The sequence below is a fragment of the Muscardinus avellanarius genome (assembly GCF_963383645.1).
Source record: "Muscardinus avellanarius genome assembly, chromosome: 6".
In the NCBI taxonomy this organism is placed as follows: domain Eukaryota; kingdom Metazoa; phylum Chordata; class Mammalia; order Rodentia; family Gliridae; genus Muscardinus; species Muscardinus avellanarius.
This window is the reverse complement of record NC_137791.1, coordinates 5992657-6063092: the sequence shown is the minus strand read 5'-3', so window position 1 is coordinate 6063092 and position 70436 is coordinate 5992657. Positions and strand designations below refer to the sequence as shown.

The 70436-nt window shown below is 50.6% G+C and overlaps 1 protein-coding gene across 2 annotated transcripts; it reads right to left on the bottom strand.

The window, feature by feature from the left end:
- Nucleotides 1-9971: 9971 nt before the first annotated feature.
- On the bottom strand, nucleotides 9972-45348 carry JADE1 (jade family PHD finger 1; the record flags this gene model as incomplete). Of its 2 annotated transcripts, none has more annotated exons than XM_080697832.1 (10): nucleotides 9972-10882; nucleotides 13814-13931; nucleotides 18706-19227; nucleotides 22830-22946; nucleotides 23866-24033; nucleotides 26754-26965; nucleotides 28927-29114; nucleotides 31563-31720; nucleotides 34181-34266; nucleotides 45279-45348. In XM_080697832.1, 10 exons carry the CDS (start codon nucleotides 45328-45330, stop codon nucleotides 9972-9974), a joined length of 2532 nt encoding a protein of 843 aa, XP_080553958.1. The 2 variants fall into 2 exon arrangements, with proteins under 2 accessions (XP_080553958.1, XP_080553957.1); XM_080697831.1 differs by having other exon boundaries at nucleotides 31563-31740; nucleotides 34162-34266; nucleotides 45279-45330.
- Nucleotides 45349-70436: the final 25088 nt, after the last annotated feature.

Sequence of the window (70436 nt, the reverse complement as noted above, 5' to 3'; positions counted from 1 at the left end):
AATAGGTCTGGGAGTATAGCCTGGAGGTAGAAAGCCTCTGGGGACTACCCCCAGTACCACACACACAAAAATTATATAGATGTATGTATGTATGTATGTATGTATGTATGTATGTATGTATATGTCTGGGAGTGTAGCCCAGCGGTAGAAAGCCCCTGGATTTCATCCCCAGTATCATAAATAAATAAATAATAAAAAATTGGGCTGGGGTGGGGCTCAGAGTGGTAGAATAACCCTGGGTTCCATCCCCAGTTCCACCAAAAGAAAACGAAGGAAAAGAATAGGTTATAGTATGCAGTAAGATGCTGTTCTGACCTGTGTGAATTGGAAGAGACTTATGTAACACAGTAAAATTGAACGTAATAGCTGAATTGCTTTTTAAAAAGTTGGCTAGAGCTGGGTATGGTGGCCCACACCTGGAATCTCAGTACTTGGGAGGCTGAGACTGGAGGATCACAGATTGGAAGTCAGCCTCAGGATTTAGTGAGGCCCTCTAGAACTTATCGAAATAATAAGTTTTATTATTAGTTTCAAAATAAAAAGAAGTGCTGGGGTTGCAGCTTGAAGGCAAATGCCCTTAGAGTCAATCCCCAGCACCAAAGGAAAGGCTCCTTAAAACTAGGCATGGTGGCGCATACCCACAATCCCAGCTGTTCTGAAGGCTAAGGAAGATTACAAGTTCAAGGCCAGCCTGGGTCATTTAGCAAGACCCTGTCTCCAAATTATTATTTTTTTTTAAAGAAGGCTAGGGATGTAACTTAGTGGTAGAGTGCTCCTGGGTATTGGTTGTATAATAAAAAGTGTTAGTTAATAATTTCTAAGGGAAAATGTGGTGGAATTTTTAACATTGCTCCTATCAGTCAGCCTTACCTTTATTTACAAAGGCAGTATCACTTATTCTTTGAACCGTATTTTAGGAGACAGGGGATAAGAGTAGGAAGAAAAGACGTTATATAAATCTGAAATTGAGGACAACACAGCTAGTTTATTTTATTTATTCATGTTTCTTTATTGTGTTGCCCTAAGGAAGAAAACGGATATGAGCACTTCTTTCCTTTGTACACAGATATGCAAATCAGGGCAGCCGAACTCCTGTGAGTCCCCCTTTGGCATGAGAACTGTAACTACCCCCGAGCATGGGGAACATTCAGGTAACTCAGCCCTTCATTTAGTCAGCACATAGTGAAGATTTCATGGCTGTACCCACTCACCAAAGCAGTTCCCAGACCAATTGGAGCAAAGAAAGTTTAAACATTTTCCTATAAGACCATTTTATAGCCATAAGATATTTTACCAAAGTAACAAATCTGACATGAGCTTTATTGCAAACAAATGACCATAAATAGTTTAATTTGCTTAATTTACCTAAAGATGTGTATTATACATATGGCTGTGTAGACACAGATTGCAATACCCTAGAGTTATGTATAAACTGTCCTTACCAACCCTTAAAACTTATAAAAATGTGTGACTTTTTTATATTAGTGTTCTTTGTATCTATATACAGAAGAAAAATAAATATGTATATGCTTAGATTTTAAAGTCATAGGATAAAAAGGCATCTTAAAAGTAACTTTGTGTGTGTGCAGGTATTGGAGATGAAACCCAGGGGCGTTCTACCTCAGAGCTACACCCTCAGCCCTATTTTTTATTCTTTATTTTGAAACAAGGTCTCACTGAGTTGCAGAGGGCCTCACTAAGCTGAGGCTGGCTGTGAACCGTGATCCTCCTGTCTCAGCCTCCCAAATGCTGGGATTACAAGCATGTGCCACCACACATGTAACATTTTCACGCCACCAACACGTTCTAGTCCAAGGGTTTACCCCCAGGTTCCTGATGTGCGCTGTGGGCCCCTTGTCTCTTCCACTCAGAAGCATGTGAGAAGCTAAGACAGGAGATGGACTCTCAGAGGCTCTGCACCTCCTATTGACGTAAGAGATAACTGTGAATCTGCTCCAATTTGTTTGTTATTTTTGTTTTGCTGATTTTGTGCCGGTAGGGCTTTGGTTTGGTTTTGCTGGGTTTTGTTTTTCGGTGCATTGTAATCACACTTCGTGATGCAGTTCGGCGAGGGAGGCGCAGGTGCACACAGCCCTCGTGAGCGCCCCAGCTCCCTCCCCACCGTCTCCCAGCCCACCTCCCTGTGCACCACCGTGCTGGTGGGCACTGACAGGCCTGCTCAGTGCAGCCTGTCCATTGACAGCTGTGAGTGCAGGCAGTGTCTTCAGCTCACCAGCCACTGCCTGCCGTCCTGGTAAGGGATCCGCCTCCAGCCACGGCATCCACCGTGCTCAGCCGAGCGCGCACAGCTGAGCATACATGTCGGAAGAACACCAAGAAAGACCAGCCCTGTGCCTCACAGACATTCATTTGTGCTTAGCTTGTTACATTCCCATATCTAATCTGGCTATTCTGTCCAAGAAGAAAGTGTTTGTTGTTCTTAGTAAATCCAGGTAGCATCCAAGTAATCACTGCAAGGTCCTTTATGCTTATTAAGCCTCTTGAGTTCCATTGATAAAGCACCTTGGAAATTATCACGAATATTCAAGGATACCACCATCCTTTTTCTTTTCAAAGAATGAAGAAGCTATCAGAACATAATATGTATAAGGAAAACCATTAGCACTTAGATCAGTGAAGATTACAAATAGGAGCCTAGCATCTATTTCTCTGTATACCACTCAAGAAGGTGAGAGGTGTTATGGTCAGTTTCTACAAATATAAAAGAACACCCATTGGAGAATCTCTCTTTATGATAAACTTGCCGACCTGTATAAATAATATCTATGGAGAATCCATCAATTGCTAGGCATTTGCATAAGATCCATTATCCAAGGATCAGTGTTCTTGATGGAAAATACAGATATAAATAGAATTCAAAAAAATTTTTAAGCCAGGTGTGGATGCTGGTAATCCCAGTATTAGGGTGGCTGAGACAGGAGATTCCGGGCCAGCCTCAGCTACTTGAGACCCTCTGCAACTCAGTGAGACCCTGTTTCAAAATAAAGAGTAAAATTTTGGGCTGGGCTGGGGGTGGAACTCCGAGGTAAAAGAATGCCCCTGGGTTTGATCCCCAGTACCATAAAAAATTATTTTTCATTCATCAATTTTATCACAAGCCTGAGCTGTGAGACTTCGATTATTTTGTTGCGCCCCATTCCCTAACTCTAGTCCAAAAAGCAATTGTGGTTGTCATAGTATATGTGTACATAGAAAACTTCTTAGAAAAGACATCCTCTTGTCTAATGAGATTTGGTCATTTTTTCAAACCGAGAAAAGAAATTGGGCATAACCTAAATATAAGTCAAGTAACTCTAGTGGAAAATGTAGATCTAAGTAAAAGAAGTTATAATTAGTCAGGTACTTCCTTTGAAGGTCTCCAGATCTGAGTGAAGACTTTCAGCAGTTTTATTCTACCTCTTTAAAAAAATCATGTAAATATGTTTAGTATTTAGAAAGCATGGTTTTTGTTTTGAGGTTTAGTTTGCTTTTTGTTGTTTTTGGGGGTTGTTTTTTGTTTTTGGTATCGAATCAAGGAGTTTTCTACCTCCTAGCTACCCCACCCCTCCAGCCCTTTTTATTTTTTATTTTGAAACAGGATCTCCCTGAGTTGCTGAGTCTCGCCATAAATTACTAAAGCTGGCCTCAAACCTGCAATCCTCCTATCTTCAGACTCCCAAGTATTAGGATTACAGGCATGTGCCACCGCACCTAAGCAGGATATTTTAAAGCGTGGTGTTGAACTTGGGACTAGTTGAGGAAAAGATACCACGAGCATTTGCTATATTAAAAAAAAAAAAAAAAAAAAAAAGCTCCAATAGCCAGGCGTTGTGGCGCACACCTGTAATCCCAGTACTTGGTAGACTAAGACAGGAGGATTGCAGGTTCTAAAACAGCATGCACCACTGATAACTTAGCAAAACCCTGCCTCAAAATGTTTTTAAAAAGGGCTGGAGTGGAGCTTTGTGGTAGAGCACTCCTGGATCCAACCCTCAGGACCACCACCCCCAAAAAAAGAGCAAGAGAGACAGAGAAGGCGTGCACACGCACCAGCCACTCAGCAGATGGAACGGAGCCAGCGCTGGGAGGGCGGAGGCCTGCCTCCATCACCGCGGCATGGGAAGGGAAAAGATCCGCTTCATCAGGAGGTCACTTGGCATTGCTCATCATCCTGAAAGGAGACCCCTCAGCCAGGTGAGTGGGTAAAATAACCCCCAGTGATGAGTGTGCTATTAAAACTCAGCCGCATATAGAAACCCTTAGGAGTGACCTGATCAGGACACATTGGTGGTCCATGGAGTGATGGTGCACAGTACCTACCTTTCTCTACTGCTTAATTCAGCATTGCCTATTTGTAAAAATTAACTAGACTTGTTATCAATAAAATGCTGATGATGGGGATTTTGTACAGGAGATTTTTAGGTTCAATTTTAAGTGCTAATTCTAGGCTCATTATCAAGAAACTCTGATTTTAAATAATTCTCTCAACTTTCCAAGCATTGTGTCCGAATAATTATTTTTATTTCTAGCTGGGTGTGGTGGTGCATGCTTGTCATCCCAGTACTTGGGAGGCCGAGACAGGAGGATCACAGGTCTGAGGGCAGCCTCAGCAGTGCAGCAATATGCTCAGCAACTGTTTGAAACTAAAAAAGCTTCAGACTGTTTGAAACTAAAAAAGCTAAGGTCTGAGGGATATAGCTCTGAAGTAGAAACTCTGGGTTCAGCCCCAGTACCACACACAAAAAATAAATTAATTAAAAACTCAATCCTGACAGCAGTGTTAGATTAATCACATATGCATCTGTTATACCTGTAATGTTTATGTGTGTGACATAAATGTGTGTGTCACTAAGTCCCGTTCTCCCTAGAAAAAGGCGCAGCTGGCCCGCCATGCTGGCTGAGCCAAGCCTCAGGGCACCAGTGGGTCTAACCACCCATTAACATAATGTCCTTGGCCAAGATTTTTCACTTTGCTGCATAGATTCACTGAGTTCACCATGTGTAGACCTCAGGGCGCTCCAAAACACGTGGAATGCCATACGTAAACTTTCCTTTCTGAGAAGCAGCAGTTCTTGGGGTTCAGCCTGACTGACGGGGACGCCCGACTCCCAGCCCTACCACCTACTCATCACAGTGTCATCAATCCCTGTGCCTCAGTCTCCTCCTTTGCAAATGGTGTAGTGCCAACCTCCTTCACGGGGAGCAAATCAACTGAGACTTAAAATTCAGACGGTGCCTCATACTTGGTAAGCCCTCCTTTGCAACTATCTGTAGAAGTCCCATTCCCCTGAAAGCCATTGGTATAAACCTGTTTTGGCTTCAAAAGTTGTCACTGCAAAGACAGCACCAGTTGCAGCTAATTTGGGAAAGGAGGGACTGATTTCAGCACAACTGGAGTCAAGGAAACCTGTTAACAGGCTGATAGAGCAATGGAGGCGAGAGATGAGACCGGAACTGCCTGGCAGTGGCCGTGAGAGCAAAAGTAACAAGAGTATTGGGGTGATAGGTACGAAGTATATCAGAGACTTTGATCACCGCTGAGCTCTTAAGGATTCACAAAGGACTCTCAGGCTTCAGAGTAGGAGCACATTTTCTAAAACAGGACATGAAAATAAATAAAAGGTAGGTAGACAGGTAGGTAGATGGGCTGATTGATTGGTTCGTTTTCAGAATCTGGCACCTGTATGCTCATTGCATTCAGGAAAGGATGGATTGCAAAGCTCTCAAACTCGGCTCCCTGAAGAGCAGCGAAAGTCAAGGAAGTAGGTCGGGTACCCTAGCAGATTGGCCTTTATCCTTTTTCAGTGAGGCTCTGCCTGGAACACAACATCTAATTCAGTTCTGAGCATTAAAGGGAAATCATAGCCAAGTTTCCAACCTTGAAGCTAATGGCGAAGTTCACTGCAGACGCTTCAAAGGTAGATCCCATTTTCTAATTGATTTGGGTGATAACAGAGCATGAGTCCCTGGTGCCACATTTCCCATCACACACTGCAGAACTGCCAGTGACGGGCCCTCTCGTTGGCTCCGAGGGACTTAATTTCCCTAGAGAAGCATTGTGGTTATTCAGCTTTAAGACCTCAGAGGAAGAAGCTCAGCTGTTTCTCTCTAGAGGCTTACTCAGAGCAAGCAACACAGAAATAAACAGTCACTAAGGAGAAATAAGGGTAAACAAGGTTTTAGCAGACTGAACCATTCATGTTTTCAAAACCCACTAGTGAAAATTTTGTAAAAATTTTAAATACTGGACCAGTCGTGATACCCAGCTGTGGCTCCTAACCGTGAGAAGCATAAGCCACACAGGTTTGCTGTCCCCGGCATAAAATACACATCCCACTGTATGCCAGCCTCTGCGTGTTGTGATTGTGGAAAAGACTTTCTGCCAGGGAAAACCTAACATTTGAAGTGAGAACTTGGACCGGGTGTGGTGGCGCACGCTTGTAATCCCAGAGCTTAAGAAGCTGAAACAGGAGGATCGCACAGGTTCGAAGCCAGCCTCAGCTATTTAGTGAGGCGCTCAGCAACTTATTAAGACCCTGTTCCCAGATAAAATATAAAATAGGTCTGGGAGTGTAGCCCACAGGTAGAATAGCCCCTGGGTTCCACCTCCAGTACCACACACACAAAAAAAAAGTGAGACTGGGTCCAGGTCTGCCAAGGCCTACACTGCGGCCCTGGACAGGTCCCTTAGAGAATGTGGATAATCTCTCCTTCGCCCGTGTTCCAGTGTCTGTCGTCAAAAGAAAGCAGTCAGAGGAACTACTACTCTAAAATGACTTCCTACTGCACTTTTTAACTGCGACTTCATCATCTGGGAATCCATTTTCTGCCTGGGGTGCTCCTCAGTTAAAGTAATGCAGTGAGTGCGCTGTTTCCAGCGCTACACGTCAGCCCGCCCCTCGGCGCCCACGGCGGTTTTGTTTTGTGTCTGAGCTTGTTTTGTGTCGCCTCCACTAGGATACCAAAATGTCACCCTCTCTACAGATGAGAAAACTGAGCAACATCAAGCCACTCAGCCGAGCGAGCAGACTCGTGGCTGGTCAACCATAGTTCAGCCTTTAATCAGGTCTTTCTGATCCTAAAGTCTATGTTGATTAAATAAGAGTATCTTCAAGTCCGGAACTATATCTTAGAATGAAGTCCAGGTGGGGAGGAATAAAATCAGTGACCGTCTTCCAGAGGCTCCCGTCAGAGATGGGCAGAGAGCGGCCTGACCGTGCCCCTGGGCTCCCACCCGGGCTCTACGGCAGTGAACACACCGGACCAGCACTGCGAAGACACTTGAAATGTACTGCAAAATGTACAGCATTTATTCACATACAGACAAAAAGGCACAAACTCTACTAGAGTTCAACAAAAAAATACAGCTGTCCTCAACTAGTTTTATAAATACTTTCAAAAAGGGGGTAGAAATAAATACAGGACAGGGTCGTGTAATATAAAATAGTTATCTCTACATATACTTTGTTTAATTTCTGATTTTTAACTCTTCATGCACCTTTTTTTTTTTTCAATTTTAGCTGAATGGACACCAAGCTAGGCACATTGTGAAAAATCCTCTGTACAAGGTTACAAATGTAATGACGTTTGTCCATTTCAAAATAATTAAGATTTGTACACAACACATAAAACCCTTCATTTTGATTTTGTGTTTATAACCTAACAAATGACATTCCAGGCAACTTTACAAAAGTTTAACTAGCCTACATTTTGACATAATACACTGATCATAATCAAAGTTATTTCTTGGTCAGGATGCACAAGATTTAAAAAAAAAAAAAAAAAAAGCAAATGGTTCCATACTAATAGAATGCAAGTGGGTAGGTCGGGCTGCTTGCCGCCCCTTATGGCCACCTTATACAGAGTTCCCAGCGCGACATGAAACTAACTTACAAAGCTATCATTACACCGTCAGAGAAACCGTGCTCTTAGACCATTTGCATTTCGAAGCGGGAATAAAAAGTGTGGGCTTTTTATTTTTTGTGTGTCTTTGTTTTTATATGGGTTTTTTATTTTATGCTTTTTGTTTTGTTTTGTTTTTTGGTTCAGCATAACTGGAACATTTGAAAGCTTTTCAACCTAAATGTGGGGGAAAAACAGGTAAGGCATTATTTTTGCACAAAACTAGCATTCCTAATAGTGCAATGAATCTGGTACCTCTTAAAATGGTGCGAGGTCATATGCTTACTACATTAATTTAGATTTTCATTCTATGGCTTCACAAATTATCCCTCTATAAATCCTACTCTCACCCAGAGCTGTTGCTGCAATCAAACGTAACTATAGAGTCCAACCTTCTCCTGTATCCAGCAAAAGGTTTGTGCTCATCCGCAAAATTATCTAATCATTAAATTATGCTACGAGCAAACGTACAACCTGGATTCCTAAGAACCTTCTAGGATCTGTAGCAACAAGCTGATCTGGACAGCAGTCTTTCAAACTGAGCCTCATAGTTCAAAAATAGTCAATCTAAAAACCTGGGTCATTCTTTCCCCTCCCCTGAACTGGCGACTACAATGTACTTGGAAAGTTAAGACTCGCTTTGAAGATGCCATCCGTACAATGGGGCTGCATCAGATCCACTACTTGATCATCTGATAAAACTTGCATAGCAAGGTGGAATTCAATAAGCCTTTGTTGTTGTTGACAATCATCTGGAAGACTTGAAGGTAACTACAGAACTCAAAAGCATTACTCATCAGATATCAGAACGTCCCTGCCACATGGAAACATGTAGAAATCAATCAGGAAACTGAATACTGATATTGACAAAATAAGGGGTAATTCAGGGGAAGTTGGGCTTGTTCCAAATGCCCATAATTCTAAATCTCATTGCTATTTAAGCTTTTCCTTCTCTTAAGTTTGATTCACAACTACATTGAATTCCAAAGAAAATTAACAGGACCTTAACACTATCCACTGTCTTAATACATACGCACTACAGTGAGTGCAAAAAACAACATTGTACTCAAATTTAATGCTAAATTTATTATTGCTCATAACTTACTAGTTATTGCCATTTGCAATTCGAAAGTCAAGTTACGAATTAAGAGTTTAGAACTCTGACTCCAGAAAACCAACCCAAGGACACGCTGCGGTCTCCTTCCTGTATAGCCTTAGTCAATGGTAAGAGCTTATCGCAACTTATTGCCTTTCTATTGTTTTAAAAATATAACTATTTCATTTTTTTTCTTTTTTTTTCAAGGAATCCATTCCTGTTGGGAGCCCAGGTTCCCCAGCATGCGCACTCTGGTTGGCTCTGGGACCGTGAGTCACCGGGGCCAAGAAGCTCCTCGCTCGCACCTGATCACCAGGGTAGCGTCAAAGCCGGGTGGCCAGGTGCTGGCGGTTGCCAGGGCGAACCCAAGCCGGCCCAAGAGCCAGCGGTCAGGAGGACAGACCTGCAGCAGCCTCGCTGCCTTGGTCTGAACCCCGCTGCCCCGTCCAGTGATGAGCTTGTTGAACGTTCTCTCTCCCCTGACTGCTGTGTGCACACGTGAATTCCCTAGCTCACTGAAGCTCCGGAGCTGCAGCCCCGCGGGCCCAGTGACTTCAAGAGGACCACAGTCCTAGAAAACAAGCTCTACGGGCTCTACACGGTACACCAGGGTGCCCACGGATGGCACGCACTCACTACACAGGATTATTTCTGATTCTGTACGTTCAGGTAACCAAGAGTTTGTGCTTTGGGAAGAATGCAGAGGGCAATCAGAACCCACGAGGCTAACCTGAGCCTCGCACTCCGTAGAGCTTACTTCATTCATTCTTGTTTAATGTGTAATTCGGATTCTCAGCCGTGCCTTACGGCTACATTCTACTCTCTGTTTCCTCAACAAGTTGCAAATAACACAAACTTCTCACAACAATGATTTATAAATGACTCTGGAAAAAAAAAATTCAATCTGAATTGCAAGTCAACGCGTGTGGGTAGCTCGGGAACAGCGGTTCCTGCTGGTCGCCGGGCGGGCGCCTCAGGAGGCCAGGATGCTCCTCCTGATGATGTCTGTCCTCCGGCTGATGGTGCTGCCGGCGTGCAGACACTTCTTCTCCGAAGCCTCGCTCTCTGAGTCGCTCATCTCCACATCGGGCGCATACCCGTCGTTCTCACTGTCAGACTTTAGTTTGCTTTTAGGCCTCTCCTTGGCTGGAGCCCGGCCGAGGCCCAGGTACGGGTAGTCTGCGTGCTGGTGGCAGGCCCCCTCATGGGCCTCTCCCTGCTGCTGCCGTTCCCCCTTCTTTGGAATCCGGAAGCCTCCCCAGTTCTTCACCGGGCTGGCAGGTGTGGTAGGCACTTTGACTGCGGTCTGATTATAGTTTACTTTGACTAGGGAGCCATTGCACTTGGGCACCACCTCCTTCCTGGCACTGGGTGCCGACTGCCCTGCTCCAGGGGCGTGGGCAGCTCTCGTGTGGTCCAGATGCCTCTGGGACACGTCTGTGGACCTGAGAGGCTTGTGACTCTGCTTAAAAGGTTTGTCCTTGAAGTCTCCTTTCATGAGATCACAATGCAAACGATTGTCTCTTCTTTTCCCGTGGTCTGGCATCACCACGCCATTTTTCTGTGGCGCTGAAATGAGACGCGCTTCGGTGAAGGTCTTCTGGAAACTCAGGAAGCTCTCGGGCATCAACAGCGCCTCCCTCGCGCCGCACAGGCCCGGCTGCTCCAGCAGGGCCTGGCCTTCACACCCCGCACTGCTCTGCAACGGACCTCGAGGAAGCGGCTTTTTGAGTGAGCGAACCATGGAAGTACCCATTTGTTTCCTGAAGAATGCAGAATGCCACTTCAAGTCCTCAATCTTGGGGGCATCAGGGCCCACCGAAGGACTATTAAACAAAAGCATGTTTTCCAGTGAGGAGGAGGAACAGGAAGAAGAAGGCACACCTAGGAACATGAAACCACAAATAAGAAAAATTACAGCAGAGCAAATCCCAGAGGCAATTTCTAGACCCTCAGCTTTGCCCAATGTATGCAAACTCCCCGACAGTATGACATAGAGACACCTGGTTGGCAAAAATTTGGTCTTTATAGCAAAGATAGACCCTGCCTTAAGAATCACCATATCCAACATGCCGTACTTTTGCTGAATTACGCAAAGCTTTCACCCAAAAAAAAAAAAAAAAAAAAAAATCCTTTCAGGGACTCTATTTCCCTTCCAACAAAATAATCGATCTGATTTTCAAAGGAGAATCTATGCAGAACCCTTCAGCCGGTCAATGGCCACCTCTTCTCCCTCCCCAGTCCAGAGCAGGAAAAGCACCACTTGGGACCCGCCAGCCCTCTGTCACACCCTCAGGGCGAGTGCCAAAGGGACCAGGCCCCGGCTTTGAGAACTCCTTTCCCCAGAGTACCGCAGCCTCAGAGAGGAGAGCTAAGTGTGAGCGTGTGAAATGAACAAAGTACTGAAAACAGTTCTGGACACAGTGTAAAAGTTCACTATCATATGCAAACCCTGCTTGTGGGCGTCAGCTGAGCTGCCATCTGATGAGAATACGCTAAACCGGTCTTTTCTGATGCACATCACAGCAAGAACTAAATTTCACACCAACCTCGTAAAAGCTCGCGTTTCAGGAAGTACTAGCCCTCACCGCCTGCCGGGCGCCGTGGCATTTCCTCCTTCACGTTTGTTTTTAATCTTAGCCATGACCTACTGAGTTTACCTCAGACCCAGCGATGAGTCTAACCGCAGGTCTGAGAAGCACCAGGTGGACTTAGGACTCGGGAGGGCTGCGTTTCCAGAGCCTCGAGAGCCTGTGCAGGAGCCCTCCCGCCGCTCCGCCTCCCCTGAAACAAGACTGAGGCCGGGGTCTGAGGGGAGAGGTGCCGCTCAGCAGGTGGCCAGTAGTGCCCCGGCTGCCAGGATGCCCGGGGAGGACCTCTACAACCTGCTGGCTTGGAAATGCCCGTCTTCCCAAGAATCACCTTCATGCCACACAGCGTATTTCTACTGGTGACTGGCCTACCGTGAAAACAGAGAGGCGAGGGACACGAAGGGTCCAGGGCTCTACTTCTACCCGCTTGACTTGGAATCGGCATCGACTCCAGGCCTCCCAAGGCACTGCTCCCCGGAGGGTGCTCTCAGCTCTGCCCACGAGAGCTCTCGAACGCGGGGCCCCGGAATGACTGCACATGAAGCAGAACCCTCTCTCCCTCCCCTCGGATCATCCACCTAAAGGGCAGGAGAGAAACTGCAGGACAGCTAAGAACACAGGCAAAGGCCCGGAGCTGAAAAATGAAAGAGGAGTCGGCCCCGGGCCTTCCGCTGCATCTGCGGCAGCCGCCTGCAGGAAGGCCCCGCACTTCCGACTGTCCATTCCTCAGAACAGAGAGCACTTGGTTCCCTTTCCTGGATCTATGATACATACAGCTGTGACCCCCAACACTCCCCACACCCGCCAACCTCAGCCAGGGTGGACTCGGGCGGCAGTGCTCTCCCTGGCTTGCCCGCGAGTCACCGTTCATAGGAAGCACAGGCGGCAACTTCGGCCTCCCCACTCCCGGGCACACCGGGGCAGGGGTGACAGGAAGTGGACGCACACTCCCGAGAGGCTGAGCTGAACTGCTTTGCCCTATGGCACCTACTGGGAATAACTCACTTTAAAAGAAATGGTTTGCAAATAAGTTCCAGGCTCCAACTAATGATAGATACTTGGTACACCTGGGAAATTTATTTTAATCTTGGGAGAAAATATCAAAAATGATATCCGTAAGTCAACGCCACGAAAACTACTTAACATTCTTCAACAATTTCATTACAGCCTATTTCTTTGTTCAGCTGACCAGCTAACCTCCCATCACGTCTCTCTGTAATAAAGCAGAATTTGGAAACGAAACAGGTGATAACATCCCTACTATTTCTGCGCCATAATACTGAGATACAGAGACCAAAAACAACCAACTCAGAAAATGGCGTGAATCAACTCTGGCTCTCCATACAACGCAAGTGCCAAGAATGTGGCTGCGTGGCCTCAGCAGCACAGGCAGAAAGAGGCTCGCGCTTTCCCACGAAGGCCAACCTAAGACCCACCCCCTCCTACTCCACTCTGCTCACCATCTTGCACTCGGCGACTGAGAGGAGACTGAAGTCCTTCCGCCACCTACATTTGGGGCTTAGGACCAGAGCGCTAGTGCTCACGAGCTTCTTAGAGGTCACGATTCTGCACCAAACCTCTTCTACAGAGGAATCCCAAAGAGGCAAGGTCACTGCCCAACTTTGCACTTGATCTCCGCCTAACTGGCACGTTCTCCACAGTACGGTGACATCCTAGCACTGTTGTGTTTTGTCCACCCCAGAGCATTGTGAAATAGGAGGCAATCAACGAATTACCAGGTGCTCAATCTCAGAAATATCCAAAATTCCATCTATACCCAAAAAGCCCACTGCGGTTGTTGTATAAGGTGAACGCGTGTCCTAAGTAGTCCTGAGACACAGTTACGGTGTTACAGGTAAATCCACAAGCTAGGTGCTAAGTAAGTCCATTAGGTGCTTCAGGACACACTGATCAAGGGCTCTACCGTCTACACATCACTAGATCATCAGTCTCATTTCAAGAGGTCGGCTGAGACACCATCCCCATTTTCATATGAGGAAAGCGGGGAGCCAAGTAAACGTGTGCCCGGCCCCCTATGAGGACAAAGCCACAGCTCTTCTGCCTACACCATGACGCCTGATGCCTAGAGATTGTCAGGAGAGATGGGAATCTGTATTTCTTATTTTGCTACAGGATAAATAAGAGAAAAGGCAGCCTATGTTTCCCTTGGTTGAGGTTTACAATCCCCTGCCTTATGTTTGACCTACCAGGGCTTAATGCATACCTGAAACGCTTTCTTGCTCCAAGAGCTTAGTGTAAAGATTGAATATCTGTTCCTGGACCTTGCACACAGATCGTTTAATCTTTTCCCTGCGGGTCACCATGTAAGTGAGGTTCCGAACCTAGAATATAGAGAATAAAGATGCTAAGTAAGCAATACATGGTAACAGTACTTCCGTGCTTTTCATTTTATCTCTGAGAAACTGGTCCTCCTAGGGCCTTGACAGACATTTGAAATCAAACTTTAAGCACCATTCCTGACCCCTAATCTCCCTTTGGGCAGATGAGGAGGATCCCCTTACTCCTCCCGAGGTGGGAGGGCCGCAAGCCTGCCTCCTCCAGCACCCCAGCACACACAGCCGCCACGTCCACACACAGCCTGCTGCCTCCTGCCGCGGGGCCGTGCTTACCATCCATTAGCATCTAACTCCCATTAATTTTACACTCAAGGGCTTTAGAGCAGTGTGGAGGCTGCTTCCTGCTCCACGTTATCAAGCATCCACTGAAGTCTGAATGGGGTGAGCTCGGGGTCAGGGGCCAGCAGAGACCAAGAACCCCAGGAAGCTTCTCGGTGGCCTGGACACTGATCTCTCAGGCAGCACCGGAGCTGAGAATCTCCTGCTCCCCCAGCGATTCGCTGGGCCCATATGTCCAGTCCAGCTCTAAACATCATGTGGAAAGCCCCGATTCCTTTGCAACCCCCAACCCAAGTGCCAAGAGCTCCTCTTCCTAACACCCAGCAGCTTCGGACATGCCTTCAGTAGCCAGAACACAGCAAGACGCACTGCACTCAATATCTCCGCTTTGAAAGCTGGCCGCCATGGCTCAATACGGAACCAGAATCTCAAGAGTCAAGTCACTCAAGCTCACTGAGCGAACCCTGAATCAGAAAGCCTGCTGGGTAAACCAGACTGCACAGGCCTGAAAACAACCACCAAGCGTAGCCCACCACTCGCAGCTGGACCTCGGGAAGGTGTGAGGAGGGCCGCCTGAGAAACTTGGCCACAGAGTGGCCAGTGACCACATTCCGCATCATCTCCTGTCCACAGCACGACCACTCTCTCCTGAAGACCACCCTTCTCCGTGGCAACCCTGCCCCCCACAGCTTACTTTATAAGTGGGGAGAGTGCAAAGGCCACCGACCTCTTGGCATAAGGGCAGGCTCACTCATATACACACACACACACACACACACACACACACACACACACAAATTTTGCATCCTGGCCTAAGCACAGACCTTTCCCAACCCCAACCCCAGCCATGTTCCAGTCTCCTTTGCAAAAAAAGCAAGAGACATTAACAGCAGCACAGTTGACTTTTACCTGTGCACCATGTAATGTGGCCAAGCTAAGTTCTTCCTGACTCAAACATCTGCTATCAGGGTATTCCTGTCTTTGTTTCTACATCAACCCCTCACACTACTGATACTTGTTAAATATATTTTTAATTAAAGAACTGAGAAGAAAAGCATTTTCCTTGTGTCAATACATGTTGGTGTCTTGGGCCTAGTTAAAGCAATTCCTTCCGACAGCCACACCCACAAGCCGTGTGTCCTTCATTAGACCAGCTTGGGGACTGAGAAGGCTGACAGAGTCTTCTCTCTGAAGAATATCTTAGAAACAAGGGGCCAGACCTTGATCCTTCTCATAGATTCAAAACTTGTGGAAAGTAGATTTGACACTAAGACCAGGAGTTTAACATCTGGAAATACGAGAAGGAACGAACTGTCCGAAATCCTAGGAGTAGAAAAGTTGTTCCCATGATGTGTAGCAGAGACACCTAGATTTTTTTTAAGTTACCTATAAAAATAGAAAATGGAGAAGCCAAACACTTAAAACGTGTCTATGGCTGGTATACTATTCAAATGTAATGTCCGGTGGCTTCAGAACTTCACCCAGGAAAGGCTTCAATGTGGCTGTGAATGTGGGGAAAAAATCCCACTTCTATTGACCATGACCTTTGATGAGAAGTATCTAAATAACCCAAAAGCAAAGCCAGGATTTCCTGTTGGAACCCGCCAGCCCTGACTGACCGGGTTCTGGCCTGGCAGGTCAGGAGCACCAGGGCCTGACCGCCCTCGTGTGCACAGCAGCCCTCACCCTCGGAGCACAGCTTGCGTGCCCCTTCTGGACACCACGACACCTGCCTGACCTTCCCCAGGTTTAGCAAGGGGATAAAGAAGCCAGCTCTCCCTGCACCCGGCCTTGCCCTCTCAGGTCATTTCCCCCTCCAGTTGCAATCCCCAAACACACACACACACACACACACACACACACACACACACCAGGGGCCCTGGACAGACTGCTGACCCCACCCCGACCCCAGGGCTTGCATTTCTAGGAAGTTTCCAAATAATGTTTTTGCTGGTCATAGACTACACCCTAAGAACCCTGCCCTAAGCAATCCAGGGGTCCCAGTGGATTTTCCTGAATCCTAAGCACTACTGGCAGCACTAAGGAGGCCCCGTCCAGCGTGAGCGAGGAAGAGGGCCATCCCCGGGACGTGGCCGCTTCTCAGACTCGCATCCGAGTGCAGAGGGCACGTCTTTACCTGACAAGCACTCACTTTCTGGACCCCATGAACTTCATCTTTCCAAAGAGACATGTCGGGAAGGGAACCCAGCGTGCAGTAGCAACCATGGGGACTTGAGGTGGCCGCCTGCCTTGGGTCCCTGAATCCACTCCTGCCACCCAACTTTCTGGTCCAGAACTGGTACCCAGGTGTACACTGCCCCAAAGGTATGGATGGATGAGCCGAAGGTGGCGACTCCCATCATCAGCCGTGTGCATCTACTGGGTCTACTCACTAGGACTCGTCTGTGCTACTCAGCAGTCGCAGTTTAGGAAGGAAGGACCACAGGAGCCTGGTCGTCGTCAGACGTACTCGCTGACTACTGAGTTTCTGCCACGAGTTGGTACCGTGCGCAAGGGCACGGCACCGGCTTAAGACCAGCAGGCGGGGTAACTTCAGACTGTTCCCATGGTCCCCTGCCCTCGTGAGTCCCTGGCCTGATGTGCTTAGTTCATAATTACAGGGAACTGAGCGGCTCCCTGGGGCTTGGCAAAGACTTCGACTTTGTAAGGCCTCCACTGCCACGTGTCCTGTGGCAATCTTACGTTCATCATAAGCCCATTTAAAACGGACACTAAATTTCCTACACTCTCAAGAGGCTTTTTAATAAAGTAAATATAATGACACACACACACACACACACACACACACACCCTGAATTCTAATACATCATAGATGTTGTTCTACTTCAAAGCAACAGTGATGACTCCAAAAGCAAGGTTCAGAATTTAATCATAAGCGCATGTTAATCTGAGTGACTGAAGTACAGAAGAGAGTTAGTACACCACAAGCATTTTCTACACTTTTATTTTGTGGTGACTGTGAGACGAACACAGCCCAAACATGACACTTGTTGTCCTCCCCTCCTGAGGACTCCCTGGCTCCGTGCACCCTGGTTCTAGCAGGTGTCAGGCTGGGGTGCCGGCTTCTCAGCAGGACTCGTGCGTCCTGAACGCCAGGCCACGCAGGCGGGTGGTTGGGAGGCAGTCTTCCTTCCACTTGCCACCAGGGGGCGGCAGGCGCGCAAGGCCTCCCCTTGCCTGCTGTGCCCGCCTGCCTAGCCCGGGAGGGGGCGTCACCACAGGCGGGCACTAGATGCACTACAAGGGCTTCTAATGAACACTGAAAGACACGTCCACTCTCACGCCCTCTCTCTGGCCATGCAGGTCTCTGAGCTGTGGATCTTGGGGTTCGGGACTTGTGCAGTCTCTGCTACACCCTCAAGACATCGATGAGTCACATCCTCTCCCGGACAGGTGGATCGCTCAGGCAAATAAGCCAGGGCCTAAGCCAGTCGGGGCAGGGGATGTGCTTTAACTTTCGGCACTGGAGTGCCTTTCGGCGCAGGCTGCTTCGGGCCAGATCTCCTCGCCACCTTCCCCACTAACCAACTTAATGGCAGCTATCGCAGCAGGGAGGTTTGCTGTGGAAGGTGACACATCCCCAATTAGCAAGCCTCAGTCGGAACTATCCACAGGGAGCAGGAGACGGGGAAGGCAGCCCACGCGTAATTGTCCCTGTAGCGGGAGGGAGGTCCGCACCGGGGCTCCAGAGGTGCCGCAGAGTTGGGGGAGGCGCCGAGCTCCAAGAGGGGCTCTGCGGGCAGACCCGACGCCCTGCGTGCCAGGAATCCCACCCCACACAGACACCACAGACGCACGACGGACACTCCACATGCACACACCACACAGCCTCCGTGATGACTTAGCACCTCACTGCCAGGACTGTCTTGGTAACGCACACGTGTGTGTGCGTGTGTGCGCGTGTGGGTGTGTGTATGTTTGTAAGTTTATGCACACACATCAGCACCCAGAGCCTGCTCAGCTCCAAGACAGCGCTGGCCGGGCAGCCAGGGTGGCCCGGGGGAGGCAGTGCTTGGCTCTCCTAAGGAGCCCTTCACCAGCACCTAGTAAATGTTTCCCCAGGCCCAGCACAGAGTCCCTGCCTCTGCCCTCCCACAAAGGAAATCCATTCTGGTTTCAAAAGCAGTCTGTAAACAATTGAGAGTCAGCCCCCCGTCACGTCCTGGGGCTCAGTTCCCTCCAGCTCTAGAGTGCAGTGGGGGAAAAGAACACGCCCCATCTGATCTCGCAGAACAGTGAAGCACAATGGGAGACGTGTAAGAGGAAAAAAATCGCAAAGCAGCTGCCCACTGTGCGGCAGAGTGGGCAGGTACGCCGCGGGCGGGCCGCCCACGAGGAGTCAGCCAGCGCGGCCTCATGCAGCGGAGCGCAGGCCGAGGGGCCAGCCAGCGCTGTGGCCCGGGCGCGCGCCTCTGCGTCTTCTTCTACGTCACTACAAAGCGCCAGCGTCGGTCATTACCCTCTCCAGGTCCTGTCGCAGGTGCGTGAACAGCTGCAGCCTCCTAAGCAACACGTCCTGCTCGCGCTTGGCCAGATTGTCCTCCTCGTCCCTCCTGGGGCTGAGCAGGGGCTTGTTGAAGTTGACCTTCCTCTTCAGCTTCCAGTACTGGTACAGGAAATCCACCACCTCCTCGGGCAGCCGCAGGGCCCGGGCCACGTCCAGCAGGTTGACGAAGGTGTAGAAGGCGTCCTCCAGCTGCTGCAGCTTCTGCTTGCGGACGCTCACCCGGTGGGCCTCCTCCCGGTTCTGCTCAAAGCTGGCCAAGGGCTCCGGCGGGTTCCGCGGCGAGCGCTCGGGGGCCCCGTGCTCCGGGGCGGCGCCCTCGCCGAGGCTCTCCTCGGGTTTCCGGCGGGAGCTGTGCTTTGGACAGTAGGACTTGAACTTGACCTCATCGTTGTCCGCCAAGATGGTCTTCATCTCCAGACCCCGGTCGAAAGCACAGGTCACGTGGAAGGCCGTGCGGCAGTTCTTCACAGAGCACTGGAACAAGAGGCAGGAGAGAGAAGACGGTTACGGAGCGGCTGCAACGGGGCCCCGAGCGGCGCCACACGCCCGAGGCTGGACAGACAGGCAGCGCGAGGCCGACCCGCAGGCCACGCTGACTGAGGAGGAACGGAGGGCAGATTTCAGGGAACTCTCAGAAGAAAGCTTCATAGACTAAAACAACTTTTTTTTTGGTACTGGGGAATGAGTTTCTTCTATGTCCCAGCTACACCTCGAGCCTTTTTTTTACTTTTTCTATTTTTATGTTTTTTGTGGTACTAGGGATGGATCCCAGGGACACTCTACCTCCAAGCTACACCCCCAGCCCTATTTTTCATTCTTTACTTTTAATAGTGCCTCGCTAAGTTGCAGAGGGCCTCACAAGTTGCTGAGGCTGGCTGGGAACCTGCGACCCTCCCGTCTCTGCCTCCCAAGTACTGGGGTTACCAGCGTGCTCACCACACCAGGCCTTTTCTTTCTAGGAACAGTCTCACCAAGTTGCTGAGGAAGGCACTGGACCTGCGATGTCCCCGTCCAGCCGGCCAAGTACTGGGGTTACAGGCCGCATCACCATGCCTGCTCCAAACTTGCTTCTGTTAGAAGCATAGCCACCTCCAAATACCCCGTGCAGGCAGGCACGATTATCTAAATGGCGCCTGCAGATGAAGGTGGGGTGGCCCTTGGAAGAGCCTTTTCAAAAGAACTCGCGCTCCATATGCAGGGACCACTCTGGGACAGGCGTCGGCAGGTTCTTGAGGACTGAGCTCTCAGCACTTCTATAAGACGCCTGAGCAAGAATCATCTCTGGATGGTTGGCTACCAGCCAGGGTTTTAAACTGCTTTAAAAGGAAAAGCATCACCCTGACCTCAGCCAGAAAGAATCCCCACCCCAGTGGGAGGAAACACAGTCCACTTCCTACAAGCAGCACCCCAACCCAGGAAGGACTCTCCCCGCCGGCTGGGCTGACATGGCCGTGCGCCATGTCCAGCAGGCTCAAGGGTGGGAGCGGAGCCGGCAGGAGTCACTTCTCAGGGCCGCAGGGAAGCCAAGCCCGAGGCCGCTGGACCACGCTGCGCTGAACACGCGCCCTCCCCACCTGAGCAGGGCTACAACTTGCTGTCTTTGATCTAGTCGCCAGCACTGGCCTAGCAGGAACAGCGATTTAGCTCTCCCCCACTGCTGTCTGATCTTGCTGAGCAAATCCCTAGAAGGAGACTCCTCGCAGAGACTCAAGGCAGTCCCTTAAAAGCAGCACTGTGTGGGGAAGCCAGGCAATCCCCACGCTCGCCAGGCTGCGGGGGAGCTGCGGGGGAGCAGGATCCGGTGGCTCCAAGCCAGCTGAAAGGCTGCATTAGCCTCCTCCGGCAGTCCCTGAGCCACACACCCCTGGGTGGCAGAGGCCGGAGCCAGCTCGGTCCCTGCCCACACCACTGCCTAACTCACCAGCAGCGGCTGCGCCGTGACCGCCCAGCCCCCATCACAGCCAGCTGCCCATCACGGTCACCTAGAGCAAGCAGACCAACGTGGATCTGCAACTATCTATAAATGACCTCTGCTCCAGGAAACGTGTGAAGTCAGCTGTGGTGGCAGGACACACACACACAGACACACACAGACACACAGACACAGACACAGACAGACACACACACACAGACACACACACAGAGACAGACACACACACACAGACACACACACAGACAGACACACACACAGACACACAGACACAGACAGACACACACACACACAGACACACACAGACACACACACATACACACAGACATACACACACAGACACACACACACAGACACACACAGAGACACACACAGAGACACACACACAGAGACACACACACACACAGACACACACACACAGACACATACACAGACACACACACAGACACACACACACACACACCCTGGCCGCTGTCATTAGCCGTGCTCCTCCCCACAGCAAGCTGCCAAGCAGGAGGCAGGAGCTGGACAGACGCCGGAGACGCTGTCCACGTTTGGCTCTCACTACATTTAACCCGAGCGTTCTAGCCTTAAAGCGAAGTAAGCTGCAGCGGAACGCTCGTACAGGACGCGGAAGCCGCCAATGGCCTTCCTCTGGGTTTTCCTATTCAGACTGACTCAGCAAACAGATGTTACAGAAACATAAACCAGAGCCTTCCTGCACAGCTGCAGACATTCCAGAGACATTCTGTTAATAAAATCAATCCAGCCTACGAAGATATGAAAAATCATCTGCCCTCTCTGGCCTCCTCTCCTTCACATTTATGTTCTGGGAAAAAGAGGTCAACTGCAGCAGAAAATTCATTAGATCGTCTCGCCTCAAAAAGAAACAAAGCTCCCATTTGCCCACCTCCTTTAAACATCAATTAGGGACCAGGCCCCGTGCGCCCAGGCCCCGCTGCCTCATGCTACGCTCGCAAGAACATCGGCTAACAGGGAGGACGTGGCTTCGCCTTCGTGGCCTGCTCCCGCAGCTGGGCACACGTGTGCAGGCACACAGGACGGGCCTGAAGGTGCACACGTGCTCGCTTAAGTGCCTTTCTTATTTTCTCCTCCATTCTGCGCCAATCCAACCCTCAGGCCAAGGTGTTTCCATTTTAAACCAACCCTATTCGCCTACAGGTAAATTTGCATGCAGTGAAGGCCCCTTCGTCAGACCCCCGCTGCCTCATGCTGCACCCTCTCAACACTTCGGTTATATTTTAGATTCCCCAACATCGGGAGAAGTGGTAAGGAAGAAGAGTACAGCCACTGGCTTATAAAACACTGAAAAATTTCGAAGCCACCAAAACGGTTTGGGTACCTTCCTAAAAGACTTATCAGCCAAAGTATAAGCTGGCTTTGCCAAGTGAAGTCATCCTTTACAACTGAGGGCCGCTCAGCACAAACACAAAGTGGAACCTGCATCTGGGCCCAGCTGCAGGGCGCTCTGCAGAGAGAAGCCAAATTCTACCAGGAAACGGGAGTCTGCACCGCCACACGCAGCGGCCAGGCCTCTCGGATCCTGAGGGTCCAGAATCCCACTCCCCACGGAGTTTTACACAAACGGAAAAACAGACGGCAGGCTACCTCCATCTCTGCTTAACTCCACGCACTCCAGGGCTTCCCACGCTTGCCTGTATCTGGATGTATGAATGCAGGCTGCATGTTTACACACAGGTGTGCTGCCTCTGCGTATGTCTCTCACACTCACAGTGCTACAGAGAACCAAACATCCAGGTTGCGTTCAGACCAAGGCAGGCAAAGCGCAGTAGGAGCCTGTTTCCAATGGGAGGGCGTCAGCACGCCCCGGGACCCAGCAGCCTTGGGAGGCGGCCCAGGCAGGTGGGTCTGCAGCTGTGCGCCAAGTGCTTAGCCCGAGGTACCTCCCTGAGACCCAGAGAGACACCTGCTACAGCAAGAAGCAGGGTGCCAGGCCCGGGCAGATGAGGGCCAGACACAAGTTGGAACTGCCCATGGCCGGTGTGTATTTCTGTAAGGCTCGGGTTCTGGCGACGCTGGACACACCAGTGTTGGGGCTGGAGCGTCCCCATACCCGGCCTGCTTGCTGGAGCCGCCTCCCTGCCCTCCCATAGCCTCCACTCACCTGTATGGAGGCCCCGAACTTGTCATTGCAGAGGCTGCACAGGAGTGCCCACCGACTGCTGGGGATGTGGGACACCTTCGTGATGGGCTCCATCTTCTCAGGACTGCCAATGCTCACCTAGAGACCGGACCACAGAAAGGGTGGCACAGGCAGCAGGGGCAGGCAGGGGCCCAGCCTCAAAGACCCGGCTTCCCCACAACGGGGCAGCGGGCGGGAGAGCCCAGTCCCCACCCGATGCGACAAGTCTGTTTCTGAAAGCCCACGGTCAACTGAGTTTTCATTTCTGAGTGTCTGATAGCCAAATCTCTCCTCGTGTTGCTACACTACTGACTCACAGGAATGTGTCGAGACTAAAAATCCATCTTCCATAAATTTAAATAGGTTGTCAACAATGGAGTGAGTAAACACATACGCTATTTTTAATCTCTCTCTCACTAAAGAAACCCATTTTCTTCAGTCAAAACACATGACTCTACTCAAAGTGGAAATCTACCAAGATAAATAGGCATCATCTCTAAATTCAGCTGGACTGCTGAGCTGTATCCTGTTAATACCAAACCACAGGATCCAGCACTACCAAGATCTGAGAGTGAAACCTCAATGCAAATCATCCCCAGATCACTCTCCTCAAGAGGGAAAATGTACTAAATCACACACCCAAAATGTTGGAATTTGAATCACAAATGATATTCTCATAGTGAGCCATGCAAATTAAATTAGTCAAGGTCTGGGACTTGAAATAAATTAGACCAGACCTGAAATTAAAAAGGTTGAGTCTGAGTAGGAATTTAAATAAAAACTGCGTGTGACCTGGAGCGCAGTGCTCCCACCACGGGGCAGCGGGTGTGCAGCTTGCCAAGTAGGGGACTCACCAGGGGGCACCGCCACCCCAGCCCACAGCCCCCGCCAGGGGTTATCAGCAACGAGGGCTGCCGGTGGTGGACAGGCAAGTCTGTTCGTGGACAGCAACCCAGAGTGCAACTCACAAACGCACATCCTCCAACCACACTGCCTGAGCGCCCCCGCCCGCACTCACCTCGGGGATCCACAGCGCACAGCTGACGTGCACCCACTTGGTTCCGCTGCGGGTGGGCTTCATGGCTCCGCCCTTCTTGGGACACAGCAAACATTTTGGCTGGACCCCCAGGGCACACGTCCGGCACAGCCAGCTGCCTTCTGGCACCTTGAGGATCCCATAGCAGGCCTGTGATGCCGAGGCACATCCCCAGGGAAAGAGAAAGGGGAAAGGCTGACTGCTTCTACTTCCTGTTAACATTAACGCACCACAACGAATTCCCAGAACCACCACCCATGTGGAGTCAGCCCCCAGCCCCCAGCCCGGCCTCACTCGCCCTCAGGGAGACTCCAGGCCATTGGCTCAGGACAGGGCGTGCGCTCTGCATGGAGGGGGTCCTAAAAATGGCAAAATGTGTTTAAATAACCTGCTTTGCTACAGAAACCCATCTCCACCAAGTTTCTGACTACTGAGCAGTAACTCTTGTCGGGGTCAAGTGGGGGAGCTGCTCCACTCTGCTTCTGACCAGCTGGGCCAGGGTGAGGAGGACACAGAGCTGGCGGGGAGGAGGCCAGGAGGCCAGCGGGGGAGAGGCTGGGCCAGAGTGAGGAGGACACAGAGTGGGCGAGGAGGAGGCCACGGCGGGGGAAGAGGCCGGGCCAGGGTGAGGAGGACACAGAGTGGGCGGGGAAGCCCAGCACTGGGTCTCAGCACTCTCCCCTGTGAGCAAACAGACCCAGAAAATGAGCCATTCCAGACATACAGAGAATTTGGTCTCTTTTAGCTGATATTTAAAACAAAGCCCATTTTGCACAAGATGGCAAAATTACACAAGACGGCATACACGGCAGAAATCAAGGCTTTAAAACTAAAGTAATTAAGATGGCTCAAAGAGAGACAAGGCTAATGTTGACGCGGCGAAGTGAAGAAACAAACCCGCGGTGGTACTGGGACATTCAGAAAGCCCCTCGCAGACCAAGCCGCTCAGAACTCTATCCTCAGATGAACTGGGAGTCAGGAAGTCGAGTCTCAGGAACATAGCTCTCATTCTCCGGACAGAAAGAAACACAGGGCTCAGCAAGCTGAATGCCCAGGACAGGAGGAAACCGCCCAGATGAGGCGGGAGCGCCCAGACGGGGCCCAGGAGCCAGCCCATGAGCCAGCAGCTGTTGGCACACCCACCAAATACACCCTGCCCTAGAGGTTTCAAGGTCTAAAAGCGCTCGTCACCCTCCCCCATAAAGGTTTCAAAGTCTAAATGTCTGCACAAGGCATTCTGAAAAGCCACCTTTGAAGGGAGGATTCCCCCCCACAGGAAAAGCAAGTCTAAGCTAATTTAAAAGATTAAATAAAGTATGCCTTAAAGTCCAGCCATCAAGGATTTCACTAAACAAAAATGAAGTAAATGTTAAGAAAAAGGGACAAAATGGTATAGCAGAAAGAACAGAAGGCGGGGAAGGATTGCTGGGGCTCTGCAGGCAGCTCCGCCACCGGCCCTGGACGCCCCCTCTGTGATGTCAATTTGCCCTTTTATAACAAGAAAAAGGTAAGAGAAAAGTCTGAAAAGCCATCCACATCAGAAGCAGCAGCAGTCACAAATCAACAATGGTGGCCACACTTCCCGTGACAGGCCGAAACCACGACGGGAACTTTCCACCACCCAAGGAAACGCTCCCGCCTGCAGCATGAGGGCCCAGAGCTGCTTTAACATGATAAAACAAGAGGCTTCTGGCCAAGACAAGATGAACCAGGACGAGGCCATGCTGGCCAAGTCTTCAGACAGGACTAATTACAGCAAAAATGATAGTCAACAGCACCAGGAGCTGGGTGCGGTGGCACACACCTGTAACCCCAGCTCCTAAGGAGGCCAGGGCAGGAGGACTGCAAGTTCAAGGCCAGCCTGAGCAATCTGGTAGAACTCTGTCTCAAAATCTTTAAAAATGTGTTTTAAAAGAGCCGAGGGCAGCCGGGCATGGTGGCGCACGCATGTCATCCCAGTTCTTGGGAGGCTGAGACAGGAGGATCGTAGATTCGCAGCCAGCCTTCGTGAGGCCCTCTGCAGCTTAGTGATGCCCTGTCTCAAAATTAAAAATTAAAAATAGGGCTGAGAGGTAGAATGCCCCAGGGTTCAATCCCCAATACCGCAAAAAAAAAAAAAAAAAAAAGAGCTGGGGTATAGCTGCGCGGTACAGCGCTCACGTGCCCTGGGTTTGCAGCGTGAATGAAGGCGTGAGTGCATGAGAGGCTCGGCGACCGCCGTACTCGTTCTACCCTCAGCGGCCACCCTCGCTCTCCTGCGTTGTGGCAAGCACCCGCCAAACCCTCCCGCCCTTCTGAAGGAACCTCCAAGAACGGCGCCCACCGTGCCTCAGCCGCGCCGCCATGCGCTAGCACAGGCCACCAACACCCTGGGCTGAAGTGCAGCCCCAAGAAGATACCCCGAGGCCTAACCCCACCATCTCCAAGTGTGCCCGGGCTCAGAACGCACCGAGGACACAAGTAGTGACCGCGGCCGCACGTGACCCGGTCCTTACGGGACAAGCCTGTGAAGGCACAGACACGCAGCGAGGACGCCCCGCGGTGGCGAGGGAGCTACTGCCAGGGACACCAAGACCAGAAAGCCCTCCAGGACTGTGCAGGGGGAAGAGGCGAGGAAGAGCGCCCGGCGTGCCAGAGGAGCCAGGCCCTGCCCTGTTTGGGATTTCTGGCCTCTAGAAACAGCGAGACCTTAACCGTCTGCTGTCTTAATGAAGGCAGCCAGTTTCCCAGGCTCCTCACCGGGTCTGGCCTGCTGGCCGCACCAGCACAGGAAACGCTAAGAACCTCACGACAGAGGGGCTGTGTGTGCATCTCCCGACCTCCCGGCAGCACGGGAGGCTTCCTGGGCTCCCGCCGGCGCCCCCACCTACCTGGTGCACACAGATGTTGCACTTGTCACAGAACACCATCTCGTTGCCGTCCTCGCCGTCGGGGGACTGGCAGACGTCACAGACGACGTCCTCGTCGTACTCGATCCCCAGCCCTTCCTCGGTCTCTATGGCGTGGTTCATGTTGTCGTAGCATCGCTGTTCAAACTCCTCCAGGACCCTCTCCATGGTGTACTCATCCAGCTCAGGCATCCCTGAAAGGAAAGCACCAGGCCGCCCGCCTCAGTGGCTCCACCCGAGGCCGGGTGTGGGGGCACACGCTCTCATCCCAGCACTCAGGCGGCGGAGACGGGAGGATCACGGCTCACATACAGCCTCAGCTACTTAGTGAGGCCCTCCGCAACTTAGTAAGACCCTGTTTAAAAACTAAAGAATAAAAAAAAAAAACAGGGCAGGGGGTGTAGCTGAGAGGTCAAACGCCCCTGGGTTCCATCCCCAGACCCACAAAAAAAATTTAAAAATAGTAACTCCACACTAATAAATATCACAACAGAACAAGGTAGCTTGACCTGAGCTTATAATTCACAATAGATAAATAATAAAGTCAAAGCCAACCCTGAGGGTCCCAGAACCTCAGACCCTTACAGAGAAACTCTTCCAAACAGACAACAGCTTGTTCCCAATGACCAGAGACTAAAGACGTAGCATAGGAAACTGAAAAGCAAAAAAAAAAAAAGATCTTGAAAGGATCCACAGTAAAGATACGTAACTGTAACATCACCTCACTGTGGTCACTGCACCTGACGCCTAATGTGTCAGTGACTTTTACAACTGGGACCACATGTGTAGGGTTGGATTTGTTTACTTTCCTTTCTGGGTGCTTAAAACAGCGCTGAGTACACCCTGCACTGTGAGCCCGCGAACGTCTTCGAGCGGCTGTGGCTCCGCACTCTGCGTCCAGCAGCTCAGACTCAGCTAACCAGATTCACAAAAGACAACAGAGCAAAACGTCTGGAGCAAGGGAGACGGTTCCCTGAATCCGCTAAGACGCGCTCCTGCGCGGAGGGCAAGGTGGACTCAAAGCGGGCATCGCGGCCTTAGCGAGTGGAGGGATAAGACTTATTTTCTGCTGTTTGCGGAAGTTTAGACTTTCGACAATGAAAATACATGTGCAGACAGGGAGGGAAAAAACAGGTTATAGGAATAGTCAAATGAGACATTTGAACTGCGAAAAAAAACATTAGCGTCAAGGTTTTAAAAATTTAAAGAACACGTTAGAGCTGACACTAAAGCCCTTACACACGTTCAAAGAGTACCTAAGAATACAATACTATCACCTACTTTTACCATAAAAACGAACCAAACGCAGCTAACAGTACTTTAAGTATGTGTCAATTCATGTTACACAGCTATAAAAGTTATCGGGTCAAATATTTAGGGTCAAATATTTAGCAACTTTTTTTTAAGTGGTTCTGGGGATGGAACCCAGGGGCATTCTACCTCTGAGCTACACCCCCAGCCCCATCTTATTTCTTATTTGGAAACAGGATCTCACTAACTGCCACACACTGGTCTCAAACATACAATCCTCCTGTCTCAGCCTCCTGCGTACTGCGGTTACAGGTGCGCACTACCACACCCGGCTCCGCAACAACCTCTTCAAATCTGCCAAATGAGCCCTTACAAACTAAACCACCGCAGAAGCCTAGGCTTGGGGCCAGTCAGCCCTCTGGCCTGGTGGAGGACATGCCGGTCCAGTCGCCACACTGGCCCTCATACAGTGACCCCACAAGCCTGAAGTTTCTCATCTACCACGCCAAAACAGAGTTCAAGTCCAAGAGATCACTGAACGCTTCTCAACAGACTCTGCGAAACACTGCCCTGGCCTGCTAATGTCCCGGAAATCCATCTCACCATGGAAAGCTCAGGAGAAAGTGTGGGAGCCTCCACCACAAAAGGCCTATGCCGGGGTACGTATAACTAGACGCCCCATGTTCATCCTTCATGGACCTGTTTAACTGTGCATCCTGTCTTGGTGCCTGGGCCACCAAATCGCACCCAGCACGCATGCCACAAGAGCCAGCTAGCCCTGGAACAGTCCATGCTGACATGGCCTTGTGCATCCCAACCCCAAGGCCCTCGGCTTGCAGGAGGAGCCCAGGACAGAGCCGGGGACAGGCGCGCGTCCCTGGGTGGCGCGGCGCCAGCCCCTCACCCATCTCCTTGAACTCCTCGTTGGTCAGCTCCAGCCACGCGGCGTCCATGTCGTTGAGGTCGTAGCGGCACACGCTGTCGGCCAGCGTCCGGATGTCCACGTAGCCCAGCTCTGGGGGCTCGGAGCCCGAAGACACGATGTACTTCTTGGGCCGGATGAACATGAGGGATTTCTCCTCGGACACAACCCTGATTAGAGAAGGCAGAGCAGCCAGGTCACCAGAAGAGGCCCAGGCGCAACTGCCTCCAGCACATCCTCAGCGTATGGAGAGAACCCAAATCTCACTGCCAGCAAATCCCCAAACTGGAAATCTACTTTTTTTTTTCAGTACTGGGGCTTGAACCCAGGGGCGCTCTGCCTCCAGCCCTATTTTCTATTCTTTATTTTGAAACAGGGTCTCACTGAGTTACTGAGGGCCTTACTAAGTAGCTGAGGCTGTCCGTGAACTGCGATCCTCCTGTCTCAGCCTCCCAAATGCTGGGATTACAAGCGTGCGCCACCACGCCCGGCTTGGAAATCTACTTCTAAAACGTACATCTCCCAAACCAACTTCCCACAGTGCCCCTTGGCCCTGCCACCACCGAGGACTCCGTTCACTCAGACCTGCGGTCAGTATCAGAAATACTGACAGGGCATGGTGGTGCACACTTGTAATCCCAGCATTTGGGAGGCCGAGACTGGAGGATCGCGGTTCACAGATGGACTCAGATACTTAGGCCCTTGGCAACTCAGTGAGACTGTTTCAAAATAAAGAATAAAAATAAAAAACAGGGCTGGGTGTAACTCGGAGGTAGAGTGCCCCTGGGTTCCATCCCCAGTACCACAAAAAAAAGAAATAAAGAAAGGAAGGAAGGAAGGAAGGAAGGAAGGAAGGAAGGAGGCTGAAGTGTCAGGGGTTAGACAATAGGCTACCTTCTACTAACCAGGCCAGCTCATCCCTGCTAGGGAGCATCCTAACGGGCCTGGCCAAAAACAGGCGTCTCGGGGACACCTGGGGGAGGGAGAACAGCCACCAGGGCAGGGTGCACGCTGGGGCTAAGGGAAGACGCCTGTCGATGTTCCTCCTACATGAGATGAAAAGAGCAGGCCGTGGTCACCGCCCCGGAATCTAAGAGCCGCCGCCCCGGCACAGGGACTCCCCTGTGTGAACGCAGGGCCCAGCACTGGAAGGCAGGCTCCTCTCCTACTGCTACGCTCTGTTAGCGCCTCCCCTGGCGGGAGCACCCGCCTCAGCCACCCACATAAGAAGTACAGCCAGAGCCCGGCGTGGTGGCGCACGCCTGTCATCCCAGTACGTGGGAGGCAGAAATAGGATCGCAGGTTCAAGGCCAGCCTCAGCTACTCAGTGAGGCCCTCAGCAACTTAGTGAGACCGTTTCAAAATAAAGAATAAAAAATAGGGCTGGGGGTGTAGCTTGGAGGTAAAATGCCCCAGGGTTTAATCCCCAATGCCACACACACACAAAAACAAAAAAAACACCAGAACCCGCTGTGAGCCTTCAGAGGTGCCAGGCAGGGGCTGCAGGGGCCACATCTAAGTTTCTGCAGTTTGCACTGACAGCGACAGGCTGCCCATACCAGCATGTCCATCACGTTCCCAAGTGAGGAGGGACTTTACCGCGCCACATGGAGGCAGGCAACTAAAGACGTCTCCTCCTGAAGCAGGGCCGGCTGGCTGAGGCCTCCAGCCAGGGCTGCGCTCCTTCTAGTCTGGGACTCCCAGCAGAACTACGCCCGCACAGGACCTCCAGGACGGGCCGGCCCACACTGAAACACACAGCGCTACTTCCCAGGCTCTCGGGCAGGTGTGCGTGGGCCTACAGCGCCCAGCCAGCCACTTCCAGAACATCTAGGAACTTGCCCTCCGCCCCCTGGACGCTGCCATGCTAAGACCAAAGGCCTCCGTCCTCAAACTCACCACCCTTCGTACCTGAACTCTGTCTCTGCCGCTTTTTTTTCCATTTGTAGTACTGGGACTTGAACCCAAGGCCTTGTGTACATTAGGCAAACACTCTGCCACTGAGCTACAGTCCAAGCATTTTTGTGTGTTTTTTTTTTCTTTTTTTGAGCCCAGAGGCATTCCACCTCCAAACTATACCCCTGCCTGACTGGGGTTGGAACCCAGAGGCCTCCTACCTCCGGGCTATACTCCCAAACGTATTTTATATTTTATTTGGAAATAGGTCTCACTAACATTGCTGAGAGCCTCACTAAGTAGCTGAGGCTGGCTTCAAACCTGTGCGATCCTATCTCAGCCTCCCAAGCGCAGGGATTACAAGCATGCGCCACCATGCCCAGCTACCCCTAGCCTGATTTTATTTCTTATTTGGAAACAGAGTCTTACTGGGTCTGTCTTGCCAAGTTGACAGACAAGGCTGGCTTTAAACCTGAGATCCTCCTGTCTCAGCCGCCCCAGTACTAGAATTACAAGTGTGGGCCACCAGGCTCAGCTCTTATTTTACTTTGAGACAGGGTCCACCCAAGTTGCTCGGGCTGCCTCCAACTGGCCGTCCTGTCAAGTTGCCGGAGTTACCGCTAGGCCCGCCTACCACAATTCTGTCTTCACGCTCCACTTTGCTGCTAACTCAGAATCTGTCCTCCTCCGAGGAGCCAGGGGCAGAGCAGGGCCTTCTCTACCTGGCCACGGGCTGCGGAACGGTCCCGGGGCTCACGGGCACCTGGACCCCTTTCTCCCACTCCTGTCTCCAGGGGTCCGCCAGCACGTAGTATTCATCCGGGTTGAGCTGGTAGGAGTCGTGCAGCTTCATGGCGGTGATCAGGTCTGTCCTAAACACCTGCAGGGAAAGAAGGGACACTGACACTTGGTTTTCCACTCACTCCTGGGACACTGGCAGCCGCGAGGTAACCACGGAGCTGCCGTGTGGCATGGCCGCTCCAGCAACAGGGAACAAGTCCGACCTCCCATGAAAGCCACTGGCCTGGCACCTCTGCTTCACACAGTGCCAGGTGGCGGCGGCTCACAGAGCACCGCCCTCCTCAACACAGGAGCAGGAGCGACTGCAACATCGCCACAGAAACCTCGCATCCGACTCTGAGAAACTTCCAAGAACTCACCGAGGGAGCTGCACCTGAAGTCTGTGAGGGAGACGGCTCACTGCGGGTAAACTCCATCAAACCCCTAATGGCTTCCAGCCCAAACCCTCGAGAGGAGGCCGCGAGGGCCTCCTCGGAGGCCGCACAGCCACCTCCTGGGCCCCGGGACTCACAGCAAGGGAGTAAGGTCCGGCTCCGTCAGGACCAGGCAGAAGCACGTGCCCGAAAGCCCAGGAGAAAGGCACGTCAGCTCACCCAGATGCCCAGTCAAGGCCAGGCTCGCTGAGGGCGTGTGGGCACCACCTGGTTCACTTCTACCCACACTGCCAAAAACAAACCCAGACGACTCAAGAGTGCCTCTCTCCAAGAGCGCAGCTCCTCACCGTTAGCAGAAGAGCGTGGGAAGGGCGGCCACCTGCTCCTCTGCAGAGGGGCCTGCAGCTTCCGCGTGGGAAGGCAGCGCCCACCTAGGCTGCACCAGCCCCTCCCGAGCCTCAGCCCCGCTCCCATCAAAGGCTCCTCGAGGAAGCCTGGCCTTGGCACCTGCGCCAGCCTAAGCCACGTCTGGCACCAAGCAGGCCCTGTGAGCTGCTCGCGGGATGGCGAGTGCTTTCCTATGCTGTTAAGTACAGTTCACATCATTCGCCTGCTAATGGGCCCGTATTTGTTTTTCCTGGTGGCTTTTCAGGTTGCTGACCGGTTTAATAAACTTGACTGTAATAAGGCCCAAGGCAGTGGTGTCTGGCCAGAAAGGCCACTTCCCCAGGCCGCCATTTCTAACACTCACTCCCCTGACGCACCACCCCCACCCGGGGAGCCGCATGCTCCCAACAAAGGCACAGGGACGTCAGGTTCCTGTCCAGCAGGGAACCCGAGCAAGGTGCTGGCCCAGAAACCCCTCCAGCCGCAAACAAAAGCGGCGTCAGGGCCTGCACACCTTCAAGAAGCCAATTAGGCAAAAAACCTTCCTGTTAGGCTGGCTAAGTGAAAAGCAAAGAGGTTTGCTAGTGAAGGAGGGACCCCCAGCTGAAGCGGCCAGGTGAGACGGCGGCGCACCGTCCCTCCCTGCTCAGCAGGGTCTCAACAGATGCCCTCACAGGGAAGCCCCAGGTCCCCGGGGGCAGGTTTCAGTGGGCCCTCTGCATAGTGTAAATGCAGATAAAAGGACACGGGTCCGGGGCGAGGCCAGCGAGCCAGCCTGGGCCCCGCCGCCAGGGGGGCTGCGGGCTGCCAGGGCAGGGCTGGCTCGGCCAGGATGAAGTCCAGCAGCGGCTGTGGTGCGGGGCACGGGGGGCACGGGGGGGCAGGGAGGAAGAGGGAGGCTCAGCAGGGCCACTCCAGGGCCCAGAAAAGGTAGCGAGCGCTGTAGGTCAAACTGACAAAGGGCCCAGAACAGGCTGAGGGGGCGAAGCGCCCCCAACACCCAACAGGGATCTCAGCGTGCAACCCTGCAGGGCGGCACTGCGGAGACCACGGCCCTGCGTCCCCAGCTCCCTGCCTCTGCGGGCCACCGGGGAGAGGCCGCCTGGAGGCCGCCCCTCAGGAGGCAGCATCACAAAGCCAAAGGACCTGCTCACTCCCACAGCCCGGCCCTGGGCAGCAGGGCAGAGCAGAATGCCTCGCCTGGCCCACAAGGCCGGCAGGGCTTTTAAGAGAAAACAGATCTGAGGCCGGACGGGGGAACCCCAACAAGGCCGAGAAAGACACACCAAAAAGCAATTCCACAGAGGAAGATGAACACCACACTGTGAAGCCAGCAGGGAAAGCCTAGGATGAGAAGCAAATCGGAGGGAAGGAAAGCCTTCAGCTTAATCCCCAAAAGAACGCTCCCAGAACCACACTGGGTTTTGCCATAGAAGCCATAAATTCACAGCTAAAACTAAGTTGAGGCCGGCAGTGCTCTGGCAGCTGCCGAGCCCACTGCTGGCCAGAGGAAGAGCTGTCAGCGGCCCGGACCTGGAGCAGGAAAGGGGGAAAGAACGTGACCAGAGAGAGCGGCTGACTTTTATTTACTGAGCACTCTGGAGGTGCCAGGAGCAGCCACGTGCTTTGCACGTACAAGCCTGCGTGGGTTAACTGTGGTTTCTCACGAGAGACCTGCGAGGCACACGCCTGCACTGTGCCATCTCACAGGCCTGTGCACCGGGCCCGACAAGGGCAGGAAACTGGGCCCGGACAGCACCACAGCACGCGGGAAGTACCTCGGAAGGCTTCCGGTCTTCATGTCTGGAGCAGGAACTTCTCCTGTGCTGGGATCGGGAATTCTGGGACCACGTAGTTGACAGGCCTGAAGAAACCAAAAGCCAAAGAGAAACCATTAAAAGCTGCACAGGTGCCTGCCTACATTCTTGAGCGTTTTCCTAGCCAAACTCACCAAGGCTCGCCCTCACGCCACTCTCCTACTCTCCCGCTCCCCGCCCTGCCATGCGTGTAAACACTCTGGTGCTGCGTGCTGGGACACAGTCAGAGGACTTCAGAGCCTTGTGCAGACTGGGCCTGCACCTCTTACGAGGCCCCAAGGCTCACACTGTCAGGGCCAAACTAGAAAACATCTTCCTGGCTGGGCATGGAGGCGCACGCTTCTCATCACAGCATAATCCCTAACACAGAAAACACTCTGTCAAACGGCCTCTCCCTCCCAGGGCCCAGGCCTCCTAAAGCCCACAGTAGCCGGGCTCATCTCTGGCCCGAGTCATCTCTGCAGCGCCCTCTGCCTCGGTGAAACCCTCCAAGGCCCCGCACTCTGGGCTGCCCAGCTCCCCTGGAGCCCAGGGCACTGGTTTCGCAGCCCACCGCCCAGCAGGACCGTGGGACCCACGCTCTGCCGGAGGTGCTCCCCGTTGAGCCCGCCCCTCCATCTGACGCTTCCTTCCATCTGTCACCCCGGCACCCCGCGTCTGACCTCCCGGCTCACCCCAGCCGGCTCTGCCTCACAGACGCGGTCACCATGTCTACCTGAGGTCAGAGATCTGTGAGTCAGCCTACCCTCTGCCGCTGCTCAACGCAGCCCACCACTGGCCATGTCACGGAACCCAGCCTTCTCCTCCAGCCCCGCCGCTGCCTCTGTGACTCTGGGCCCCGGGTTGCTGCCAGAGACACACAGCGCCCGCCCTCGTGGCTCCGCAGGTCTCGTTCAGCTTCCCGGGAGCTCGTCCCCAACTCCTATCAGTTACAGTCAGCTCCCCAACCCTGAACACCTGCCCTACCATTTCCCGGAAACTAACCAACCCCAAGAACTCAAAAGCCCAAAGCCCGAGGGAGGTGCCATTCCACCAGCAAAGCCACCCGGGCACTGTGAAAATAATGGTGCGTGCGTTTCTTTAGGCTCCAGATGAACAAAGCTTCAATCCCACACTGAAAGAAACGTTCTGGGCACACTCAGGTGCAGCTGGCTTGCACAAGTTCTAAGACTGGCCATCCCTGGAAGAGGTGAAGGCTGAGGCTGAGCTGAGCAGAGACCAGCGGCTGGGCTGCTCCTAGTGTCTGGAGGCCTCCCTCGCCCTCTGGTCCTGAGGCCTCCCTCCTGCGCGCCAGGCCGTGAGCAGAGAGAAAGTACACTGCATGGGCATCCCAGAAGGCCACAGGGGGAAAAAGATGGTCGGGGCAGAAAGATGGCCCTTTTAAACTGCCATGGAAAGCATTTATACACAGGAGCAAAGCAAAAATGTTCAAAGGACCACTCTATTGCTACAGCTGAAAACTTAACAGGACTTAGGGCCGGGAATCCTTGGAATGGAATCCTCTCCAGCTGAGAGAAAGAGATTTGCCCTCTTGGGTTCTATGACCCTCCCGCTTCTTCCTGGGGTCTGTCAAGATCCCTCTCCAAGTAATTCCTCAAGTTCCCCGGAAGCTCGGGGCTCGTGGCACAGAATGCGACCCAGGACTGGCACTCACTTGGAAACTTTTACCAGGAACTCTTCTCATAGATCTTTCTGAAAATTGGTATCTGCACTACATTTGCTTTTAAATCGACACACATATCCAAAGAAGCCAACAGGTCTGGAATTCAACAGTATTAACGAGCAACTCCAGTCCCCAAGCACAGTGCGCTCCTCTTAATTTACCTAATGCTTCTAGGATGCAGAACAGGGAAAGGAAATAAAAATTAATCCTATTAGACACACTTTGTGGGCTGGGGACGTGGCCCCCATGGTAAATATCTGCCCAGGATGTCAGAGGTCCTGGATCTCATCCCCAGGACCAAAAAAAAAAGTATTTTTCTAACTCTCTTGAAGAAAGGGAAAGACTGGAAAAGAAGCAAAATTTAAATTATCACTGACACCAAGAATGTTCTTAACAACTCAACTCACAAACACTGAAAGCCAAACATTAAAAATCCAAACTGGGAATGAATACACAGACCGCGGTGCATCCATACAGTGGACGGTACCCAGCGACGACGTGAGCCACTAATACAGGCAGCACCGACACGGACAGTACCACGTTGAGTGAGTAACCCAGACCAGAGCAGCGCGCTGCACGCCATGCACCTAAATGGAAAACTCCCACTCAGTTACCTGACAGAAAGCGGACCAGGAGACCAGGGAAGGAGGGAAGGAGTACTGTGATTCTGATGTTAGGGGTGTAAACGTCAAAATGTATCAAAGTACACACTTTTAAGTGCATGTGGCTTGCTGATTCAATTCTCTCTCAATAAGGCTACTGAAAAGCTATTATTATCAGTGAGGTATCGCCCATTAACAGTAAAGGAAACGGAAACCCTCTCTTTCACCTTCCAAGGATGGTGTGCACAAAGCCCAGGCATGGCTGCCAAGCCAGGGGAGCTGGGGCCAGCGGGGTGGCCGGTGGTGGGGCCTCCTCCTGAGCTTCTAGCTCAACACAGCCAAAGCACTTAGTATCAAGAGCCACTAACACAAAGCACACAATTGAGAGCGTGGCACAGCCGGGGAAGTGCTGTGCACACAACAAATTCTTGGTGATTTTTAAGTAAATTGTGTTCTTCTTTTGTGTGTGTGATACTAGGGATTGAAGCCAAGAGTGTTCCACCTCCAAGCTACACCCCAGCCCTATTTTTTATTCTTTATTTTGAAATAGGGTCTAAATTGCAGAGGGCCTCACTAAGTAGCTGAGGCTGGCTGTGAACCCGGATCCTCCCGTCTCAGCCTCCCGAATGCTGGGATTACAAGTGTGTGCCACCATGCCCGGCTTAAAAAACACCGTTTTCAAGGCACCGTTGTTCAGGACAGCCCATCAGTCCTGCTGTGAGGAGAACCATCCCTGTAAGCCAAGAACTGAAGGTGGCAGGCACAGGAAGCAACTCCTGCTTTACCTACCTGAGGATCTGCTTTGGCAGGCAAAGCAAGTGAGGCAGAAAAATAGAGCCACACTGGTCAGGCGGGCGAGCCACTGGCTCTGGCTTGCAACACCCCTCCCTCTAAGACTGTCACCAGAGGACCAGCACCCCTCCTACAGCCACACCCTCTCCAGGCACCCCCATGGAATCAGGAAGCTCCCAGGATGCTATCAAAATAACAAAACAGAAAAATGCATTTCTTTTTAATTGAAAAAAAAATAGAGCTGGGCTTGGTAGCGCACATGTATCCTTGGGGAGCTGAGACAGGAGGATCACAGGTTTGTGGCCAGCCTCAGCAACTTAGCGATGAGGCCCTCCACAACTTAGTCAGACCCTGTTTCCAAATATAAAATTAAAAAGCAGGGCTGAGTGTGTAGCTCAGAGGTAGGACGTCCCTGGTTCAATCCCTGATCTCACAACAACAAAATGTTGGGCTGAGGCTGCAGCTCAGTGGATCAGTATCACCTACTGGCACGTTCAGGACCTCAAGACCGTAGGTTCAGTCTCCATCACACACACACACACACACACACACACACACACACACACACACACTACAAACAGACATATACAAATACACAAACCACAAACACATAAACACACACTACACAAACAGACATACACAAATGCGTGCACGCGTACACACACATACACACACACACCATACATTTTTGGAAAGTAACAGTGGGAGATCCAAACCAGAAATGAGACTATTTCAAACAAGAAGACTGGGAGGCAGACACTCCAGCTACAGCAAAACACCAGACACTTGTTAAACTACTGGGATGGGATAGTGTTGTATTTCTTTGTTTCCAGAATGCTGATATTTGATGACAAATTAAACTAAGAACAGAACAAGTCAGGAGCAGCGGTACTCGCCTATAATCCCAGTGCTAGGAGGCTAAGATAGGGGGACTGCAGGCTCAAGGCCAGCCTCATCAATATATCTAGACCCTCAGCAACTCTCAAGACCCTGTTTCAAAGCAAAAATAACAATAATAATAGGACTGAGAACACAGCTTGGGGTAGAAGCCCCTAGGTTCAGGCTACAGTAAAAAAAAAGAAAAAGAATATAACAAGTAAACTTTGGAGTTTTTTGTTGTTTTGTTTCTGCTTTAGGAGAGAGAAATTGGGGATTCTAAAAATCTGGTAAGAATGTCTAAAATTATATTGCCACTCACAGCTTTAAGATTATCACCCAAATCAAGTCCACTCTAGTGACACATTTAAGTGACTTACAATTCCTGACGTGTTCACTGTCAGAACAATTCACAGACCGGCGAAGGGGTGCAGACCCAGCCGTGTACAACACAGCCCTTCTTCCCAGCCCTGGGAAGATGCACAGACATCATCCCTTTGAAATATTAAAAATAGCCTCCTGTCTTGCCCTAGATCTAAAACAAGAGGAAACCTGGAGAGTCAATGTACGGCCGCCTGTGATGAGCTTCTCCAGCTGTGCCGTCCAAGAAGCTGTGGATCAGGACGCGGGCCTCACGCTCACGCCATCAAAAATGCAACCCAGCCGCCAACCACACCGCCGCTCTCCTGTGTCCGGAACACACAGCTCCAGACAACTAGCACCTATCCAACCTGTGGGACCAAATGGCCCAGGCATTCGTGACACCATCGCTGTGACCACCTGAGGCGGGCTCGATCCCTGTGCCAAGTGAAGCAGACACCAGCCAGTTCACATCTGAAGCTGGGCCGACTTAAAGGAGCTGCTGCTGGTTATGAGCTTTACCCACCTGACCTCTGCAGCCCAACTCACTCCCACCTCTCAGGAGACAGAGGCAGCACGGAGGAGCCTTTGTTTGACATGTACGAGCCAGCCCGGGAATGTCCAACTGACTTAAGTACACGCCCTGGAACCTTCAATCCAGCAACACACCAAACACTGCGGAGCCACCTGCCGCGCCCCAGTCCAAGGCCCGCAGGGCAGCTTGCTTCTTCAGCCCCAGGCGCCGCCCTCCATGGATGCAAAGCCAAGCCAGGCCCCAAAACTGACCCGCCTTTTTTTTTTTTTTTTTCTTTTTTTTTGCAGTCTGAGGATGGAACCTAGGGGCATTCAACCTCCAAGCTACACCCCCTTCCCTATTTTTTATTCTCTATTTTGAAACAGGGTCTCACTAAGTTGTGGAGGGCCTCACTAAGTAGCTGAGGCTGTCCACGAACCGTGATCCTCCTGTCTCAGCCTCCCGAATGCTGGGATGACAAGTGTGTGCCACGCCGGGCTCTGACCCAGCTCTTGCAGACCTTCAGGAATATGGCTACCATGCACATTCCATGCATTTGAGCCCAATCCCCCACTTTTTCAGAATTCCTACACAACCCCTGTGATCATTAAGACACAGGAATGGGGAAAGGGAAATTAAATGTCTAATCATCCGGGAATAGAAATGGAGGCAGAGATACCTTTTATGCAAAGACTTACATGAAGATAACCAAGCACAGCCCAAAAATAGAGCCGGATGTATGGCCAGCTCCCAGAAAAAAAATGAGGAAACTCATTCAGCGCAATGAGATATAAAGGGCTCCAAGCAGAAAGGACGGATGCTGGTCTCTCTTCATTATCCGGTAGTAAGGCCAGAGAAACCAGCACAGCGAAGGCCCACCTAGCCTCAAGTGTGCCTGTCCTCAGCCGACCCTGCTGAGAGGCAAACTAGGAAGAGGGAATTTCTCCTTTCTGCCCCCCACAGGTGATGGAGCGAGCCCTGCTGACAACTGGGAAGACAGGCGTGGGAACCGGAAGGCCCGCCGCCCGCCACTGGGCTCCAGGCTGCTCCCACCTGCTCCCACCGCGAGGCCAGGCGAGCCCCGAAGCCCTGCGTGGGCCAGCACAAGAAGCCATCATGCTGGGACTCGGTTTTAGAGAAGTTCCCACAACCAGCTGCACCATCACGTCAGCCACGTGCAGGCGACCATTAGGTACCTGCAGTTTTGAGGACTCATGGTAGTCAACACCAAAATTTCACCAGAATTGCCAGCAAGGCTATTTGCACATGTAGGATTTCCCTTACTAAAGGTACATCTCAATGATTAGGACAGCTCTCTGTATAAAAGAATTCACCCCAGATGATGCGATTACTTAAGTTTTCCTTGATCTCAGGATTCTTTTGTCTGTATTTTCAGCTTCACACAGAAGGCAACACGGGGCGATTTTGTGTGGAATGAAACCGCTTTGTGTTATAAAAGCTGACCATCATAATTCAAAGACCAGAGTGGAAATATCAAGGAAAAGTGCTCCGTCTCAGGTCTGACCCTCTGGCCTCGGTATCAAGATGCGCCTGACAGTCTCAGAAGATGGGTTGGAGATGAGGCCGCCATTCACTTCCGCCGGAACAGCCAGACTTCCTCTCACGGAGAAAGCAGACATCATGCCTACTGCTGCACATCCAGACAGGTGAGCCCACACGGCCATGCTGGCCAAAGTTTCCCCTTCTTTTGTTAAGCAGAAGACATGTTTACGATTCATTTTCTTCCCTTTTTTTTAAAGGGTGGCAATGATCTTTTGATCCTATGAATTTTTAAGAGTTTCAGTCCTACCTTTTTCTTATTACTAAAAAGTAACATGGTTGTGAATTCTGTTCCTAATTTTTGGGATTTATTGCAAGACAGTGCGATGGATTAAAATTGCCTTTCACATTGGGAAAGTCTAAAACTGTTTAAGAATGCAGTATAATATTTTAAATAAATGCTACCTAAGTCTTTTTCAAATTGTTGTTTAAGTTCTTAATTAAAACAATTTGCCATAAAAAGCAGCCTTCATGCTTTAACTTTAGAAATAATTCTACAGATAATCAGCACACTTCAATCAGTCCTTGAAAAAAGTAAAAGGACTGCTCCCTCTCCCTTCAGATCACTGAGAGGCACTCAGTTAAGAAGACCCAAGCCACTCTTGTATTTAGCTACCTTACCCTCACCCGAAACCTCATGGCAAGTTTGGAGGAAAACTGCCAGATAAGTTATAAAGTATTATTTCATAGCCAGGCGTGGTGGTGCACACTTGTAATCCCAGCATTTGGGAGGCTGAGACAGGAGGAGCACGGTTCACTGACAGCCTCAGCTACTTAGTGAGGCCCTCTGCAACTCAGTGAGACCCTGTTTCAAAATAAAGAATAAAAAGTAGGGCTAGGGTGTAGTTTGGAGGTAGAATGCCCCTGGGTTCCATCCCCAGTACGCAAAAAAAAAGTATTATTTCTTGTCTTGTACAGATAAGAATGTAAGATCAGTGCTATCAATTAAACTAAAATAACCAATAACATATAATCTGTGCCAAAAGAAGGGATACTTGATTTAATTAGCTTCTGTCAATAAAATCAAATAGAAAGATATTGGAAATAATTAAAACAGCTGGTGGGTCCCATTCTCGCAGCTGCCAGAACTCGAGGACTGAGGATCCTGGACGGGTAGTAGGATCTAAAGGCCCTGTTTCCCTTGGCCGCAGCCCAGCACGAAGCCTTAACCTCCGAGCTGGCCACGTGGCCCAGTCCCAGGAGCTCAGCAATTACCACAGCACTGTGCCATCCACTGCAGGACAGGCCTCCAGGACTGGAGAAAGACGGCCTGCAGCCAGCTCAGGACTCACACCTGGTGCAGGAAGTGGCCTTCCATCCCCAACTGTAAATACCACCCGGGCGGGCACTGCATGAGCCAGGCCAGAACACCAGGCACCGGCCCGGACGCCCAGGCCAGCTCCGGCTACGCTGACGTCCACGCTGCCTCTCCTCCCCTTGGACACATCCTGCGTTTGGCTGGGCCCTGCTGCCAAGGTTCTGTCAGGCCTGCAAGCTGGAGAGGCGAGAGAGCGGCCCCTGCCCAGACCCAGCCCTTCTTGTAACCCAGGCCCAGCCGGGCGTGGTAGCGCATGCTTGCAATCCCAGCATTTGAGAGGCTGAGACAGGAGGATCGTGGTGTGAAGACAGCTTCAGCTACTACTTAGTGAGGACCTTTGCAACTCAGTGAGACCCTGTTTCAAAATAATTTTTTAAAAAGGGTTAGGAATGTCGCTTGGAGGTAGAATGCCTTGGGGGGTTCCATCCCCAGTACCACAAAAAAAAAAAAAAAAAAAGCAGCCCAGGTCCTTCTATACCCACCGTACTGCCTGCGCAGAAGCCACAGCCCCAGGGCCACCAAGTACAGAAGAACCAGCTCCCCAGCTGTGTGGGCTGGCGTACCATGAACCAGCTCACCCAGGAGAGGACAGGACGGGGTATGTTTGGGGGCATGAATGTGTACATGCTTCTTATAAAGCCTGGCATTCCGGGAATTCTTAATGAGAGCTGTTTGTTGATCTTGATCCTCGCCCACCATAATTATCCAATCGGGAGGCACGGAGGCAGCACAGCCATGAAGCATCCACATGTGGTTAGTGGCCCAACCCTAGGGCAGAAGCATGGCCTCTACAACCACCGCTCCCATCCCCACCACCTCCAGCCAAGGCCTGGGGCAGAACCACGCCTCGCCAAACCTCAGCGCCACGAATGCTGCCCTTCAGCGCGGCCCGCGGCTCCTGCGGGGAGGCCCGGCAGACATGAACAGGTTAGGGGGAGAGAACGGCCACCCGGGAAAGCCACCCGGGAAAGCGGGTCCTGATGGTCACACTTCTCTAAGCAGGACACCACACTCTTCTGCTTCCTGTCTCAACAGCCACGGGGGAAGTGCACTTTTAGATGACGCGTTTGATGAGGTTCAAATGACGCTGTTCAGGTGAGCCCTAGTCCAAGCTGTCATTAGGGGAAACTGAGTCACACAGGGAGATACCAAAGGTGCCCGTGCACAGAGCACAAAGGCGGCCCTTGCAGGCCATTTCAAGAGGTCTCGGGAGAAACCAAAGAGCAGCTGCTGACCTTGCACTTCGCCTCCGGAACTGTGAAGCAATACAGTCCTGCTGGTTAGCCACCCAGTCCGCGGCGCTTTGTTATGGTGACCAGCTGACCAGCAGGAGGGCCTCTGGGGCCAGGAGGAGCCAAGGCCACCACGCAGGACGAGACTCACAATGTGGCGAGCCTTCTCCACGTGGCAGCCGCGTGCGCTGGCTGCTAGCCACATAGGGCTTTTTAAATTTCAATTTATGGCCACACGTGGTGGCGCAGGCTTGTAATCCCAGCATTTGGGAGGCTGAGACAGAAGGATCGCAGGTTCACGGCCAGCCTCAGCTAATTAGTGAGGCCCTCTGCAACTCAGTGAGACCCTGTTTCAAAATAAAGAATAAAAAATAGGGCTGGGGTGTAGCTCAGAGATAGAATGCCCATGAGTTCCAGCCTCAGTACCGCAAAAATAAAAAAGAAATAAATAGACTAAAAAATAGGGATTGGGGTATATAGCTCAGAGGCACATGCCCTTTTGTTTCATCCCCAGTACCGCAAAAATAAATAAAAACACAGCAAAATTTTAAAATTCATCCTCAATTGCACTAGAGTAAAACATTAGCCAGTGCTGGTTCAGAAAGGGGTAGGCTCCGAGTCTGAGAAATCATTCCCAAAGAACTTTCTCTCACCCAGTTTTCCCTGGGAGGAAATGAGACACAAAATGTATATAAACCTGTTGCTCAATGCCAAAAACAAACATCCATGCTGCGTGCATGCGCACGCGCGCACAAACACACACACACACACACACACACACACACACACACACACACACACCTTTTACACCCTCGATTCACTCTGAACCTAAAGTCTTTTTAAACTGCTGCAGGACAAAAACTGCTTGCTCACAAGCGGCAAGCCCTCCGTGGAGCGTGCCCTCCCTTCCTTCAGTCGGTAGCTCCAAGGCCGCCCCCGAGAAGCCTCCCCTCACTCCTCATCCCAGCCCTGCAGGCCGGGCCACAGCTTCTCTTGGCACAAACCCCCAAACAGCTGACACCCCTCCCACGGCTGCCAGCCTGCTCCCCACTGCTCCACACTGCCCCAAAGCGCCAACCAGAAGGGCGGAGTGCCACGCCGCCGCGTTTCCAGTTCCTGGTCCCCTCTACAGTTGGCCAGGCTGCTGGTGCACACCCCTATGGCAGCCCCCTATCACAGCACAGCTCTGCTTTCTAAGCTGCAGCTTTTAATTTGCTGATAACAGACCAAGAAAATGAAGAAGGCACTGCTGGCCTAAAACCTCTCTCATCCCTCAGGACCAGCCCAACCTCAGCTCCTCGCTGGCCCGCCCTCCAACTCAGCGCACAAAGAGACTTCCTAGAACTGCACTAATGACTTCCTATCGCTGCTATTTTTACCTAGGACTGAGGCAAAGTTCCTTGAAAGCAGGCCGTTCCTTTCGCTCACACAGTACAGAAAGGTTCCCGAGTTTAACTTGCCACGTCTAACATAAGCTAAAACGTGCTTGTGGGAATGTCGTGAAGCCACAGGGCCCGAGTTCCGAAGGCGGCCCAGGCACTACGCTCGCACACGGTTCCATCTGCCACCTGAGGACAGCGGCTCTCTGCGCAGCCCGCTGGCCTCTCGGTAGACACCGTGACACTCATTCTCACGACCTGGAAGGCAACTGACTCCTGGTTCTCAGCTGCACTGTGAAAACCCGAGGCTGCCGGCGGCTGGGATGTGAAGAGGGTTACGCACGGAAGCCCGGGGAGGAGCGGGAGGGGCACCCAGGAAACCGGACTCCATGTCTTCACAGCCCACGCTGTCCTCAAGCTCCCCTTGGGCCAAGCTGAGCCAGTTAATAATTATCTGGCTTCGATTAAGCTCCCTTTTCATAGAGAGCAACTGAGAAGGACCATAAATGATGTTTAAGAAAAACAGACACACCAGTGACTCTTGAAACCCGATGACTCCTCCCCGATAACAAGCGGGGCGCCTCTCAACGATGCCCGCCGTCAGCCTCACCCAGAAGATCTGATTGCAGACCTGCAGTAGCCCTCGGCTCCGTGACCGGCCTGATCCGCAGAGGGCCTCGGCTATTTAAAGCCTTCCATTAAAAAATCATGTCTTGACGCTGACCCGAGCCGGGGAAGGCTCCAAGAACGAAGCGAGACTTACTACCATTGTCGTCAGAATCCTCACTGCTGCTGGGCAGGCGACCTCGTTTCATGATCTCCCCGGGAAACAGCAGGCAGTCTGCAAAGCAAGGAGACAGCACTTAGCCCAAGATGATGACACACCACAGCAAGTTGTGCTTGGAGCGGCATTAGAATTGCAAACGGTGAGGGGACCAGAGCCGCGTGAGTAGTCGCACTCATTAACAGCCCAGGTTAGGAGAGGGGCGGCGGAAGCCTGCCTCCCAGGCGGGTCTCCCAGAGGTGCCAGGCTTCTCTCTATACTCCTGAGACATGTCTGCTACAACTGCTCTGCTGAGTGGCGGCAGGCATTGCAGAAAGCAATCCACAGCGCCGAACACACCTTCCTCACTACGACTCACACTTCCGTGTGTGCGTGGGGTGCGGCAGCGCTGTGCCCGAGTGCACGCATTCACAGCGCCCCGATGGTTGTGCTCCTCTGGCGCATTCTGCTAAAAGCATCCTAAGTCACCAGCTGGACAGGGATAAGACCAGACAAATTCCTGACCCAGGCCCTTCTCCTCCTCCCACTAGGAAACGGAGGCCACACAAGGTTCAGCAGGGACTTGCCCATGATCACACGGAGGCACCCAGCCCATAATTCCAACCCCACTCCCCTTCACCCAACTCTTCTGAGGACGCGAATACAATCAAATCCAACTGCACGAAGAATCCAGCTGGTGCACACACCCACTGCGCCAACTCTTGCCAGAGTGCAGCAGGCCTCCAGCACCAACTGAGAGAAAGATGGCGCCGAGGGAGGAGGGCAGTGGACGGGCCCGAGTGGACAGACTGACCTCACAGATGACACCACGAACAAATTTACACAGGGCAGCTCCCAAACAAATCCAAAAGGCGTTCCCAAACCAGAAGTACTGACCGCCCTGACTTCTAGCCCTAGGCCCTGATCCGAGAGGAGGGAGCACGCTCTTTCTTTCCTTCTTTTTTCCTTCCTTCCTTCCTTCCTTTCTTCCTTTTTGTGGTACTGGGGATGGAACCAGGGGCATCATACCTCTGAGCTATGCCACCAGCCCTAGTTTTTATTCTTTATTTTGAAACAGGGTCTGAGTTGCAGAGGGCCTCACTGAGTAGCTGAGGCCATCCGCGAACCGCGATCCTCCTGTCTCAGCCTCCCAAGTACTGGGATGACAAGCGTGCCCACCACGCCGGGATGCAGCTCCTCAATGTCAGTGAAGTGTGCGTGCCTTCGCCTGTGACCTCTTTTGCCCTACTGATCCACAGGCTCCCAGGGACTGAACCTGAGGCTGGAAGAAGAGCACGCACATGTGAAACAGGCCTACACATCCGTTCTGATACTCAGGCCCCTCAACTCCAACTGCGGTGTTTTTTTTTACTAATATTTCCGTACTGAAAAATTCACCCAGTTAAAAAAAAAAGTTTGTGAAGAGCCGGGTACACGCTTTTGGGAGGCTGAGACAGGAGGATCACAGGTTCGTGGCCAACCTCAGCTACTTAGTAAGGGCCTTTGCAACTCAGTGTGACCCTGTTTCAAAATAAAGCATAAAAAATAGGGCTGGCGGTATAGCTTAGAGGTAGAATGCCCCTGGGTTCCATCCCCAGACCTGAAGAAAAAAAAGAAAAAAAAAAAGTTTGTGGACTTGGACTTGGGTTTATCGATTGTCTTCCCTACAGTATCAAGCGGAGGCCTGGACATGAAACCTGCTGGGGTCTTGAGCGGACTTAGGAACCTGCGCTGTGGGACACAGCTCCGCACTGCAGGCAAGGCCGCAGTCCTAAGCCCCCACCCCTTTTCTGGAGAGCCTCACGTGCCCAGAATCTACAACTGACCGCTCCCGCCCAAAGCATCCTGGCAACTGACTCCCGCGACGCTCTCCCCACCTGAGGTGACCGTCTGCCTGCTCTCAATGCCAAAAACACCAGCTGCTGACAGGTGAACTCCTCCAACCTCCTAGAGAAGGCACCCGAGGGCCCCACTGAGGGGAAATGGAGAGGGGAGCATTCCAACAGCAGCTCCACCCCGAAAGCCTGTCCGCCAGAGAGCCTGAGAAATACAAAGTACCGCGCAGAGGGGAACCTTAAAGTAAGCGAGACACATCACAGCAGGTGATGCAGGACCTGAGCAAGCCCGGCACCCCACGCGGGGAGAAGTGAGGAAGGAACGCTTCCACCAGCCGCACGGGCACACACCTTGACTTTACCTAAACGCACAGCTCGGAGAACCAAGGACGGTCTTGAGTCAAACGCCTTCCCTCCAGCTTTCAAAGAGAACTCCCAGGGAAAGCAGACACCAAGTGAAGAACGTGAGCACCAGCCAAAACAGGACAAGGCTGCGGGACACACAAAAATCCTCTGAAGCAGAATTAGGCGAGACAAAGAGTGAAAATAGGATTTCTCTTCTACGGAACTCCATTTCCATTGGCCCTGAGATCCTGAGTCCTGAAGGCTGAGAGGGAGGGCTGTATTTTGCTTCCCCAGGGAACCTGGGCATGATGGGGTTAGTGCTCTCAGAATTTCCTCCCCTGTGGCTCTAATGTACTTTAAACCTTGACACCGGGCTGATTTATCTCACCCAGGGTTACTTACTGCATCAGAAAATCAAAGTCCATGGTCACTGTCTTGAACGTACCCAATACAGCGGTAGTAGGCTGCAAACGTCTGTCCTCTGTCCGCCAAGAGCTAACCCAAGAAAGCAGAGTCTCCGCCATTACCACCTTCCCTAGCCCTTCCGGGCAATGGCTGATTACCTTCTATCTAGATGGGAGCGGGATTAAGTAATAATCAATTAAAAGCGCTCCTCACAGCAAAAAGATATAAGGATGTGTAACAGTCCACAAACGACTGAGTACCGAAAGTACTGGAGGAGACGGAGGAAACCCGTCCCTAGGAATTCCCTAGGTGGTACCTGAGTGGTGAACGGGAAGTGGATGGAGCCAGGGAGGATGGACGGCAGGCAGTGGGCCAGAAAGGGGGCTCACCTGAGGCAGAGCACTGTGCTACCTCACTGACAGCACCTTCACACACAAAACGGTGCTTCTGCACTAAGTCCCTTCTTGCGTCCGAGGGTCCAAGGCCGTCAATCATACTGCAGGCGCGCGGCCTCCCAGATGCCCCAGGAGCTTGATCTTCACGAGTTTACCCCAACAGTTTGACTTTCAACCACTAATACGGCTAAAATGAGTCCTGGCCAAGTTCGTGTCCCAGGCAAAGGTGTGGGCAGGTGGGGCCCAGGGGCTGTCTGGGTCTTTTGGAGAAATAGCCCTCGTGACTGGATTAGCGCTACCTCCAGTCTGGTTTGTTATGAGTGTGAGTTCTGCGGCCTGACCTCATCCTGCTCATCACTGTGGGGGTGATGCGAGGCCCCTTCTCAGCTGTGATGTGAACGCTCAGCCTCTCTGGGACCATGAGCCAAATAAACTTGTTTTGTACATATTGCCCAGTTTATGGCGTTCTGCTCCAGCAGAAAATGGACTAAGACAGGAAGATTGCAGGTTCGTGGCCAGCCTCAGCTACTCCTTACTGAGGCCCTTTGCAACTCACTGAGACCCTGTTTCAAAATAAAGAATAACAAAATAGGACTGGGAGTGTAGCTCGGAGGTAGACTGCCCTTGGGTTCCATCCCAATACCACAAAAACAAAGAAAGCTGAAAATGGGCTGAGTTATACCAAGATTTCTCTAAGCATCCTGGCGGTCTGCAAACCCATCATTCCTTCCCACTGTCAGCACAACAAACTGCTCTCCCCTGCGGTGCCCTCATCAGACCATCCTATGCAAACCTCCCCCTCCGTCCCACACGAAAGGGTCCCAGTGCAAACCGTCCAGGTCTCCAACCCCTGCTCCTGTCTGCCCAAGCATCCATCCAAGCAAGCCCGAAACTAGCTCGCCTGGGCTGGGCCCAGCCCCCTCTCATTTCTAACCTCTGAAGTTCTGCTTTCCGCCCCTCCCTTCCCTCCTCCCCCCACCTCTGCACTGGGGTCCAGCTCAAAGCCACTGCAGACCACCCGCCCTTCCAAGTCCAGCCGTCCTGCCCCACCCCTCGGTTCAACGTGGCTCCTCTTACAACTCGCCCCTTGCTCTTCAACGTATTATTTTAATGTGTTGTGGTAATGGGGGGTCGTGAGGCTTGTCAAAGATGGTATGGCAGATTTTACTCGAGAGGCCAAGGGCCAGGTGTGGTGGTGCACACTTGTAATCCCAGTACTTGGGAGGCTGAGACAGGAGAACTGCAGGTTCAAGGCCAGCCTCAGCTACTTAGTGAGGCCCTTTGCAACTTAGTGAGACCCTGTTTCAAAATAAGGAATAAAAAATAGAAAAGGGGGTGTATCTCAGAAGTCAAATGCCCCTGGGTTCCATCCCCAGACCCATAAATAAATAAATAAATAAATAAATAAATAAATAAGAGGGCTCGGAGGTAGAACACCCCTGGGATCAATCCCCAGTATAGCAAAAGTAAAGAGGGGAGGAGGAGACACCAAAGCATTAGGTACAGGGACCACTGCAATGGGACCTGCGGGAGGAGGAAGTGGGGGGTCTTTATCCCAGGCAGGGAAAGGTCAGTGGGCGGAAACAGTAAGAGACAACTTCAAAGAGAAGGCTAAACAAGGGTAAGATAGGAAGGGTCAGAGGCCAAGGTCAGGGGCTCCCTCTAAGTTCACTTAGCAAGAGTCTCTCAAAGCGGAGTCAACAGACCGAGGGAAGCCCCAGGCGAAGGCCCCTCCAGGGGGAGCAGAGCAGCTCTGGTCAAAACCCATCCCACCTGGATGTGGGGCTCAGAATTAAACGCCACCTGAGTCTCTCAAGATCACCCTAACTACTGAAGAGCAGAGGTTTCTCCGAGCTAAATATGAAATAAAGGCATGACAGGGAAGGGCGGCTGCTAATCAGTAAGGTCCCCAGGGCACTACAGAGGCCCAGAATCTGGTCTAGTGCTTAGTTCTGTCTGATCTCACCAAACCCGACTCCACATGATCGACCTACAGGAGCCCAGAGTGGCGCTGACCATGATAAGCAGACAGATACACGGACGGACGAAAGTACTAGTGAGTGTGCATTTGAGGCTTTGTCCAAAAAGAGAAAGGACCTAGAAGTTCGATTGTAAAAACACTGTCCCAGAGGTCCAACTGGGAAATGGTAGCCGCGGAAGACCCTGGCTGGCCCGTTACATACCAGCCACCCACCGCCCATCACGGGGGAGAGGCGCCAAGACTGCTGGGCATCTGCGGGGTGCTCAGGAAGCGTGACCACAGCTAACTACTGGCCCCCATCACCCTCCATCAACCTCCACCCCACAGGCTAAAACACCAAGCAGCGGCTAACACATCAGTTCCAGGAAAATTGCATCAAAGTAGAAGCCAGGGCCGGGCATGGTGGCGCACGCTTGTCATCTCAGCATTCAGGAGGCTGAGACAGGAGGATCACGGCGCCAACAGCCTCAGCTACTTAGTGAGGCCCTCTGCAACTCAAAGAGACCCTGTTTCAAAATAAAGAATAAAAAATAGGGCTGGCGGTGTAGCTTGGAGGTAGAATACCCCTGGGTTCCATCCCCAGACCCACACACACACACACAAAAAGGTAGAAGCCAGAAACAGGGAGAAAAGCTACAGAGATAAACAGCTGATAGGTCAAGTCCCTCCCCCCATGTGACCCCTTGGTGGGACAGGAGGCAGAATCCTGGAAGCCAGAAGCGGAGATAGCGCGATACTACAGATGTCATGAGAATCGGCATGCCTATAAAACAACTCTGCTTCCACCAGGCCGATTGGGACTATGCACAACTCTCCAAAGGTGTGGCTCATTGGTCCCTTCTCCCACAGCCTGCTGCCTCCCCCAGGGTGCTGGGTCAAAATAAAGCAGCAACTTTTGATAACCTGGCTGGTATTTTACCTCCTTCGCCACTCCCCAGCTCCATTTTCAGCGTTTCAACCCCAAACCTGGAAACTTAAGTTTGGAGACAAAAACCAGACATGAGAGCAACTCAGAGCAGTCAGCTGAAGGGCCCTACCCTATCTCTAAGGTGGACCCCTTCAGATCTAAGTGTGGTTGCAGGAAGGAAGACTAGTATGTAATTCTAAGAACAAAAAGGGACCTCCAGTACAGAAGAAAAGAAATTTTATCAGAGTGAAATGAAGGATCCTAAGTTCCAGGCCAGGTGGGGTGACCGAGGGAGACCCTCTAAAAAAATTGTATCTGGGGTCACCGCTCAACGGCAGAGCACGTGCCTAGAATGTGCAAGGCCTTGGTTTCAACCCCAGCAAATCAAAAAATAATTAGAAGAGGACGATTAAGGATTCCAGGACATTCACTCAAACACTATTCCTGAGAAAGAGACGATCTGAGTAAAACAAACCGACCGGTGCTCTGTTATGGGACAGGGACCATTTATTAAGCCATAAACTCTACAACCACGGTAAGGATTTTAACCACCTTGTGGCTCATATGTAAGAAGGCTGATTTCTTCCTCAAAGTATCAGTTTTATGCACTGTCTCATTCTAAGAAGCTCCAGAAAGTGTTCAATTAAAACCCTTTACACACTTCCTCTCTCTGTATCACTGAGTGCAATGCTACCAACTAAAATAGCCTCTTAGAAAGGTGATCAAGTTTAGTACATAAACCGTATCCTAGGCTCCCTCAGCTTTATTGAATTTGAGAGGCTTTCACTTTAACATCTAATTGACCTTTAACTGGAGTAATTCCTATTACATTCGTTTTACATTTATTGGTATCCATCCATTCTTTGTCAAACAGTTAAAACATATACCTAAATGTACTCTATTAAAAAGTACATTTTCAGAAACCAAGTTTTTCAGGTATCAGGTGGTCCCTACATAAAGGCAAAAGTATTTTAACTACTCTGTATTTGCTTGCTAGATTTATGTGAATATTATCTTTAAATACTATACAGCTGATAACTTGATTTACAAAGTACTATAATCCTAGAACCTCCCCCTAAAAAAAGTACATTTTCTTAGTCACCTTCCCGTACTCTAGGAAGTACACAACCCTCCAAGTACCCAAATATACACAACCTGTCCCTGTATGAATGTGAAGACCCCAACTAGTGACCTACCTGGTTTTTTTTTTTTTTTTTTTTTTTGGTACTGGGGATAGAACCCAAGGGCATTCTACCTCTGAACGACACCCCCAGCCCTATTTTTCATTCTGTATTTTGAAACAGGGTCTCACTGAGTAGCAAAGGGCCTCACTAAGTGGCTGAGGCTGGCCACAAACCAGGATCCTCCTGTCTCAGCCTCCCGAATGCTGAGATTACAAGTTTGCACCACCACGCCATACCTGTTTTTAATGCAAACATTAATGGCCAGAGAAAATTGGCCACATCGTCTAATTAATGTGCTCTATGGAACTAGCCTGACTATAACTCAAAACCCAAGTTCTCATTTTAACCAAAGGGTTATATCTAGTCAAAATAGCAATCGTAGATTTGACTTAACTGACAAATAGCTTAGATCTGAAGTATTAAACTTTTAACCTTGTCTAAATATTTCAAACAAAATAAATGGAGCTTTTAAAAATATGTTCTTTATAATGTCATACATCAAAAGAAAATGCTGCCCGAGCCACCATAGCACTTCTGGAAAGAGACCAAACTTGAAAATATTCAGCTGAAAAGAGTTTGTATTAGCAATAAACACCTCCCCAAGAAAGGATCATGACAGCTGACCAGATAACCGTAACATTTACTCCTATGGGCATTACATTCTAAATGCCCGTGCGCCAAAACACGCGCGTTCCCTGTGAACTCTTTACAAAGTATTTTTAACTCAGATCTTAAAAGCCAATAAAAGCATTTTTCAGGATTTTTAAAGGAATGTATACATTCTGAGTGGTTCTGAATGAATCACAAGCAGTTCGCACTTAGCAATTTATAAATAATCCAAGGGCTTGCTCCTACGCCCTGAGACGACCCTACTGAAGCCTTTCCAGGTTCCTAGTCAGCAGCTGAGCCAGGGCAGCCACGACGGACACTCCATCACGGTGCGCAAAGTCTTCTAACTTCCTTGACTGGGAAGAGAAGGAACTCACCAATCACGGCGGTCGCCCCTGGCTCCAACCCGGAGCTCTTATCCACTTAGCCAGGACTCCCCTTAGATCCCTATGCTCAGACAGGGAAAGATGCCCCAGACCACGGTGACGAGGGCAGGCCTGCCGCAGGGGAAACTAAACAGCAGCACAGGCTCACTGATGTATAAAGAAGGGAAGGAACAGGGACACCGATTGCTCAGACAGTCACGGAGAGTTTCTCCAAGAACACAAAGGATCGGTGAGGATCTGAGAAGCGTGACCAAAGTGCTCCAGAGAGAACATGCTGGGCGCGTTTACTTCTCCCGATGACCCTGAACATGATTTTAATGTTTGGCCATCCTGTACTCCACTTATAATGGCAAAGCTTTAAAATCCAAACTTTCTCCTGCTTGGCCCAAAGCAAGGCGCCAGCCTGCGGTGAGCAGTATCAAGCAACTGTGCTTCGCTCCTACCAGACAGGGACCAAAGGCTGGTGCGCCACACCAGAGCACAAGCCGGAAGCAGAGTGGAGACGACGCCCCCAAATGCTCCTTCCCATCACCCACTCGACCTCATTAGGTCACTGCAAACTTCTTGTAAAATGTACAGCAGCCGGCGCGGTAGCCTATTGTCATCCCCGCATTTGGGAGGCTGAGACAGGAGGATCGAAGTTCACAGGCAGCCTCCTACTTACTGAGGTCCTCTGCAACTCAGTGCATCCCAGTTTTGAAATAAAGAACTTTTAAAAAAGGACTGGAGGTGTAACTAGGGGGTAGAATCTCCTGGTTAAATCCCCATTTCTCCTGGTTAAAAAAGGTAAGAATAGTCCATGTCAGTAGTAGGTCACTCAAAACATGCAGTGATAGAAAAAAGTAACCCAGGTAAGAAAACTAGGGTTTAAGTTACTTTTAAAGAATACAAAGGTTAAGCTCCTTTCCATTTTGAAAGTAGTACTATTTTAAAAACATAAAGGCCCTACATTCCCGAGATGGCCAGCCAAATGCCCCTCCCTCCAAGCCTGGCCAGGACAGGTCGGGCCAGGTCCTTCTTGTACTCAGAAATGACTTGGGAATCCTAACAGCGCTTCCACCAAAGCAGAGATCGAGCCACCCGCTCCGTTGGTCCTCCAAGTCCTAGTCCTCATCTCAAATTTTTGACAGTTTACCTGGGAAAACTAGGGTAAGAACTATCTCTTCAGAAGATAGGCAAACAAAATTTATTTTCTAAGGCATTCCACTGACAGCAGAAGCCCGCGCCCCATTCCACCCTGGGGTCTCTACGCTAGGCTCTCACTCACCCGCACTCACACCTGCCCACCTGCCTGCAGCTCTAACTCAGGGCCATTAAAGGAAGTTTTAAAAGCCAGGTGTTAACGGGCGCCGCTTTCTGAATGAACAGGCTGCGGTAAGGGTGGGAAAGGATGCTAAACCTACTATTCCACCACGAGATCAGCCAATAAATGCCAAGTGTCTACAGGGTAATTTTAAAAGATTTTTAAATGCTCAAACCAGATGTTCTTATACAGGATATACAAAGCAGCTTCTGCAGAAACCAGACTCAAACAGCTAATGACAATTACTCCATACACAGATTGAAACGCAGATGTTTTAGGGAAACCTTGTTCCTTGATTATAGCCGGTTGTCAGAAACTATCAGTTACCACTAACAATGTTAAGTCACCAAAAAATTGTAAAAGTACTGTTTAAAAAAGAGCAAGAGAGACTCCCAATGTCGTACACTGGAGCCTGAGGGAGCCCGAAGCAAACGCTGCGTTTACACACCCACTGAGTGTCACACGAAGGCAGGTCCTCGTCACAATCGTCCAAGCTGTGCCATCGTGGCCGCAGACATGCACGACGGTCTGCAAGCCGGGCGTGGGGGCACGCTTGCGATGCCATCACTCGGGAGGCTGAGACAGGAGGGTCAAGGTTCACGGACAGCCTCAGATACTTAGTGAGGCCTTTGCAACCTAGCGAGACTCTGTTTCAAAATAAAGAATATAGGGCTGAGGGTGTAGCTCAGAGGTCAAATGCCCCTGGGTTCCATCCCCAGTACCGCACACACACGAAAAAAAATCTTAAAAAATAAAGAGCACTCGGTAGCCAACTCCCTCCATATTTATCAAAGAAACTTGCAATTTCAACCTGCTGTCTCGGTTCCTATAAGAAAGGGTCCTCAGCCCCAGCAGGTGACCAGGGCGGGGGACCGGCTCCCGGTTAAGCAGGGGTCAAGAGCCTGTTTTTGTTTAACTGTTGAGCCCTAATTTTTATTCTTTATTTTAAAACAGGGTATCATTCATGGCTTCTGGGCCTTTTGGTTAAGTTCAAGTTTGTGAAGCAGTGTCTCACTAAGTTGTGGAAGCCTCACTAAGTATTTGAGGCTGGCTTCAAACCTGCGATCCTCCTGTCTCAGCCTCCCAAGTATTGGGAGTATAATTGTGTGCCACCACGCAGGGCTTGAGTTAAGGTTTTCACATATTTAAATGGTTGGGAAAGGAGGTATGAAGGAGCACTCTTGACATACAAAAAATACCAAATTCAAACCTCAATGCCTGTTGAAAAAGTTTTATTGGAACACAGCCACACTCGTTAATTTACCTTTTGTCTGTGGTTGCTCTGATACTTAAAACTGCGGAACTGAGTAACAACAGTGAAGCACATGGCCTGCAAGACCTAAAATTCTGACTGCGTGGCCCTATCCGGAGCAACTGCGCTCGTCCTTCTTATAAGAGGATGGCAGTCTGCTGCCTGGTGTTCCTGAGACAGCACTTTGTATGTTTAAAGGTGAATCAGCAGCCAGATCTTGAGCAGGTAAAGCTAACAAGTCAAAGGTCAGACAGACTCCTTTACAAAGTCCTTCACTAGAAGCCAGGCAGGGCGGTGCACAGCCATAATCGAAAATTCGTGCTGAGCCTTAACAACGTAGTGAGGCCCGCTGCAAGTGAGCGAGGCTGTATTTCAAAATAAAAATAAAAGCCGGGCGTGGTGGCGCATGCTTGTAATCCCAGCATTTGGGAGGCTGAGGTAGGAAGATCGCTGTTGCGAGCAGCCTCTGCTACTTAGGCCTTTTGCAACTCAGTGAGACCCTGTTCAAAATAAAGAATAAAAAGTGGGGCTTTGGGTGTAGCTGGGAAGTAGAATGCCCTGGGGTTCAGTCCCCAGTACCACGAAAAAAAAATAAAAAATAAAAAATAAAAATAGGTCTGGGGGATATAACTTGGAGGTAGAATGTTCCTGGGTTCCATTACTAGTACCACAAAATAATAACAACAACAATAGGGCTGGGGGTGTGGGTCAAAGGTAGGTTCAGGGCCAGGGGTGTAGGTCAAAGGTAGGCTCAACCCTCAGTACCACATACACAAAAGAAAATCCTGACCAAGGTATCCAAAAGAAAGGGGGCAGGGAAAGTAAGCAACTTTTAAAAAGGTCACATTTAGAAATTAATTTTCCCCTAAGGAAAACTCCCGAGGCGCCCACTTGGGACCAGTGTACATCAAGTAATAAAAAGTTCTAACAAGCTGCTTATCTGATTTTCAAGCTAATAACAACATAAGCTAATAAAACAAAAAGATGGCTGTTCCAGACAGGAATTTAACTACTCATGGTGTAACAGTGACGGTAAAGGACCAGAGAGAAATCATAAAACCAAGTCATCAGAACGTAGCCGCTTTGCTAGAATCCACGGGCGCGCCTGGGACCCGCCGGATCCTTGAGCTCACCTGCCAACTCCAGGGCCACAGCGTTTCTTGGGACTCAGACCTCAGAAGAGCAAGAGGTCGCGTCCCTGCATTTCCACACTGGAGTCAGAGGCCGCAGAGTGCCACGAGTGACCAGACAAATCCAAGTTGTTCTCAGTGTTCTTTGTGCAGAGGTAAGCCGGCACTTTACCCTCAGGCGGCTTGCTGTCCTTGTTACTTCTAGCTCCTTACCCCAGTAAGTCAGGGGAAAAACGCCCTGCGGATTCTTCAGGTTAAACCCTCACCACGAAACCTTCATTTAAATTAACTGCTTAAGCCGGGCGTGGTGGCACACACCAGTAATCCCAATCATTGGGAGGCTGAGACAGGAGGATTGCAGGTTCGAGGCTGGCTTCAGCAGCTCAGAGAGACCCTTCACAACTTAAGCGGGACCCTGCTTCAAAATAAACACTATTAAACAGGGCTGAGGGTGTAGCTCAGAAGAATGCCCCTGGGGTCAACCCTCAGCACCACGAAAAATAAATAAACGAATGAATGAATGAATGAATGAATGAAGCCAGGCGTGGTGGTGCACACTTGTAATCCCAGGACTTGGGAGGCTGAGGCAGGAATATCACAGGTTTGTAGCCAGCCTCAGCTACTTAGTGAGCACCTTGATTCAAAACAAAGAATAAAAAATAGGGCTGGGGGTGCAGTTCAAAGGTTGAATGTCCCTGGCTTCAATGACCAGTACCGCAAAATAAATAAAATTAAACGCTTAGAAACTGTCACTGAACCTTAGAATTTTCAAATTAATAGGACTTCCTATAAGGGAGACATTAAATAATCGATATTTCAAAAACTGCTGCCAAGTTTGAATGCTTTCAACAAGAACACACCATGGCTTTCACGCCCTCAACACAGAACACAGGGGTTTTTGGGTCGTTGACGCTTGGGTTTTATTTCGCAGTGTGAAGGATGAAAGCAGGACCGCACACGTGCTGGCCAAGTGTTTCACCACTGCCCTGACCCAGCCCTGAGCTCGAACACTGAAAGCTCTAAACACACCGAACCTCCACTGTCCCCGGCACCGTATGACTCGGCTCTACCAGGACGGCCAAGGCAAAAGAAACATGGAGTTAGTGTTCATCGAAAGCCTGGTCTCTCAACATTTACCAAGGGCACATTATATAGCACTGGTCCAAGGATTACTAAAGAACTAAAAATGAAAAGCCGGGCTTGGTGGCGCATACTTGTGATCCCAGTACTTGGGAGGCCGAGGCAGGAGGATCGCAGGTTCGAGTCCAGCCTCAGCTACTTAGAGAGGTCCTCCACAACTTAGCAAGACCCTGTTTAAAAAATAAAGAATAAATAAAATAGGGCTGGGGTGTAGCTCTGAGGTCGAATGCCCCTGGGTTCCATCCCCAGTATGACCAAAAAAAAAAAAAAAAAAAAATGCAAAAAAGAAAAGGTAGTTACTTCTGGGTCACAGACCAAGGCGCTAGCACAAGTACAACAAATAGCAAGACATTCTTTCAATTAAGCCTCAACTCTGAGATTATCGTCTATAAAGATAAAAATAACATGGTAATTATCCAAGTGTTATACCTTTCTTTTTTTTTGGCAGTGCTAGAGATCAGACCAAAGGTCTGAAGGTTGCTAGGCAAGTGCTCTACCACTGGGCTACATCCAGCAACAGGGTGAAGGAGAAAAGACGCTGGGTGTTATGCCCTGTGCCTGTAATCCCAATACCTGGGAGGCTGGGAAAGGAAGATCATAGGTTCAAGGCCAACCTCAGCAACTTAGCAAAACCTTGTTTGAAAACAGAAAATAAAATAGGGCTGAGAATGTAGCTCAGAAGGAGAATGTCCCTAGGTTCCATCCTCAGCACCACTTTCAAAAAATAAAAAAGCAGAAAACAGACTGAATACTAAAACTTTCCAAGGAAACAACTTACCAGTCTCAGGAATTAAAACACTTTTCCAAATAGTGTTGCTACCAGGCTTCTAATGCCCCCTACGGAAAACTTCAAGCAAAGCCCACACTTTAATGTCTAAAAGGGGCTGAGGGAGTCATGTTAAGGCATACAGTTCAAAGTTTCTAAGTGAAAGGCTTGGACAAGGAGAGAAGAAAGAAGTTTAAAGCTGATATAACTCTGTTACTAACAAGCCAAACTTCCTCACGCCAACTCAAATCAAAAGAAAGGTGGTGTTGGCCAAGAAGTTCGCATTCCCTCCAGAGGTCCCAGTTTTCTAAGCCTTGTGGGAAAACTGGGTTGATATTCTGATGTGCCGGGGGACTGAATGACAGACAGGAAAGAGATCCACTGAGAGGGAGGTGCAGAGCGGGCAGGGACAGTTCCCAAGCCCTCCTCCCTCCAGGAGGGGGCAGCGACCTGAGCTGGAGCACGTGTTTGCTGTTCCAACCACCTCAGAACGGAAACATAAACACGTGACAATCCTCGCCCAACATATCTGTGGAGAACCACGCCAGGCGAGGCAGGTGTGCCGTGTGCACCTGTAACCCCGGCCACGCCAGGGCCGGCCTGCGCAACCCAGCAGGGCCGTGTCTAAAAAAAATAAAAATAAAAAGAGGGCTGGGGGTGTAGTTCAGCATCCCATACAGTGCCTTTTCAAACAGAGAGCCTCCAAATTTCCAAAATCACAAGAGATACTTTTGGTTCCCAACTTCTTTTTTTCTGTTGACCCAGTAAACATCATTTGCAAAAGCGCGCCTAGTGTCAGGAGTCAAGTTAGAGCGATTGAGGAGGCAACAAGTGGTCCTTGAAGGGCCAGTGACCGAGCCAGGGCTGCTCTCACACTTTAGGAACAAATCGGGGAATTTAAACAACTTCTAGGAATACCGGAGACTAAAGGTTACCAAGCTAGCTCACACACACACACACACACACACACACACACACACCCTCACAGAACTCTATACACTATATATGGTCTCCTTATTTTATTTTGATTCAAACACACACATATGAATAAAAAAATTCTCTGACAAGTGATACGCATATCTGATGATTATGTGCATTCTCCAAACTTAATAACATATAGGTAACGCCACTCGTAATAACTTTCATATCTCTAAGAGCTCCTTAAAGTCAAAGGTGACTGACTGTCAGGTGTTTACTAAGGGCAAGACACATGTGGCCGCTTTTGTTGTGACCAGGTGTCTGAGTTTCCTCAGTTCTTCCTTCTTCCCCCAGCCTCTGGGCGAAGCAACAGTTTGTTCCTAAAACATGGTATTTCACCAGGCGTGGTGGCGCAAGCCCGTAACCCCAGAAGTCAGAGGTTGAGCGCCATGAAGTCCACAAATTTGAGGCCAGCCTGGACAATGTAAGGAGATCCTGTCTCAAAATAAAAAGTGAAGACGGGGCTGACTGGGGGTACCGCTCGGTGGGCGCACCCAAGGTTCAATCCCCAATACCACTGGGGGGGGGGGGGGATTTAATGTTCCTGGTCTCAGTATTTTTCGTTATCTTTGGTGTATGGCTGAACTCCTACACCTTTGGTAAGGAATATAAAGAATAAAAACCCTTGTTTAGAGACAGAAAACCTGTCAAGTAATGGGAGGAACTAGTCGGTCGGGACTTCTAACCTTTAAATGAGCACAGATCTAACTGGAACCAAATTAAAAGCCCTGCACAATCCACCCAACCCTCTTACTAGAAAGCCGCCTGTAATCTTAAAACGGAATCAAGTTCAAGTTCTACAGCCTGTTCAAGCAACTCCCTTCATCTCTGCTAGCGTAGGAATGAAACAAGATCCGGGGGAAAGCCCGACGCTTCAATCGCTGGAAATTCTATTTGCTGCAACGCAAACGCCAGGTCACATGCACTTACAAAAACACACAGACTTAGGGCGAAACGGCCAGCAGTCGGCGAGTCACCCCACTTAAAAGTGACAGCAAGACGGACGAAAGTGTTGGGGCTACCGACGCCAATGAAAGCGTTGAGTCCCACTCTTCAACTAGGGGCTCCTCCGCCATCCGTGTCCCCCACAGAGGGTCCTCAGTACAGTTAATGTCCCACCCCAGTGCTGGAGCCAGTGTTAAGTGTGACTACAGGGAACCTTTCCCACCGGTGATTAAATCTTCATTAGCTGTGATCGGACCAAAACGAGACCTTCCCTGCAGAAACCCCTCGCCCTCGGCTTAGCCCCTGCCTAAATCCAGCTTGCGGGGGGGGGGGGGGGGGACTGCTATCTTCAAAACTACTTAATTGGCTTTGAAAGGGGCTGGCCTCGCGCTCCACCACCGCAGGTACCCTAAAAATAAAAGGAAACTCGGATCCCCTTCCTAGAAACCGCTGGGAACGCGCCCCCGAAACGACCCCACTCCACGACACCCCAGCACCTCTCCCGAACCCCTTAAAATAAAGAGCGAGCGCAGCCCGGGGGCTGCCGGAGCCCGGGGCTGCCACTCACGTCGCACAAAGGGGGGGCCGGGCCCCGCAGCCCGGGGGCGCCGCGCGGGGCGGGGGCCGGGGGCCGCGCTCCTAACGGGCCTCGGAGGCTCGTTCAAATCGCCCGCTTTTTTGTGGCCGGCGGCGGCGGCGGGAGCGCGGCCCAGGGCGGCGGCGGCCACCCGGGAGGGGCCGCAGGCCGGGCACCGCGGCGGGGGCGGCGGAGTCAGCCCCGCCGCCCCCCCGCCGCCCGCCGGCGCCGCCCAGGCCGGGCCGCCGCTTTGTGCGGCCCGGGACCCGCCGCCGTGCACCTGCCGGCCCCCGCCCGCCCGGCCGCCCGCCCGGCCGCGGGGACACGTGCGGCGCCAGGCCGCGCCGCCAAGTTGGGGCGCGCGGTCCGGCCGGCCCCGGCCCCGCGGCCCGCCGCCGGCCCCCGGCCCGCAGCCCCTGCGGGGTCGGCGCGGCGGGAAACTTACGCGCGCGGCGCCCGCGCTCAGGAGCCCCGCAGCATCCTCCCGCCGCCGCCGGCGCCCAAGTTGCGGCGGGGGCGCGCCGCGCTCCGGCCGCGCTACGGCTGCTCCGCCCGGGCTTTTGGCGCCATGTTAGTGACGTACTCGCTTATTTCCCCTCCGCGGCGACCTTCGGCATGGAATGACTCCCGAGAACTCCCGAGCCGAGCCACAAAACCATCAAATATGGCTGAGCCCGGCGGCTCGTCCTGCCGCCGCCGCCGCCGCCGCCGCCGCCGCCGCCGGCCCCCGCGCGCCCCCGCGCGGCGCGCCCCCGCCCGCGGCCCCGCGCGTACCTGCGGCTGGAGCGGGAGCGCGCGCGCGCACGGCGGCTCCGGGCTGGGCGGCGCGCGCCCGGCGCCTGTGTGGGTCACGGCGGCCACAGGGGGGAGCACTCCTTCCCCGGCCGCCGGGAGGACGGCGAGGCCCGCGGCGGCCCGACGCCCGCGCCCCCGGCCCCGCGCCGACCCCGGCCCGGCCCCCAGGTGTCCCGGCGGGGAGAGGGCTCGCCCCCCAGCCCCGTCCGGCTGCCCGCCCCCGCCCCAACTCTGGCCTGCCTGACATGTCGAAATGCATTCTTCCCCATAGAGTTGAAAATTATTAAAAAAAAAAAAAAGGTGGGGGGGGGGGCCGCGAAGGCGTGGAATTGGGGTGAAAGGTTCTTTTTTTATTTTATTTTTGAGGCCGGATGGCAAAATAAGTAGTTCTTTTGTTTCGTGGTAACATTTTGTTGTTGTTGCTGTCGGGTTGGGTTTGATTTTTGTCTTTTGAAGGGCTGGCCGGTTGGAGTGACGTTTTTTAAATACAGATTATCCAGTTCTGGAACTGGAGCACCCTCTTTACCTGAATTTGTGTTGAATTGATTCGTGGCAAATGAGCGTTAATCCGTGAACACGTGGTGATTATTGGGAAATTGATACCACTGTTATGATACACCGCTTAACATAATGGGACATGTCCTTCGAAATCAGAGGCCAGAGGCCACTGCTGGGCCTGGGAGTGCAGGCTAACGTAAAACTCCTCGCCAGCGATTCCTCGTCAGGATATTTAACGTGTAAAAATGAGAGGTTACTGGGTTTTGTGATTTTCCCACAGAATACAAACTTTTTTTTTTTTTTTTTTTTTTTTTTGCGGGTCTGGGGATGGAACCCAGGGGCATTAGACCTCGGAGCTACACACCCTGGCCTATTTTTTATTCTTTATCTTGAAACAAGGGCTCACTGAGTTACAGAGGGCCTCACTAAGTAGCTGAGGCTGTCCGCGAACTGCGTTCCTCCTGTCTCAGCCTCCCCAATGCTGGGATGACAATTGTGCGCCCCCACGCCGGGCTACAAACTTATTTTTATACGGAGGAAGACATACTTTCATAAACCCCTAAGGAAATGCAATGCAAATGACATTCACCTTCAAACTGAAAAATCAAAAAGATTTTTTGTTGTTTCTTTTGTTTTTTGGAGTACTGGGGGTGGAACCCAGAGGCTTTCTACTTCTGGGCTATATTCCCAGACCTATTTTATACTTTATTTGGAAACAGGGTCTCACTAGATTACTGAGAGCCTCACTAAGTAGCTGAGTCTGGCTTCCAACCTGTGTGATCCTCCTGTCTCAGCCTCCCAAGTGTGGGGATTACAAGTCTGTGTCACCACGCTGGCTTATTCTTTATTTTGAAACAGGGTCTCACTGAGTTGCAAAGGGCCTCCCTAAGTAGCTGAGGCCGTCCACAACCCACGATCCTCCTGTCTCAGCTTCCCAAATGCTGGAATTCAAAACCTGTGCCACCACTCCCAGCAAAAAGATTTTTTAATTTAAAGATTAATTAAGATTTTAATTTTGTATTCTTTATTTTGAAACAGGGTCTCAATAAATTGCAGAGCACCTCATTTAAATAGCTGAGGCTGGCTACGAAACTGTGACCCTTCTGTCTTAGCCTCCCAAGTACTGGGATTACAAACCTGAGCCCCCATGCAGGGCTAAGATTTTAACTTTCAAGACTAAAATCTCCGTTCAAGTTGGGAGTGGTGTCACAAGCCACCTGTAGGTGGGAGGCTGAAACAGAACCATGCGGGGGAGGGGGGAGCGGGGTTTCCTGGCCAAATTCAACAACCTAGTGAGATTCTCAGTAACTTGATGAGACCCTGTTTCAAAATAAAAAATAAAAAGAGCTGGGGTTCAGAGGTAGAAGAACCCTGGGTTCAATCCCCAGGACCAAAATTAATTAATTAATTAATTAATTAATTTTTAAAAACTCCCATTCAGTAAATAGGAACAGTGATTACTAATTACAAAATTGACTATTGGACCCAAAAGGCATATTTATGTCCTACAATAATCCCTCTACATGAATCAGATTTACTTTCACCCAATCACACATCAACCCATCTACCTACACCCAGAACATTGTAATCTGATAAGTGGCAAAACTAATCCCGCCTTCCAATCATTTTCCCAGGAAGCCAAGTACACCGGGGCAAGGTAAGCATATATATTCTTTTGGTCTCTCCTCTAGACTTCCTATGGGTCCCATCCAAGGGCTCGCTGAATCCTGGGACTAAGCTTACATGTGTAAACCTCGGTGTTGACTGTCATAACTCTTAGTAGTGTCTAGGCTTGTCCTTTGGTTCACCTCATCTACACTGAGATGGGTAAAAAGGACCAAGGCTTCACAGCCAGGCCGACCCTGGGTTGGACCTGGCTCTACCAGTCGGCTTGTCTGGCTGGAGGGCAAGTTTCAGAACTTCTCAGTTTCTTTCCGGGTAATAGAATGAGGTTAAACAGCTGGCCTCTGGCCTGAAGAGTTGATAAAAGGAATAAGTGAGCCCCGTTGGAATGCTGGTGCGGGCCCTGTTTGCCCTCCGCCTCACTCCTACATGTCTCTTTTGGTCTCTCCAGGAAAAATTGCCATTTTTCTGAACTACAGTCAGCCTTGATTCGTTCATTCTTCTCTGGGCGTGGTGCGGAGACAGGACAATTACGGTTCGCGCGGACAGCCTCAGCTTCTTAGGGAGGCCCTTTGCAATTCAGTGAGACCCTGTTTCAAAATAAAGAATAAAAATGGGGCTGGGGGTGGAGCTTGGAAGTAGAATGCCCCTGGGTTCCATCCCCAGGACCACCAAAAAAAATAAATTAGCCCAGTGTGGCGGAGCACGAGGCACATGCCTGTAACCCTAGTACTTGGGAGTCTGAGAAGGAAGATTGCAGATTCACAAGCAGCCTCAAAAACTTAGCAAGGCCCTCTGCAACTTACAACCTGTTTCAAAATAAAAATAAAATGGGGCCGGAAATGTAGCTCAGAGGCAGAATGCACCTGGATTCAATCCCAGTACCACAAAATAGATATATACATACATGCATACATGCATGCATACATACGTACATACCTAATGAATTACAAGACCTTGGCCTGAGATTCAGAACTGTTCATAAGAATGGAGACTTGAAAATGGAGCTCAGTGGGGGCATGTGCCCAAGGTCCTGAGTTCAATTCCTGGGACTACCTAAGGGGGACAGAAAATGTTGTTCATATTTGAAATGAGGGGATACATACACTAAAGTCCCATATTACCTCATTTCTATAGGAAAATAAGCAAGAAATTCCTACTGGCAAATACCATTGCCAGTTGGTAGAACATTTTAACACAGAAAGAGAATGTTTGATTACACAGGGTGGTCCAGAATAAAATGGGTTGTGTTCTAAAAGTTTATTTGTATGTATTTTTCTTGGAACTTTGTGTGTGTGTGTGTGTGTGTGTGTGTGTGTGTGTGTGTGTGTGTGTTACTAGGGATTGAACTGAGAGGTATTCCACCTTTGAGCTACGCCCCTAGCCCTACTTTATTTTATTTATTTACTTATTTTAATTAATTAATTTATTTATTTACTTATTTTTGTGCTTCTGGGGATGGAACCCAGGGGTATTCGACCTCCGAGCTACACACCCTGGCCTATTTTTTATTATTTATCTTGAAACAAGGCCTCACTGAGTTGCAGAGGACCTCACTAAGTAGCTGAGGCTGTCCGCGAACCGCGATCCTCTGGTCTCAGCCTCCTGAATGCTGGGATTACAAGCGTGTGCCACAACGCCCGGTTTTTTATTTTTTATTTTGAAACAGGGTCTCACTGAGTTGCAAAGGGCCTCACTAAGTAGCTGGGTCTGTGATCCTCCTGTCTCAGCTTCCAAATGCTGAGATTACAAGCGTGTGCCACCATGCCTGGCTTCCTAAGTTTTTTTTTATCTATTATTTATTTATTGGTACTGGGGATGAAACCCAGGGGCATTCTACCTTCAAGCTATACCCCCAGCCCTATTTTTTATTTTTTATTTTTAAACAGGGTCTCACTTAGATGCAAAGGGCCTCACTAAGTAGCTGAGGCTGGCCACGAACCATGATCCTCCTGTTTCAGCCTCCCAAATGCTGGGATTACAAGTGTGTGCCACCACACCCGGCCTTTAATTTTTATTTTGAAACAGGGTCTCACTAAGTTGCAAAGGGCCTCACTCTACATTACCGATGCTGGCCTTGAACCTGTGATCCTCCTGTCTCAGCTTCTCAGCTACTGGGGTGACAGGCATGCACCACCATGCCTGTAGTCCTTTTCTGGAACTTTGAATTCGTACCCCAAATAAACCTTGCTACAGAAAGGGCTTAGGTTGTCAAGTTATTTTTCAAAAATAATGTTAATGACTAGATGAAAGAAAAGAATATAGCTTTATTAACTTTTGTTGAGTGATACTGTGTGTGGGAGGGATAAGTATATATAATGCTGAGAAAGAAAAGTTAAGACCCATGTGTAATACCTGTCTGAACTCTATTAAGAAGAAACAGGAGGTAAGGTCAGGCACTGGGACTCAGGTTCCTTGTCTAATCAGATGATGAGTTCACCAGTCTTAAACCTGTTTATATGAGTATATCATTAAGTCTTTCTATCAAAGGATTAGCTTAACTTAAGCTCAATTTTGTAAAACTGACATTTTGTAACCTTATAGAAGCTCTTCTCCTTTTGTAAGTTAGCAAAAAAAAAAATAATAATAATAATAATAATCCAAATGCCAGCCCCTCCCCGGGCATCCCATTCCAGACAAACTAGCCAATCACATGAGACTGTGAGACTACAGTCCCACCAATAGGAGTGCAGTGCAGAAATGCACATGATTAATATCAAAACGGGTTGGCTTCTGGTTCAGTGTGCTTGCATACCTGGCTTCTCTGGGGGCAAAGACCTTATCTGCAAGAAGTGAAATCACTTTGCCACTCTATTTTCCAACAGGTATCTTTTCTTATGACACCATGAAAATTTATTTCCAACACTTAGAAGGTTCCACTAGATAGAATGGACTCCAGATAGGTCCTTACAACCTTCAACGGCATGGAACGATTATAAAGCCAATCAGTATAACTCTTGCTGGACTCAGTAGTAGCTACATTATTTTATTTTTTTCTTCTTGGCATTCTTTCTTCCTTTTCTTTCTCTTTTCTTTTGCTTAAATTTTATTTTGGTTTAATTTTTTAATATTTTTGGTTTAATTTAATTTCAGTTTAATGTTGGTGATGGTCATACTTTTAGCCAAGATGTCAAACAGCTACAAGTCTGAAATGAGATGAGAGGAGGTCACTGAATTCAGCTAGACAGAAATGTCCAAAGCTTCAGAGATTCCAGAGAAGAAAAGCTCTCTCCTAGTCATAAAAGGAATACCGGAAAATGGAGAAAGCTGACACTTGGGGGAAATAGACAGCAATGAAATTTCTGGGTAGAGAGAGCTATTCTAAACATTGCCATATTTTTCAGTCTTTTCATGCAACGTTAATCAAAATGATGCTGAGCACTCATTTCCAATCTTCCTTTTTCACTTATGTCTTTCTTTTTTTTCTTTTTTTCTTTTCTTTTTTTTTTTTTTTTTTGGTGGTACTGGGGTTCCTGGAAGCCCTTCTACCTCCGGTATACACTCCCATGGGCTACACTCCCAGACCTATTTTTTAACATTTTTATGTGGAAACAGAGTCTCTTAAGCCAGCGAGGCTGGCTCCGAACCAGCGCGATCCTGGTGTCTCCGCCTGTCTCCGCCTCCCAAGCGTGGGGATGACAAGCGTGCACACCACGCCTGGCATGTCTTTCATCTTTTTAAATTCCAGCCTTGCATTTTTTCACCTGGTGTTTGTTGACTTCGGGTCTTTGGACATCCCCTTACCACATCGCTCTCCGTGGGCCACTCCACACTCCCACACCTTGTCAAGTGTGCGTTTTATTTCTGCTATTTATATCAAACACAAATATCACCCATTGTGACCACAATGAGACTTCCAAAGCCTCTGCTCTCATCTCAGTCCCATTTTTTTTTTCAGTACTGGGGATGGAACCCAGGGGCATTCTACCTCCGAACGCCATCCCCAGCCCTATTTTTTTATTCCTTATTTTGAAACAGGGTCTCACTGAGTTGCAAAGGGCCGCGCTAAGTAGCTGAGGCTGGCCGTCAACTGCAATCCTCCTGTCTCGGCCTCCCAAATGCTGGGATCACAAGCCTGCGCCACCACACCAGGCTCAGCCTTCTCTTCTCAGGAGGAGCACAATTCAGCTGGTAACTCAAAATGTGATTCCCAGCCAGGCATGGTGGTGCACACCTGTAACCCCAGTGCTTGGCAGGCTGAGACAGCAGGATCACAAGTTCATGGTCAGTTAAACAACGCAGCAAGCCCCTGTGTTAGAAATCAATTTTCTTGGCATTGTAAGAAAAGACACCTGTTTGAACGTGGCTCTCGGCAAGGCGATTTTACTGTTTGCTAAGAGGGATCCTGCCACCAGTAGCCAGACGTACAAAAACAAGATGTCAGGGAAACCACGGGTATTTTATTTTCAGTCTGGGGCACCTGTGCTGCAGTCCTGTTGGTGACACTGTGTCCAGAACAATCTTTATGCCTTTGGCTGAAGGGGATTCCGGGGAGGGCGGCACTCCCAGTATCCAGGAAACGCTACCTTTATTAAGAAAAACAACAAAAACAAAAACAGTCACACAATTGGTTACACAAGGACAGTTTTACAAAATGAAGCTTAAGTCAAGCTATTCCTTTGATAGAAAAGATCTAATTGTATCTTCACACTGCTTTCCAAAATAAAAAGAGCTGGGGGCTAGAAAAAAATCGAACTGTATTCTCACATCGCTTTCCAAAATAAAAGTAAAATAAAAAATAAAAAGGGCTGGGGGTGTAGCTCAAAGGCAGAATGCCCCTGTGCTCAACCCTCAGCATCTAACCAAAACAAAATAAAACAATAAGAGGTGCTTCCCCAGCTGTGGTCTGAGGCGCCCCGAGAGCTGGCCCTAAATGCACTGTTTAGCTCCACCCAGACCTGTGGAACTGGAAAGTGAAACCCAGCTCTGTGTTTTCCCCAGTCTTCCAGCTAACTCTGACCAAGTTAGAGAACCACTCGTGTGGGTCTGAGTCCCACTAACTTTGCTGCAACACGCTTTTCTCAACTTCCTTTCCGAATTCTCCTTCATTTGTCAGCCAAATATTTAACATGTAATGATTATGCTCCAAGCTTAACAAGGTGATTTTTTTTTTTTTTTTTGTACTGGGGATTGAGCCCAGAGATGGTTTTCCTCTGAGTTACACCCCAACCCTATTTTTTATTCTTTATTTTGAAACAGGGTCTCACTAAGTTGCAGAGGGTTTCACTAAGTAGCTGAGGCTGGCCTGGAACCTGTGATCCTCCGGTCTCAGCCTCCCAAGTACTGGGATTGCAAGCGTGCACCAGGACACCCAGCAACAAGGTGGCATTAAAACCAGGCCAGGGCCCGGAGTTGGAGGTTTATTTCAGTGGTAGGGCCAGTGTTCAGCATGCTTGAAGCCCTGGATTTTATCCCAGCACCACAAAGAGTCCCCCCAAAAAGCAAACGACTGGGAACCCAGCCAAGGGCTGCAGTGAGCGGTGGCAGCCGGGGTCCAGGCTCTGGGTCCCTTCAAGGATCCACAGAGGGGGTCCCCAGCCAGCCTGGGGAGCCCCAACCCCACAGGGGGCCTGGGCCAGCCCCCCTCTTCCTCCCTCCCAGAGCACAACTCAGGTGGTCACCCCACAGCGTCTTTCTTTATCCTCTGCCTGGAAGGTGTATTTTTTCCACAATACACCTTAATAGCCCATTAAAACCTGAGCCCCACATCATTAGCAAAAGAAAGAGGAGCTCTCTTCCCCGGGGGAGTGAGCCCAGAGGGGAGAGGAAGAGGAACGCAGCAAGCAGCCCTCCAGCTGCTTAGTGTGAATGCTAACAGGAGTAAACACAGTTTCTATGTTAACTCTGCTTCAATTTTCACTTTTATTTTGCGTCTGTGTGTGTGTGCGCGCGCGTGTGTGCGTGCGTGTGCATGTGTGTGTGTTCCCATCATCCCCAGGCATCCTTAGCTTGATTCACTGGAAGGCCAAGACAGTGACGAGGTTGGAGAGGACTCCAGGCCTCTGACTTGGAGGACTAAGGGAATTCTGGTCTTTACATAATAGCGCTTCCTAAGGGCACTGAGCTGGGGGCGCAGTGGTGAACTTGACCCTCTCATCCAGAGC